The sequence below is a fragment of the Paramormyrops kingsleyae genome, chromosome 5 (genome assembly GCF_048594095.1).
Source record: "Paramormyrops kingsleyae isolate MSU_618 chromosome 5, PKINGS_0.4, whole genome shotgun sequence".
Taxonomy (NCBI): domain Eukaryota; kingdom Metazoa; phylum Chordata; class Actinopteri; order Osteoglossiformes; family Mormyridae; genus Paramormyrops; species Paramormyrops kingsleyae.
Window position 1 is genome coordinate 27,041,876 of NC_132801.1, and position 72,089 is coordinate 27,113,964.

At 39.7% G+C, this 72,089-nt stretch overlaps 2 protein-coding genes across 3 annotated transcripts; one reads left to right on the forward strand and one right to left on the reverse strand.

Annotated features, from left to right (window-relative positions):
• Window positions 1–4,394: 4,394 nt before the first annotated feature.
• On the forward strand, window positions 4,395–18,697 carry LOC111850858 (F-box/LRR-repeat protein 16-like). Its single transcript, XM_023825176.2, has 6 exons — window positions 4,395–4,842; window positions 7,775–8,428; window positions 12,534–13,042; window positions 13,173–13,257; window positions 13,934–13,997; window positions 14,129–18,697. Exons 2-6 carry the CDS (start codon window positions 7,781–7,783, stop codon window positions 14,275–14,277), a joined length of 1,455 nt encoding a protein of 484 aa, XP_023680944.1. The 5' UTR covers window positions 4,395–4,842; window positions 7,775–7,780; the 3' UTR covers window positions 14,278–18,697.
• A 324-nt stretch (window positions 18,698–19,021) lies between these two features.
• LOC111850859 (neuronal-specific septin-3-like) lies at window positions 19,022–53,294 on the reverse strand. Of its 2 annotated transcripts, none has more exons than XM_023825179.2 (10): window positions 53,055–53,294; window positions 41,648–41,854; window positions 31,856–31,984; window positions 26,760–26,841; window positions 26,487–26,624; window positions 25,836–25,953; window positions 24,805–24,900; window positions 24,490–24,586; window positions 20,813–20,864; window positions 19,022–20,167 (listed from the first exon to the last, which is right to left on the reverse strand). In XM_023825179.2, the coding sequence occupies exons 2-10, from the start codon at window positions 41,820–41,822 to the stop codon at window positions 20,029–20,031; spliced, it is 1,026 nt and encodes a 341-aa protein (XP_023680947.1). In that variant the 5' UTR covers window positions 41,823–41,854; window positions 53,055–53,294; the 3' UTR covers window positions 19,022–20,028. The 2 variants fall into 2 exon arrangements, with proteins under 2 accessions (XP_023680947.1, XP_023680946.1); XM_023825178.2 differs by lacking the exon at window positions 53,055–53,294 and adding an exon at window positions 48,717–48,897.
• Between the last annotated feature and the right edge of the window lie 18,795 nt (window positions 53,295–72,089).

Consider the following 72,089-nt stretch of genomic DNA (forward strand, 5'->3'; position numbering starts at 1 on the left):
TTTGTGGTATTAATAGCGTTTCCCAGTATCGTTGGAAAATTAGATAGATCACCTGTCTAGTGTTTTTAATGGCAACAAAAGCTCCACTGATCTTATACATATCTTCTGGATGACAAAAAAAAATATTACAGCCAGAATTATGTAATTATGTAGGTTTATGTTATATTATGTAATTTTTATTATCCATAAGTAAAAATAATTGGTTTTTAAGTATTCAAGTAAAGCAGTTTGAGCCATTATTTATGTAATTCAATAAAATGTTATTTTAGGTTCAAGTAGGATATAGGACATTTACACATGTTTCTTTCTTATTAGATGTTACAGAATGCTGCATCATGTTGAGTGAATAAACAATGCATTTGAGGTTATAACTCATTGTCTGCACTCAAAAGTTGAAGAGTCATTAATCAATTACAATTACACAATTTCCAATTATGTACCATTACATACAGATTAATGTACAAACTTCTTTTAAGAGGAAGGTTTTAAATTTTGATATTTAAACATTGTAATTAATATTAGTTACTTTTGAAGTCAGCTTGCCTTATTTTTGAGAATATCACATCCAAATCTTTCTTCATAAATTCGTGTTAGAGAACAAAATGCACAACCGTGTTTCCATCAAAACTGGGATGCTGTGTCAGACAGAATTAAACAGAATGCAAAGATTTACAAATCAATCCATTCTGAACTGAAAATGGAACAATGACAACAAATCAAATGTTGAAACTGAGAAATTTTGTTTTATGACAAATATATGCTCAATTTGAATTTGATGTTGGCAACATGTTTCAAAGAAGTTGGGACAGGGGCTTGTTTACCACTATGCTGCATCACCTCTTTTAACAACACTCTGTAAACTTTTGGGAACTGAGGAGACCAGTAGCTGGAGTTTTGGAAGTGAAATGTTGTCCCATTTCTGCCTAACATATGATTTCATCTGCTCAACAATTCATGGTCTCCTTTGTCATATTTCTCATTTCACGTTGTGCCCAGTGTTTTCAATGAGTGACAGATCTGAACTGCAGGCAGGCCAGTCTAGCACCTGGAATTTTCTACTGCAGAGCCATGCTGTTGTAATACGCGCAGAATGCAGTTTGGCATTCTCTTGCTGAAATATACAAAGCCTTCTCTAAAAAAGACATTGTCTGGATGGCAGCAAGTGCAGCTCCAAAAGCTGTATATCATTCAGCATTAATGCTGCCTTCCCAGATGTCCAAGCTACCCAAACCATGGACACTAATGCACCCCCATCCCATCGCGGATGCTGGCTTTTGAACTGTCTGCTAATAAGCTGGATGGTAAATTTAAATGTAAATTTAAACAGAATGCAATTTACAAATCATATAAAGCCATGTTTGATTGAAAATAGAACTAAGACTACAAAGTCTTGTCCCTTAGATACAGAGATTGCTCTGGATATTCTTTTAATGATATTATGTACAATAGATGATGAAATCCCACAATTCTTACCAACATTATATTGAGGAACATTAGTCTTAAACTGTTGCACTACTTGCTCACGCAGTTTTTCACAGAGTGGTGAAGCTCTCCCCATCTTCACTGCACAGAGATACTGGCTCTTTGGGAGGCTCTTTTTATACCCAATCACCTTACTGACCTGTTGTCAGTTAACCTAAATAGCTCTGAGATATTTAGCGAGTTGTTTTGTTTTAGCATTACACAACTTTTCCAGTCATTTGTTGCCCCTGATCCAACTTTTTTGAAACATGTTACTGCCATCAAATTCAAATTGAGCATGTTTTTCATACAGCAATAGGATTTCTCAGTTTTAACATTTAATATGGTGTCTTTGGTCTATTTTCAATTAAATACGGGTTTATATGATTTGCAAATAATTGCATTCTGTTTTTATTTTCATTTTATACAGCGTTCCAACTTTTTTAGAAACGGGGTTGTAGTATTGAGTCAGTTGTGAAGTCTCTTCCCAGCTGCCAAATTCTCCCTCTGTTTTTATTACCTGCTTCTAATTGATTTGCAAATGAACACAAATCATTGGCATATCAACACCCTGACTCAACTCCTGAGACATGATTTTCACAGGTAGTCATGATGAAAAATGTAACATTGGCGAGAAAAAAACATCCCATTCCATTTATAACTCAGCCGTACACATTAATCAATTTTAATGAGGCCCTACCTCAGATCTATAGACTCGCGTTTGTTTCACAATGGGTAGGAATGATTCAAACACTTTCATTAGCCATCAGTTTACTACACAGCAAGCTCCATAGGTATCATAAACATTATCTGGCTTTTTCACATTAGCTGGGTATTATAGCCAGATAGCTTGAATAATTTCAGCTCAATGGGAACTTAGCACAAAATATAAATATTTTTCTAAGACATGTATTTATACTTCCTCAGTTGATGTGTTGATTTTTGAAATGATAAGTATGTAATGCATTTTAACCTTTTAGCTCACATTTGTCATGTGTTGTTAATAATACCGCCAAGGCTTGATCTATGTGTGTGGTGCACTTTTGGCCCCCTGGTGTTTCATCCAGGGGTGAGTCATTGGGACTTAAACTGAACCCCAAAGTCCGGGATTTGACAGGTACTGCACAGAGAGCTTTACACTGATTCAGTTCTATGGTTCCCTCTTCTTGTCATTCAGGGTTTTGTTTCCATTGTTCCTGTCTTGTTTGTCAGAACGACATTGGTTCTCTAATTCATTTGTGAGGTTTTGTCTTTTCTCCTGGTCCCTGTGTCTTGGTTCCAGTCGCTCCCAGTCATCCACACGTCGTCTTCCAGCGCACCTCCTCTCAGAGCTATCCATCCAGTCAGCAGCATCACGGCCCCCACGTTTCCTGTGGAGTTCACCCCAAGACCATCAGGGACCACAGGGATGAAAACTTGCCTGTGTGGTTGGGATGATCTGATTTAGGGTACTTTGTGTCTGTATCTTGTCACAGCTTGAACCAAAAATATGTGTTTACTAAACTCCTTAGGTTCAGTTGTGACAGAGTGCTTATAAAGTTATGCAAAATATTTTGAACACAAACATTAGAGTTGCATGCAGTTAACATAAAGTAAATACAGAATTATACTACAGGCATTTTGTTTTGAAACAGATATTTATTTCACAGTGGGTAGCACTGTAACCTCACAACTTCACAGTTGTCTGCTTTATTTCTGTGCATGTATGGATTTGTGTATGGACTTCCAGTACTCTTCATCCTTTAACCCCAAAATATTTGGTTTAGATAACTGGTTTCTCTAAACTACCCTGTGATGGAATGGTTTCCCATCTGGAGACAGCCTGATACTTCCTGAGATAGATTTCAGGATCACTGTGACACTGCACTCTACGTCAGCCATGTACGGTGATGATGAGGAGGTCCCAAGCCACAGGTAGAATCGAAACTGCACTAAGTGACCAGCTGAAGGGCTGCCGAAAACAATGTCAGTATGTGTGCCGCTTGGCGTTTCCTTCCTAAGAATGGCTTAGGTCTGTATCCCAATGATTGCCACTTACTCTACAGATCTGATTAGATGCTGGATTTCTGCTTGTTAGGAGGACATGAAACTATGATACTAATGTAGAGACTTCGGTGAACACTGTTGGCAAGGTGAATCACATTACAACCTCCCCCACCGACAGGCCAACGTACCCTCATGCTAGGATCAGTGCTATACATTAGGAAGATTGCTACAATATTGGCTTGGAAGACAATTCAGTACCATACTGGTAAGGGGTTCAGTAATGGGAGGATGGGGGGCAGGGGGGTTAGGACAATTTTAGGGAGCCCAAAAAAATTTGGAACATAGTTGGATTAGTCTGGGTTGGGGACCCAATATTATATGCTTTCTCAGGCCCAAAATCTCTAGCAGCACACCTGATCCTGCTAAAACTGATAACAGACAATAATATTATGTGGTATTTTTAAAGATTCTAACATTTTACATCATACACCTTTGATCAATGGAGAGCATCAAGAAGACCACGTTTCCCCACATGACTGCGTCCACGGAATGTCAAACAAGGTGTGAGGTGCTTGGAACTTGTTAGAAATATTTTATCCATCCAGGGATGTGATGAGTCAGGCACATACTAGAGACCACAGGGCACATAGCATAAGACATCCTCAAAAGGACGCCAGTCCTTTATACAGTAACCCATGAGAGACAATGATATACCTAAATTACATGTGTCTTTCAACTGTGGGTGGAAACTGGAACACCCAATTGACACCCATGTGCACGAAGGGAGAACATGCAAATTCTACACACACAAGCATTTTGTAAGCTATACAGTGAGTGATCTACGATTCAATAGGTCTCAAATGCCAGCTGCCGTTTTTGTTTTTGCAGAAATAAAATATGAAGGCCTATAGGCGTGTCTTATGCTAATTGTATAAAGGTTTGTTCAAGCAGGAGTAGGAGTGCCTTTGATCGCCTGAAATATCTGTCACCGGCTGTGGCATTCACGGCTGAAAAAAGAAATACTACAGCTTTAAGAGTGGGCTGTTCTGGGTTCCGCTGTCAATGGGGATGTTGATATCGTGTTTTAAGTCCTTTTGGGCATCAGTCGAGGATATAAATACACCGGCGATATCAGCTAGAGATTGAAACAGCTAATTCTTTCACGGATCATCCACTTTGATCGATACTTTACGATTCCGTTGTATGCGTATATCCGCACCATTCTTGATTTCTGCGTATTTTGCTGTGAGGACAGGCACGCCAACATCCAGAATAACATCTCCCTACGATCCCCGATGGAAGGTAATAACATGGCGATTTCAGATCGACCCCAGGGCAGGAGATAAAGACACAGCGCGAAGACACATCCGGAAGCGGCGGGGGTATTGTTTCAAGGTAAGAAAAGCACAGGAGGCGCACCGTGAGGATGTATTTTTGTTCCGTGCTACATGAGATCAGCCATTCATCCCTCGCACGGCTGCGGCTGCTGCATGACATAAGGGCTTGATTCCAGTATGCACTGACGCACGCCGAACAAAGGGATCCGATGCTGCAAATGTATGGAGCGGCCGCAGCCGTGCCTTCTAATTTCATACCCGCGTACAATGTCTGTATTTCCATATTCATTTTCATTTGTTTAAGGTACTCTTCTAATGCACTGATGCTTTTTTTGGGGAGGGTATGGGGGCGGGGGGTGTACTGCTGTAAATGATCATAATGACACACGCGTCTTTAATAAATCCCGAAATGCATTTTTCTTTCGTTTGTATTCCGACGGATGCTGCTTCCTTTTCTGCTAAATTGTCGGAGCTCCCTACATTTGGCTATGAGAGCCAATATATTACAAGAAAAGACGTGTCGCAAATTACTTCTAATGCTTGCCGTGTAAAAAAATAAACAATGGAAAAAGTGATGTAAGCGCCCATATTGAGCTATACTCATAATGTTGTTTATTTCACTCATATACTGTAATTATTGCTTAATTTAACCCGAATTAAGCAAGGCAAGTGGGCTTGGAAAAGAGGGGGAAAAGGGACCATTACCAAGTGGTAAGCAAATTAGGAACGGAAAAAAATGTTTTTATGAGACGTAATACACCATCTTTAAACACTACAGGCGAAGATTTACCTAAAGAAACTGCATAAAAATAATTTACTGTTTTCATTGTTATTGTAATTATTGTTATTTTACCTCAATATCTTTGATGAATTAAGTAGGCAGAAGATACATACCCCTTATACTCCGGGAACTTCGGCCACTGTTACGTAATTGCCTTAGGATTGTTTAGATCGCACCCTTAGAAATATCAGACTGCAGCTGTCAGTAAATTAACGCACTACAGTCATACTTTTTATTTGGAAATGTCACTGTAAACTGTACTGGGGATTGGGGTCTAAATAACTTGAAAATATAAATATTTCTGAAGTCCAATTTTATTACCTAGTGCACGTTAATATCAGCTTGGTTAAATCGTTCCTTATCATCGGTGTAGCACTAAATAAGTCCTATATATAGGATGCAATTAAATTGGAATTCCACCCAAATATATATATATATATATATATATATATATATATATATATATATTTTTTTTTTTTAACCGCAGAGAATATATCGCCAGTACAACAGGACCTGCATGGCTTTCTTTGAAAAGTGAAATGGCTCCTTGATATCCAGGAAAATTTCACACCCAGATGTCACCAGAAGACATTTCTGTGCCCATTTGTACTGAAGGTCCATGGAACATTTTTGTGTCAACATTCACTGCCTTAACCCTGCACATAATATGCGATGCTACGTTTCCTGCCTTTGTAAAACAGCATATCAATATAGCTTTACTTACAGTAACAGAGAAGGTCCCCCATAACTAACTGCCTACTACTATAACCCTCTGTCCCCCATGAATAATCTGAGCAATAAAGAGGTAAGTAGCAGGAGTCTAGGCAAGAGCACAAAATACCCTGAAGGAGCAGCGTATACATGCTGAATACTCATGCTGTCATCTAGCATAGACCAAGAACGGATGAAAGTGTGAGTGTGTGTGTATAATATTTGTATTACTGAAAATCAGCAGGCATTATTAGTACTACTACCGTAAATATGACAGAGAACATGAGAATCTACAGAACCATGCACAGAGACCAAATCAGAGACATTTGTTAGGTATTATGTTAAATATTTCCAATTTCAGTATCTAGTTCTATATATATTATAAATACACCATTTGCACTGCCAATGACCATCTAAATGAAATTCAACTTTATATTATATATTATTTAAACTACCCCCACTTATTTTGAAAAACATATGTTCCCTTTGAAGTGTGATGTAAGATACAGTATTGTTTTCTACATCTGTTAGCAATTAATCTTTCTAAGCCTTTATTAAATATTAATTCTGCACTGAAAGACAAAGGATAGCAACAGTAAAAAGACATGACAATTGATAGGTACGACGTTAACTCTACAGCTGGTTGTTAGACAGTTGTCCATAAATAATGATTCTGGTGTCTAAAATGATACATTTTAGCTATAGGGGCGTAAAAATGGCTGTTGTATAACTATACCTAGCTACTTTCCGAACTGTTCATCTAGTACAGGGTAACAGGGAGCCTATCCCAGGACACAACACAACGGACACCAGACCATTGCAGGACACACACTCACCCATGATTGGCAATACCAAGACATCAGTCCGCTTCTTCTTGAGGAAGTCTGGTGCAAAAACGAACAGAACGTCAAACTGTTCCCACCCAGAGCAACTAGTGGGGACTAAAACCACAACCCAGGATGAGCGATTGGTTGTTTTTAACAATTTTAATGTATGTTTTGCGTTAAATCTAAGCGTTACTGATAAATTCCTGAAACACATGTATTTAGGGCAAGACTGCCAGCCTTAATTTTATCATAAATAATTTTAAGTAACTGTGGCATTAGATCTAGCTAGAAGAAAAGCCCTTTGACTCTTCATATACATACAGTTTTTGCAGTAGCATTCTTACAGGAGTATAATTGATATTTTCCACACATACCATTAAAGTTGCTTCACAGGCAGTTTGGTATACTGGCCATCAGTCTTACTGTCACCTGTGAGTCAGTGTGATTGAGCCACTTGTTTTTTCTTTCAGTTTAACATGATATTTGCGTTGGCTTTTGGTAAGCGTTTTGTTTTCGGTCACTTTCGGCAGCAATTTGGATCAAAATTATTGCTCAATATTCAGTATGTGTAGCGATAAATGACCTCAATAGAGCGGTCAGCTATGCCCTTCGTCTTCATCTTCAGTTTACTACGAGTTGCTTATGTTCTTGCCGTATTCTTTGTCCGTCAGCTATAAATGCTTAAGATGTCCACCCCCAACGACCTGAAGTCCCCCTGCGTGCCGAGGAACGGCATGGTGAAACTGCCGCCTCAGGCTAACGGCCTAGGCTCTGCCAGCATCACCAAAGGGACGCCGGCTGCCAAGAACCGCCTGTGCCAATCATCCTCCGTGCCCACCATTCTGCTTCCCCCGACTCTGCCATATTACATGGAGCCCCTTCCGTCGGCGGCCTCCCTGCTGGGCTCCGATTCGAACGCCGCCGCCGATCAGCTGTCTCGTCAACAGCTGTCCATGTCTTCCCTGGAGAGGCAGCTGGTGCTGGATGAGAAGGTGCTGAACCGGCTGCTCTGCTACTTCACCATGGCCGAGAAGTGCATTCTGGCCCAGGTGTGCAAGACCTGGAGGAAAGTGCTATATCAGCCCAAGTTCTGGGATGGCATCACCCCTGTGCTCCACGCTAAGGAACTCTACAATCTGCTACCCAATGGGGAGAAGGAGTTCGTCAGCCTCCAGGGATTTGCCTTGAGGGGCTTCCAGGCTTTCTGCCTGGTCGGTGTCTCCGACTTGGACATTTGCGAGTTCATCGACAACTACCCCCTATCGAAAAAGGGAGTCAAGTCTGTCAGTCTCAAGAGATCCACGATCACTGATGCAGGTTTGGAGGTAATTACACATGTTTTACATTGTTTTGTCTCTGTTTTGTACCCAAATGGGTAGGGGTAATATCTCTCAGGGAGTATATGGTGAAGTTTAATCTAGCCAGCTAAAGTATTTTGAAAGGCTGCTCTATGGCTAAAGTCAACCGTTTGCAGTGTAATGGTCTTAGTTGGGTGTCTACTCATTCTGATCCTTCCGGTCTGTAATGATAGTAATATTACATTCATTTTGATGAAGGAAAAGTGGCAGTGAAAGAAATATTAGAATGCTTATTTTTTCTATCTGGTTATTTCAGCTTTCAGTTATTCTTAATGCTTATTCCAAAGGGCATAGTGACTTTAATGCAGTTAATTTAGTAACGGTGAGTAATGCAGTACTTCTCTACTTTTGTAAGGGTTCACCGGTTATTTCTGGGTGTGGATGAATTTGACAAAAACAGAGGTGAAAAGCACAAAGCTTCAGCCATCACTGTATATCCAGTGAACTCATTCAGTCACAGAAACAGAGACTGTGGTCTGGTTTAACTGTGGAAATTGAACTGAAATTCCTGTTGGCACGTAGCTGTTAGATTCAAGGTTTAGCCCATTTTCACAGTTAAACTAGCTTTCAGTACCTAGCATTTGGCTGTTTATTTTATGGCTTGCAAGCAACGGTTTGGAGCATTTGTTTGTGCTGTATACAAAGATTGCAGAGTTTACATGCAGATTAGAATTCAGACTTAATAAATACACATACATGTTACCTGTTGTTCAGCTTATACAGAAATACTGGATAATATCTATTACAAAGCAACCAATCACTTCACATGCAAAGAGCCAGAGGGTCTGTCTGCAGTGAAAGTTCGCCTGCAATTCTGAAGTAAGGTATTCGATGTTTCACAACTGAAAACACTTTTTTAATCATATGAATTAAATGTTTCTAATAAACAATACTTTTTGCAATGTAAATTATAGGTAGCCAGCAATTTAATAGGTATTTGAAAGGAAACTGGAGTACTCTCAATGAATATTTATGCTCCAATCTGCAATTCTTGTGGAAAACTTTTAAATGTATTCAATGAACAGGACTACAACGAAACAAAGCCCTTAAATACATTAACTGCACATGTTTAGCAAACATTACACACTTCAACTCCTATTAAAACTAACTGCACGTAAACATATACTGAGAGACAGTCTACTTAAAAAGTAATCGATGTAGTGCTTTTGTACAGCTGTTATAGCAGCTTTTTGTGACCACAATAATTTGATGAACTAAGTGTATAGAATAAAACCACAATCCTATAAACTCCTACTGTTACATAATTCAGTTAGGAGAAACTGGTGCACGTTTAATCTGTCTGTCTGTCTGTCTATTGTCTGCCTGCTCCTTCTGTAGATTCTGTCTTAAAGCCAACTTATTCTGGGATGTTAGTCAATAACTACCGCTGAAACATCTTCAGAGCTGATGGAGCAAGCAGTAATAATGACAAGACAATAAATGGCACCTACATTTTAGATAGAAAAATAAGACATGAGGAAAAAAAACTTCATTTGTATGAATAATCAACAGAAAACATACGTTCAGAGCTGGTCAGACCTCTTACGTTAGTCAGAAAAATGGCCATCGATTCCCTTGTGTGCCAGTGTTCATTGTAAAATATGTGAGATATAAGATCTTAAACTGAAATGCTGCTTTAATAAGAATGTACAAGAAAATATCTTTTTGGCATTGATTTCATAAGAGCTCAGCAATGGGAGTAATGAGATCAATAAAGCAGGAACCCTGTAGGTGAGAGCATGTCTTTGAGGGCGGCCATGTACAATGGAGAGACGCTCATCGCGGGGCGTCTGTCGGCTACCTACACAAATTAGAAACAAATAATTAAAAACGGGTGACAAACACTGCCAGTCTGAGTGACACTGGCATTGACTTAATCTGCACAATGCAGCTGCATTTCCTCTGATTTGTTTGTTTTAATGATGTTTTCATTCTAATGCCATCAGTGTGCTTGTTATGATAACAAATAATCATTAGAAAAAATTAATTTAAGTGACAACATTCATTTTCACACTTTGGATCCTGCTAATTCTATTCAGTTATATATAATATGTTTACCTATATAATTATATCCAGACTGTGCAAAATTAGATTGCATTTTAGTTGATTTTTTAAATTTTTATTTATATTTTATCTTTATTTTTTTATTAGATAAAGATTTCTTGCTATATATCTGGAATGAACAAAAGAAATGAAACAGAGATTGCTGCCCTATTTACTTTGACAGATAATAATAAAAAATGTGCTAAGATCCTGGAGGAAAACAGTCACTACATATTACAATATCAGGGTACTGAAACAAATATAAGCAAGAAAAAGGAGATATAGGTCACGATTCACGTAGAGAGAATCATACAGTATCACCAAAAGAAAGCAAACAAGCATACGATTGTGGCTGATGTGGAATTTAGCTAAAATGGAACCAAAATTCTTGGCGGAAGCCTTTCCAGTGCGGTCATATCAGGCATTATCTAGGACACACAGGAAGAAAATGAATCGAATTAACCAATCACGGATCAGATCCTTGACAGAATCAAGTGCACCTGCTCTGTAAAAAGCACCAATCGTGTATCAGTGCCCAAAGCTCAGAATTGGATCAATTCTCTTCCCCTATCCAATGGTTCAAGGAGGCGTAGAAACAGGTGAAACATCTGCACTTGACTGACATCGTTTCTATTATGTTTAGTCAGTCTTTCAGGGTGGTTTCGCAACTCTTATGTCACCTCTGTTTGAGAAAGTCAAGCTAAGATTTGGGGTCTCAGAGTTTCGGGGTTTCTGTTTAGTTTAGGCACCATAACTTTTGGTTTTACAACAATTGATGTATATTATAATCTGAAAGAAGCAAAGATATATCTCTACTAAGAAAGCATCTCTCTATTGAGAGTTTTATAATCATTATGTGGCATATAATCAAAATAATATATGTGTCCCCTGTCTGTACTTTGAGTATTAAGTATAATGCAGGCAATATACATAATAATGTAGCAGATTGAATTAAAGTAAAGTAAAAGCTCTGAATCCCAAAGGGACAGAGGTTGATAAAAGGGGGTGAGGAATGAGCGATGAGGCGAGAGTAACTCAATCAGTGTAGAGTGCAGAGTGAGCATCTTACAAACCTCTCTCTGGATGGCATGCGGGTCATGCATTTAAAGACTTTTTTTAGGAAGTAGTTTCCAGGATGAAAGAGATGATGAGAAAGGTCCCATTTATATGAGCTGCATATCTTTTTGGCCTGCTGACAGATCATAATGGAGGGTCAGACGCTCCTCCTTCCAGACGTTCCAGGTGGTTGATTGAAATCGACTGGTTTTAATAAATGTGCTTTAAAATCAAACATTCTGAAGTAAGTTTTAAAAGACATTTTAAAACTGTCCCTCCTCTTAGATTTCGCAGTATGTTGCTTATTGTATTTTTACCAGCAGTGGTTTTGGTATCATTGACTGTACCATTGAACTCTGTTATGACTCCAGCTGGCTCTGTCATTGATACATCTGCATTGCTTATAGTCCTATAGAGTTACAGGTACAGTAGTCCTGTGGAGTTACAGGTAGTCCTGTGGAGTTACAGGTAGTCCTGTGGAGACACAGGTAGCCTTGTAGAGTTACAGGAAACCCTGTGGAGATACAGGTAGTCCTGTGGAGACACAGGAAGCCTTCTTGAGTTACAGGAAACCCTGTGGAGATACAGGTAGTCCTGTGGAGATACAGGTAGTCCTGTGGAGACACAGGTAGCCTCGTAGAGTTACAGGAAACCCTGTGGAGATACAGGTAGTCCAGTGGAGACACAGGTAGCCTTTTAGAGTTACAGGAAACCCTGTGGAGATACAGGTAGTCCTGTGGAGACACAGGTAGCCTCGTAGAGTTACAGGAAGCCCTATGGAGTTACAAGTTGTCCTGTGGAGATACAGGTAGCCTTGTAGAGAGCCCTGAAGGAAGGTTGTAATGCCGGATTAATAAAGAATACTATAAATTATTTTTCTTCAGAGAAAAAGTCAATGTGAACAAGGCGTATTATATACAGTCTATATATAAATGGTGATGGTGTGTCACAAAGCACCTTTTTCCATCTGCAGGTGATGCTGGAGCAGATGCAGGGTCTCGTACACCTGGAGCTGTCGGGCTGTAACGACTTCACTGAGGCTGGCTTGTGGTCCAGCTTGAACGCACGCTTGACCTCCTTGAGCGTCAGCGACTGCATCAACGTGGCGGACGACGCCATCGCCGCCATCTCACAGTTGCTGCCCAACCTGTCGGAGCTGAGCCTGCAGGCCTACCACGTGACCGACACGGCCATGGCCTACTTCACGGCTAAGCAGGGCCACACCACCCGTACGCTGCGCCTGCACTCCTGCTGGGAGATCACCAACCACGGTGTGGTCAACATGGTGCACAGCCTGCCCAACCTAACAGCGCTGAGCCTCTCTGGCTGTTCCAAGATCACCGACGACGGCGTGGAGCTGGTGGCCGAGAACTTGCGCAAGCTCCGCAGTTTGGACCTGTCCTGGTGTCCCCGCATCACCGACATGGCACTGGAGTACATCGCCTGTGACCTTCACAAGCTGGAGGAGCTGGTGCTGGACCGGTGAGTGCGCCATCCCCTCACAGATGGCAACAGCGAAATCCCTGTGAAGTCAGTGATTACCCAGGACCCCCTGAGGTCTAGGCAGCGTACGCCTGTGTTCCCTAACCTTCGCTGCTGCTTCCTCTTGCAGATGCGTGCGGATCACCGACACGGGATTGGGATACCTGTCCACAATGTCATCCTTACGCAGCCTCTACTTGAGGTGGTGTTGCCAGGTAAGATGAGCATAGCTTTAATTACCAGCGGGATGAGGGTAGCTGTCTTTGACACAAGGAAGAATAACAACAATTTAGGGTGCTATACATAGTAGGATAGAGTATATATGGGGCGGTGAGGTGGTTAGCACTGCTGCTTCACACCTCTGGGACCAGGGTTCGACTCTCCCCTATGGCTCCTTGTGTAAGTTTGCATGTTTCCCCCTGTGTCATCCTGGGGTTCCAGTTTTCCCCCACAATCCAGCAAACATGCCGAATCGAAGGTGAATTGGAGTTGCAGAATTTCCCATAGGTGTGAATAGTGTGTGAGTGTCTGCGATGAGTTGGTGCCCCATCTTAGGTTGTTCCCTGCCTTGTGCTTCTGGGATAGGCTCCGGACCCCCCCGTGACCCTGAGTTGGGCAAGTGGGTTCAGAAAAAGGATGAATGGACCGATAGAGTGTATATATAGTGTTATTTAACTTTTATTACCCATCTTGTCACCTCTCTCCACTTTTAACCATTTAGTCTAATTTATTTTTTATTTGTTTTTTATTTGTTATTCTGCTTCACAGTCTAAGGAGTAATCAGATTTGCATTTCATTGCGAGTTGTGTCTGTATAACGTATGCATCTGTATGTATGTGACAAATAAATCTTGAATCTTGTCGAAGTCTCACTCTATGGCCTTTCTTTCAGGTGCAGGATTTTGGTTTACAGCATCTCTTTGCTATGAAGAGCCTACGTCTGCTGTCCCTTGCAGGTACATTAAAATCGATTAATTTTACTTAGTCTGCCGTAAGTTATTCATAACAAAATGGTATCCATCTTCTGTATCTGTCCTGTTCATGGTCACAAACAGAGCAAACTTGAATTTTTATTTGTCTGTTGTAGGTTGCCCCTTGTTGACCACTACCGGGCTCTCCGGCCTCATTCAGCTGCAGGACCTGGAAGAGCTAGAACTCACCAACTGTCCTGGGGCTACCACTGAGCTCTTCAAGTACTACTCTCAGCACCTGCCCCACTGCATGGTCATCGAGTAGTGAGAGTAAACAGCAGCACTACGCATCACCAGGACAGTCTCATTCAGTTTAAACGTGAAGGCCGACCGAAACCGTCTTTATCCACCCAAGGGGAAAAAAGCAAGTGACACGGATGAGAAGACGAGAGATGAAAACGAATCATATGTGCCGGTGGAACGTACGAAAGTGAAGGCTTGGCGATTTCGGAGACCCAAAAGGAAAAGGAACGTTAATAAGTTAAGGCAGATTGACGTACACATTCAATCACACTAACAGTGTTCAAACGCATCATGTTTCATGAAAACAGCGAAGCCGCTTTGGTGTGACATTCTGTGTTTTATCGACTAATAAAAAGCGCATCCAGTTTTGTCCTGCCGCCTCCTATCCCGGGACCCGGAGTCCAGGGAAGGGGGTGAGAGTGAAGGGGAGCCCCCCCTCATGTCTGTGTCTTCTACAAAACCAATAGAATGAAGAATAGTTGCTTCCGCCTTTGTCCCTCCGAGCTGCACGCTTAAGTCACTTCTTGTCACTATGTATTTTTTTTTTAGATATATATTTTTTTGAGGTTATATTTTGATTAGTGGGACAATAAGAGAAGTAGCTGTGGCAGGCAACGAGCTATTGGTAGAAGGTACTGCGGTATTCGCAGTGGCCTCATTATGAGGTCGTTGTGCTGCATGAAGATGGAAGAGTCTTTACCCTTATTCGTGGTCATAAAGGAATGTACTTGTATAAGCATAATAAGGCCAACTTGGATATTAAGACGTATACTTTATGTACATCCATGTTTGTAGTCATAGCACTAATGACCGATGTTCAGCTACATCATATGGCTGCCAAAGCCAGTATGAAAGCCAGCTGTTGCGATATTGCACATTACTGGTTATTTCTTGATAGTGGTGCGTAGCACTCGACGTCGACCACAGCGAGTTAAGGAACGGACTGTCAGCTGTAATACGAAAGTCATGCAGAAAGCACCTTGGTATCATGGGAGCTGATTCCCCCGAAATATACAGGGTGTGCTGCTGTTAGCTGGTGGAAGGGAGTCGAACGGCCAAAACTGTTTATTTTCTTGTTTGAAAAATTACCTTCGTAATTGAAACCCAAGAGGTTATAAAAAGAAGCAGTATTTGTGAAATGGAGTGGCCGGTCCAGTGCAGAGAGGCCGGTCCAGTGCAGAGAGGCCGGTCCAGTGCAGAGAGGCCACATTGCCATTCCTCCCATCACTCCGAGGGCTGAAATGTGGTTTTGCTCTCCATCTCCCCCCTCTCCCCATTTTCTTCCTGATGTTGACATTTCTGACATATCTCGGGTTGGGGGCGGCGTTCCAGACACCATCCACACACCCCGCCTCCTTGCCTTTGTGTTCTCCTGCTGTCGTTGAGAGGTTCGCCTGTCCAGTGAGCTCCTCTCTGTTTACACCTGACCTCCTGTGCAGTGTCCATTGTCAGGGGACGCACAGTGGCATTAAGAGCACAAAAGGCTCTGCTGGAAACAAACAGTGGCTCTCCACGGAGCCCTCAATCAGTCTTAAAATCTAAATAAATACATATGGTCAGGATTTTGAACGCATTTCGTTCCTTTACTTTCCAGCACGATATTATTTCGGGTAAAGCTACTCCTTAACATCCATGTTCACACCAGAAAGTCCTATTAGAAGAGATTCTCAGTTATTAAAATAACCATGTGTTAGTCACCTCTGCATATGTATTAGGCTGATTGATAATCAGCAAGTTTATTCAAGGAAACGAATATAAGGGAAGCGGAACCATCTGTGAGCTAAAAGCTAATGTATTTCTAAGAGCTGAGGTCACAGTGAGTAAACACAGAGTGGAAACCTGTCTTATTTTGTTTTCAGTCTAAACAAAGATGGATTTCTTCTCAATAGTCGATACAGCAAATCAAGATATAATGCCTCAGGTTATGTCACCGGAGGTCCAGCCAAATGAAGGCCCGTCATTTTGGAACTCCTCGATTTTTATTTTTTTTTGTTTGTTTTCTAGGAGTCTGGTAGAGAGATAGTTTAAATGAAATGGGATTTGTTGCAGCTGGATATCTGTAAATGGGATATCTGTAAAGCAGTCCGTGCAGGTGAGGATATCTGAAAAAAGAAAAAGGATGGACTAAATGGATTCTGCTGGCTTGTAACACTTTCTACATTATGCCTATGTTCTTAATCAAGGCCAGTGTTGCTTCACATAATTCTTCATGCTTCTTTATTGCTTTTTATTTATTTTTCTGTGTACCTGAGTGTAAAAATATTTTTTGTTGTATTTATTTATATATTTATTCAGCGAAAGGGCCTGTCAGGCGAGAGTACGTTTTGGGTTGGGGGCAAGGGACGAAAGTGTTTTCGAAGTATCATTTCAGCTGTTTTTTGGGCTCGCACCCCGTGCTTATGCTCCCGCTTAGCCATCTGCTAACCGCACTGAACTGGCTGCACCGCGTCGCTGAATCAGAAATGTTTAAAATCACAGCTTACTTAAATATTTGTGTAACAGCGCCGTTCCCAAGCGGCGAGACGCAGGGCGACGGCGAGGCCGATCCGTCACGCCCCCTGGAGGGGGCCCAGATGGCCGCTGTAAACTTAGCTTTCCTGACACCTGCGCTCAGGCCGCTTAGCGACCAGGCGCCACGGCAACGCTCGTGCTCGATTGGTGGAAGAGCAGCTAGTGACACGGAGCGATGATCCTGCGACTGCACAGAGCCTGGCCTCTGCAGAGCAGACTGAGCAGTGTCACCCATGCAACTGGTCATCAGGTTTTTTAATGCATAGAAGGAGACCGATTCCATGGAGCCCATTACCTCCTGTTTTCAAACCAAACTAGCCAAGTTCTTAGTGTAATGTACCTATTTTGCAGTAGTGACTGTGTGGCAGGACGCGTAACCATTTGGCCGAGGTTTGTTCAAAGCCCAAGTTTAACTTGTTTTTCCTGTTTTTGATTTTTTGCCCGGAGTTTGCATTAATGTCCTGATACCTTTTTTGGAAACATACATTCTATTAATAGATGCGTAGACATTTCAGATGATTCCACGATTCCACTGGGAATTCAGTCTGGTTATTATATTAAGAGCTTTCTGAGGACTTTATTTATTTATTTCATTCTGGAAGATTCTGTTTTGGTCTGTGATGGACAAATGAGAAAAGGAAGAGCGTCTGTAGCTTGCAACTTTAAACCCGCATTTGTTGACATCACTGCACTTGAATTAAAAGTGAAAGTGAAAGTGAAAGTGCACCTCCGTTGTACTGATGCTTATTGTTACATTGGAAAACTGCTTGTAATTGACAACATTGAATTAAAAATGTCATTGAATTCACAGGGGGCTGAACAGCTGTTTGACTTAATCATCATGTTATAGTTTTGTTAACATGATTTAACATGATATTACAAGTAACCTGACCACTGAAAATGACAGGACTGTAAATAATCAAAACAAGTTCATATTGTTTTAAGAATTTGTGCTGATTGTTTATGAATATGTGCAAGAAACAAACATATATTATCAACTCTGCAAATAAGGTCAGGTTTTAAACATGGGTTTTTAATGACCTACAGACATTTCAATATACGGGGTATGTGTGAAATTTGTAAGCAGAAAATGAGTTCCTCCTTCAGTTCACCCCAAAAAAGTCAAACTTATTAACTTCTTGTGTACTTTTTCTATGTCATTCTGATCCTTAGTTTTCACTTTTTTATGTTTAAAGCATAAATTTCCCATTAGAGTCGGGTCCAGAAACTGAGAGAGCAGATTCATAAGGTGGATTCTGTGGTCAGTTCTTTTAGATTTGTTTTTTGGATTATTGCCTCGTTGAAAGGTCAAGCTAAACTTTTGTTCTTGGTGGAGAGAACAAGAATTTAGGCCAAAATATTCTGTATTATCTATATTAATCACTCCAGGACATATGGATGCAAACAGCCCCGACAGAAGACCTCTCACCATATTTCAGAGAAGGCCTAGAGTTATGACATGATTGTCATTTGGCTGATGCCAAACAAAATGCTGGATGCCTAAAACAGTTTCTGTCTGCAGTAACCATAAAAGAAGGGTAACAGTTGCAGTTTATTAAACATGAGGTTTTCTTCAATTACCTAGAGAAGGAACCTCTGTTTTGTAAACCTTTTGTACAAATTTTCCAGAACGCTGACATCAAACAGTGGATTCTCTTGGCCAAGTTTGGCAGGACAGCTGAGCTCTAGAGTATCTTCTGCTTCTAAAACCACCCGTATGAGTGCTTGTTGGAGCAGCGTAACAGTACATCATTTACCTGGCACATCAGCTTTGATGTTTATAATTTAGTCTACAGAGAGATTTGGTTCATAACTGACAACCAATATCCACTGTGTGCTGGATAAACATGGAGATGCATGGTATATGTTATTAAAGTAATGCTGCCTATTTGTCCTGACACAATCAATAAATTCCTAGACATTCTATTGCATATTCATGATCAAGTCTTATTGTGTGAGTTTCCAGTACTAAACATCCTGCCAGTGTGTGCATTGCCATGAGCTGGTGCCCCATCCTGGGATATTTGCTTACTTGGCCTGTAGCTTCTGAGATAGGCTCTGGACCCCCACGACCCTGTGTAGCACAAGTAGGTATTGAAAATGGATGAATGGAAGTAGCCCCCAAAAATGAAAGGCAACACAGATACTGTGAACCATCACCTTGGGCTGTCCTATTTTCCCCAAATATAATATCTTCTCTAATGCACTTTTTATGTATGAGATTTTGTAGCTGTTATTAAGAATTACACAGACTATTTTAATCAAGCATTCTTTGTTTTATATGCATATTGTTATGTAACATTAAGGCATATATCACATTTGAGATGTTAATACAATTAAAAACAAGAGACAAGTAGGCAAATAAAAATTGTCTGTACAAAAGAGATTTAAAAGTAGTCATATTTTGGATAAAAATATTAACAGTTATTATTAGCATTTGAATATCTTTGCAAAACATCACTAGTGAGCATTTTCTAGAAAAAGATATAGTCAACCTCTTACAAAGTAATAAAAAGTTCTATAACTTCAAGGGACCTTATTATTTTGCATAACAGAGTCGACCAGCATTTAATGCATATGACTAATCTCAATAAACAGTTTCCATCCTATAGTTTACTTTTCCCTGTAGACTCCTTTTTAATTTTGAATAAGCATAAAAAATTAAAACACAAGATCACAGCTTACGAAGATTTTGGCACTACTAAACACACACCATATAAAAGTGGCTAGCTACAGAGAACGATCGGAATTTTTGCAAGGGATATTAAGAAGTACAGAAATAAAGATACCAGAATGCAATGCGCTATAATAGCATGATTCCAGATTTAAGAGCTGACTGGCACTGCTTGTTTTATACGTAGTCAAAAAGCTGCCAGAATCTGAATGCCTTTGAAAACCTATGTCCTTGTCACACGTCACACACCGTTAATGATCCAAAGTCCCATGCTGAGTGACCCTCTGCGGACGGCGCCATAGGACGAGGCCGCTGGTTTGGTTTGGCACTGATTATTTGGACGTGTGGCTTTTCTCGCTGACATTTCACTGTGCTTCTTGTAAACATAGGCACTGCTCCGTTTCCAAGGCTACAGAACATGCAGATTAACCGGAGACAGAAATACATATCACAGCACTAATCGCCCCCCCCCCCCCCCTCAAAAAAACCCCACAAATCTTATTTATTTCTTTGTAACTTGAGAGCACTACAGCTGAGGCCATGAAGTGCGAGAGATGCAGCGCTGCCGCTCATTCGTTGACTCCTCCGTCAGAGGACATTTTCTCCTGTGGTGATGCTCAAAGACGAAAGTCCCAGACCGTTCACATTGCTGTCGTTAAGCCTCCTGACTCTGTAGGTCTCGTAATGGATGTTGTGAGTAACATCCTTTAAGTCTTGCAGGTGGGATCTGTAGAAAAGAGAACAAATAGAACTTACACTGAGCGTAGAAATAGGATGAAGGAGCAGCACAAACTAGAGCGATAAACTGAAAATCTGTTTCTATACTCCCTGGCTCCCATAAATAATCATGAACTGTTTATCAACACTTCAGCACTTCAAAACCTTGACACTCAACATAGCTGAAAATAGCTGTCTTGTGATGAATTTATCCCTTGATTCCTATATATGTTTTTTTCCTCAGTTTAGAGCATGTGGAAGGGGTACTGCTTTATCAGCAGAAGGGCAAGATGTTCTTTCAGGGGAACCTCAGCGAAAAGGTGTACGATGACCTGCTGGTGGTTTCATTAGTAAGACGGGAGGAAGAAAGAGGAGCGTGATGAAGCCATCGCTGTCATTTGAAAGGGGGATAGTGGTGCTTTGGGGCGGGGTCACTCTGCACCTTTGGTGACACTCTGTGTTTTCAGTGCATGGTGGTAATTCAGAAGAAATGAGAGAGGAGTGGCGGAGAGGCACGATAAAAGCCTGCATATGCGCAGCTGATAGAGACACCTGAAGGGGTTTCCAGACGAGGAGCTAAAGGATGTGGGTTATTATGTATTTAGGGGGGGTGCAGCAGTGAGAACGGGCCGATGTTGTTACTTGGCTCTCTCACCTGATCAGTAGATCTCTGAAGTTGGTGAACTCACAGTGCGCAACGTTTTCAACTGCAAAACCAAGAGTTTTGTTCAGACGTTAATACGAGCAAACACGTTCCTCAGAGGGTCAAAACACAATATAAGGAGCGTTTTTAAATGCTAGCTGGTGAATGAACACCGCTGGCTCTATGCCTACAAACAGAAAGCATGAAGGACCAACTTTCAGAAAACAAGCACGGAGATCTGACAGTTAGCCAGAGCAGGCTAGCAAACATTTCAGAGGAGCACGTTTTTCTGCACGGCCGGCAAAGCAATGAATGTCTAAAGGCTGCTGGCCTCAAAAAAGATTCAGCAATTGTACATTAGCTGCCTTCATTCAAAGTGATTTCCTATAGCTTACAAATTTCAATATGCATATAAGTGGATGCACTAATATCATCAAAGTTCTGCATTCTGTCAGGGAAAATGCAACCTTTCTTTAAAAGCTATGCTAATGTGCAAAACTAGTTAATATTCATGTTCCCCAGTGAGATCTAGATCTACCTGAACACTCGACTATCAGTTCATGAGTATCGGCACAATCGCATCTATTAGGTTGCCTTGAAGTGTCATAGCCCTTCTTTGCAATTAGCACCTGTTGAGTGCCCCGCCCCCCACCCCTCCCCCTTTTACATGAGAGGCTGAGAAAGAACAACTCAACATTACACATATGCTCTTATGGTAGCCTGATGTAGCTACTTGACCTTTCTCTCTATTGTGAAGGAACAGTGAGGTCTGTATATGTCAGTGGCAGCTCTAAACTCTAAAAGAAGCATCAGGCATTAAATCACAAAACACAATGTAACAAATAGTTAAATTACTGTAAAGCAATAAATTACCCTGGATGTGGTAGGTGGAAAATTACATAATGGATATACAGTATGACCATACAAGTATAGCTGCATCGCAGTTTAGACATATTTATCCACAATAAACAAACTTACAGTGCCAACGGTTCTGTATATGAAGATGTGGTGTAATACAATATTTATAAAAGTGCACAAACCCGCCGGTGTATTTATAGTCCTTGTGTTTGACTTCTTCTGCCTGCAAAAACTTCCACGTACGCCCCTGCCAGCCGCCTCCAGTGAACCCAGAATACAGCTGTGGTACCAAGCTGGGGTTTCGCGGAGAATACATCTCAATCTTTTTTATAGGACAAGGGGGATTTGAAGGGCATGTGCTTTTGGTTAGGTGGGCTTAGACTCCACCTTCAAGTCGTCTGGGTGGTCGCCATCTGTGTTATCTTGACATAGTGGTGTTCTGCCTGGATTGATCTTGGCTGGGCAGAGGTGCTGCTCCGCTGAGCTGACGGGCAGCCACATGAGGAGGAATAGGAGAAGCTTCTCGCGGCTCCTTTGAGGGTGTGAAGTTCGCAGGCCTTAAGGTAAGACCAAGTCTGCTCAGCATCATACGCCAGAAAGCATATCAGACTGCATGGCGTGTTTCAGGGCTTGGAGATGTTCCAGTGGAACCCAGTCCACTGACTGTGGGGGCCTCTGTAGGTAAGTGAAGCTCTGCTCGCAAAACTAGAAACCGTATTAGATTTTCTGTCAGATTTCTCAAATCAAAGCATTGCCGTCCCCAGTACATCCTGGTGCTCCCAGTCCTTGCTGTTGTCCTCAGTTTTATTCTAGGCCTGTTCCTTGCCTTACAGCTGACAGTAGCTTGCCCTGTCCCACAGCTGTCTAACTACACCATTAGGCATCCTTTCAATACCTTTGAACTAGTGGCTTTCTCATAATATGGAAAGTTTGCTACATTCCTGTCCAAATGACCTTGGAAATGGGGCATTTGGAGGTACTAGAGCTACATCCTAGCAGTTATGAAATATCCTAAGGCTCAGCTGATCAAATGATCGCCACTTGTACAAGTAAGAGCACTGGTACATCGGAACGCCTCTTTTCACTATCTCATTTTATTCTTCTTTGAGACACATACAAACATAGATACAGATGAGAATGAAGATTGGGGTCAAAGCACTGGATCGGGCCATTTATCTGGCACCCCTGGACCATGCATGGGTACTACTGACAAAAATGGAGAACTTCACGGTACAAGAACCCATAATACTAGCTGCCTTGTGAGAATGGGAGGGTCCCTATGGTCAGTGGCAAATTAAGCAGTTCAGGGGCCCCTTGGCTACACCTTCTGCAAAATGGTACAACACTTAACTATAAAACTACTAAATATTAGTAACTATAAAATAATTTCTACAAAGTCAAAGACAATGTAATGCTGTATCAAAGAAGAGCAATCAGATCATAAGATCAGCAAACCAGCAAGCTTACACTTTCACATCAGTCATATGCAGCAACCAGAAAGAGCGCAACAGAGACCTCACTGAGTAAAGGGATCTCAACAGCGTTAAGCTTAAAACATTACACTCTGATCCAGTGCGAGTCATCTGCATCTACAGTGTGCAGTCAAGAAACATTTAACATAGATAGAATAGACCACTGACATAAATTTACAGAGAGGGACAAAATCCAGAAGAATATAAACCAAGTAATTATTACAGTGGTGCCTGTGGTTCACGAACGCTGTGGTCTACGAACAATTTGGTTTGCGACCAAAAATTTAGTGAAAAAAATGCATTGGTTCGCATACAAAATTTGGTCAAAGAATAGATTCCTCAACCAGATCCCTTTTTTTATACTAATGTAGCACCGGCGGGGTGCATATCCCAGCATGCCCCAGCATATCCCAGCATGCCCCAGCATATCCCAGCATGCCCCAGCATATCCCAGCATGTCCCACGTGCAACTGTAAATAGAAGGACCACAACAGGCACCCAACGAGCACCAAACCCAAATACACAGACGGGAATCACAAGGTTGTCAGATGCCAAACTGCAAGATGCACACACAGTGGAAGATTTACACACGCTAAATACACGCGAGGATCGGACCGAGTACACATAAGACACGGGCAAATACACGCGCGACAATAGGGAAATGCAACCATTAACATTAACATTAACAACAACAATAATACAAGGGTTAAGGACTGTTAATAAAGAGCATGATTTCCCCGGTAAGCAAGTCTCCATGTCTCTCTCTGCTCCCACGATGCCTCGGTCTGCCCATCGCCACACTATATTGTGTTTTTACTATAAAAACCAGAAAATGAATTAACAAAAATTATTATTTGCTAGACTTGTGAACGAATTAATCAAATTTCGATGCTTTCCTATGGGAAAAATTGCCTTGGTTCGCATACAAATTGGTTCATGACCACTTTCCTGGAACGGATTGTTTTCGTGAACCGCAGGCACCACTGTATTAGAATGTGTTCCTCCATGCTTTCCTGGCACAAAACTCATTGATTGGGCTCAGAAAATTCACACAGATTATATATACCAGAATACACATAACGGTAAGAAAAGAGATATGTTTAGAATTGGCCTTGCCTTTCAGGTTTAACCAATCACCAACTTGCAAACAAATAAACGACCAAGGATCACACCTAAAAAAAAAAATATTTTTAAAAAATTGACAGCCAGAAGGGGCCCCATGATCACTCGGGGCTCCTACGCTGCAGCCTAGGCAAGGCTGTTCATTAATCGGCCCCTACTTATATTGGCAATCCCTCACAATCATTCTGTGATGCTACAGACAGTGGTGGGTCCCAGGTTCCCATCTGCTACACTCACCTTCTATGATGCCCCATTTAGTTTTCCTGCCCAGGACTTTATTTCCATTCACCTGATGCTCTCTGTCTGTTCCCACTACTGCAAAGGGGATTTTTTCCTGCAGGTAATATGCAACACATTAAATAGACTGCAATCAAGCAATCAAGTCACCTTTTTCTGTTCTGTGAAAGTAACACTGGTTAACTGGTAAACTGTTAGCATTAAGACAATAAATCATAACTGAAGAAAGTTCACATGAATACAAAACACGTTATAAAAACATAGCTTCTTTAATGAAGATACAAAATAATACAAAATTAAGATTCAAAATTTTACCCTAATTTTATCGTTCAGTATCCTGTCCTCTGCATCTTCATCATACTCTCTCTGTGGATATACTCTGATTTCATTGGCTTGTAGGTCATGCTGAATCTGCAGTGATGCAATACAAGGTCAAGAGATTTAGAGCGATGTTGTCACATGTTTACTTGGACCGAAAATCAGCTTCACAGGCATGTTGATTTATATATGCACAGGGTAACTGGCAGGTAATGAAGTTAATGCCCTTCTATTAATCACTACTCATGCTGAACATTTGTTACATGTCGATGCAAATGTATTGTGAAATAAAACTGTTTATCCCTAATGAAATTACATTTTTATGAGAGAAAAGCACCCTGGTTGTTCTTAGTGTATCCTCAGTATGACTTTGCGTCCAATGTAGCAGATTGCTAACTGTCTGAGAGTCCATTCACAGAAAAGCAGGATAATGTGCTGATTAACCGAACACTGCTCTACGACAGCTGTCTAATTGGATATGGAAGAAGTGTTTCTTAAGATTTATTTATTTATTTAAGATTTACACGATCGGTAATCGCAATGATTATGTGTCTCCATAGACCTACATTATACCCCAGTGGTCTGTTGTAAGTTTTGTTCATTAACACAGCGATCATCTTAACCCTAGTGACCGACACCATCATCATCAATATTATATAGTAGTAATAATAACAATTACAGTAATCATAATAATCATTTTCATTTGTATAGTGCTTTTCAAGGATCGAATGGACTGGCACCCTATCCAAGGAGGTGGAACAACAAAACAAATCCGGACCAAGATTTTCTTTCAACCAACCAGCTGCATATAAAGAGTGACATTTACAGAGTACTCAAGTGGTTGGGTGAAACAAAATCTCAGTCTGGATTAGTACTTTCAGCACCTGAACTTTCCACCTCTGCTGTCCAGGGTAGGTCCTCCCAGGACCCTGACTAGGATATGCAGTTAGGAGATGGGTGGATGAATTATTAATATCATCAGCAGCATTAAAAACCAGTGGCCGGGTCAGTCCCCTGAAACATCTCACCTTCTTCCTGAACTCCTGTCGTTCCTCGATGGTTAATGTGTCGGCCTTGGCGATGACAGGGACAATGCTGACAATTTCCCCGAGCCTCTTCAAGAACTCAATATCTATGGGTCGTAAACTAAAACAAACAAACAAACAAACAAACAAACAAATAAATAAAAGCCAGGGTTGTAGGTCAGTGTGCTGACACAACATGAGTCCTACACACCAAAATAACACCAGAAAGTAGAGATCAGATACCATCATGCCTTCTGCCTACTAGGAAAATGCAAAAATAACAGCCCAGTATTTTGAGATTTATCAGGGGTGAAGAAGACTGCCACCAGAATACAATCTTTAAAGGTACCACACCATCAACAGGAGAGTCAGGCCATGCCAGTATCTGTCAATGGGCAGCTGCTCCCTCTTAAAACCCATTCGACGGCATGTGCCCCAGAGAAGAATATCTTTCCTTAAATTTCAAGGTCTTAAACCGTTAGACCAACATGCTGGGATATAAATGAATATATGAAGCAGATAAGCCAGGGTCAAAAAAAGACTCCGGGACCATAGACATTCATGATACGGTTTGGGCATGTGGTCACGTGGTGGCAGAAGAAGCTGCTCCTGAACTCATGCCAAAGAAACATGTGCACAGGACTAAGAGAGTACCAGTGGCCAGTGGGCGGCAGGAAGTAAACGCAGCAGTGGACCCGGGTGTCTGGGATTCTCCTCTTCCTGTTGATGCTAAGCTCTTCCCTCAGGAACTTCTCATACTGCTCATTGATGTACTTCACTATAGGCTCCCAGCTGAGATGAAATTGAGGACATATATGGGATCATTTCCTGTCTAGCGAGGAATTACACATATATTGCAACAGAAGAGCATTCACACCTCCTACAGTCAGTTAAGCATTTCATCATTTTCAGATGCCCCCCACTCACCAGTTGTCATTGTCAATCTGATCTCCAAAACCTGGGGTGTCAATCACAGTCAGCTTCATCTTCACCCCTTTCTCTTCAATCACTTGTGAGAAAATAGCAAAAAAGAGTTGAGTGAAGGTAGAGATATTTTGTAATTAACAGACCACTAGATGGCAATCTCACTATGCTGGAGTTTCGATGTGTTCCCTTAGTCCAGGCTAACCATGTCCCTGGATAGGTGGCTATAGAAAAGGGATGGATGGATCTATATATTGGATGAGCTCTATTTAGAGTTTAAGATAAAGTTCATACTTTGTTCGGCCAGTGGCAACAAGCATGCAAAGGCCAATTTGTATTCAAATTTCTGCTCTGAGAAATGAGTGTGTTCTGCAAATATATTGAAAGTGACTCCTGGTAAATTTGCCCTTTAAGCGGCTCACAAATCACTTGAATTAAGAGCAAATTCAAAACAGAGGAAGCCAGAATTGTGCAGAGGCTCACATCCCCTTGTTACAATTTCATATCAACTTCTCTAAGTCGATATCTTTTCTTCATGATCCATGCTCCGGATGACCCTCAGCCGTCTTAGAAGTAAATTAACTGCCAGAGAGTTGACTGTGGCAATTGTAAATATGTCGCATGTAAAATTCTGTGAGAAATATTCTCCTGCCCGATGCAAAACCAACTTGCATAATCTATCCTTAAACAGAAGAAAAGATTTGTGTGTAATTAAAATGTTTACCCTACATGAAAAAATATTTTGGTTCCTGAAAGTTTGGACCAATGGTCAGAGGCGTCAGAGTGACAAGGAGACCCTGGCGGATTCTGGGGGCCCACCACTCTACAGGGGCCCCAAAATATAATTTCAGGGACCTGGTTAGCTTTATTTAGCGAAAAGGCTCAATGTGACATTTTGTCAGGGTCCCCCAAATGTCTAGCTACAGCCTACTAATAGTTGGAAGTCTTCCTGCCCTTTTGAAATTGAATTTGATGGTAGATCAGGAGTGAAAACAGTTATCATTTATCCTGGCTGTATGGGAAGGAGCTGCATACTGTATTTGTGCCAGAATCCAGGGCTACTTTGTATTGAGGTTTAAAAAATAAAGCTCTTGTCTTGTCTTCGTGTATCATACCAGTGGCTTTCCTTCTGTTTCAGTGGAAAGTTGATCACTTCTGCTTTCTTAAGTTTTAGAAGTAGTGTTTTTCAGTCCTTGAAAAATGAAATGATAACAGTCAGTCGAAAGGTGTAGGCTGAGATGGGGTACATGTGGAACATAAAATTCACGTCAAGGTTGTTTATCTAAAGAGGTCAAGACCATGTCAAATGAAATCTGCCCAGAGGAAGAGAAAATCGGAAGAGATCTCAAAACGGTTTCATTTATATCTGAGGCAACTATGAAATCTTTGTGTAACCAAAAAGAGGCTGTGGCTTACTTCTCCTAGCTCTCTTTTTTTCCCTCAAGCAAACAGGCACACAAATCACATATCAGCCTACCATTAAGTTTCAAAAAAGATCTCATCAAGCTCCAAAATAGTACTCAGATGCTCGCAACTTTTGAGTCTCATTCTGATCTGCCACAGAGAAATCAGAGAACTGTCTTTATGAAACCAGTCTATTCTCATCCCAGCCAGATTCAAACACCTGCATGAATTTGGCATCCATATGACCAGAAATAATAGAATTACTTCTGTTTGCTTGTGCTGGTTTGTACAGCAAAAATAAACATTTATGCTATACTGCTTTAAATATTTCAATTTCTGCTACTTCAACTACTGCTTGTGACGTACAGCCCAGCCCTGCTTGTTTGCTCCCGAGCGTTTTCCTTTCCTGAATCGTGTTAATCGTACCTTATGTTCCTGCCCTCTTATTAACCAGCCAAAGCTGCCTTGTATTTGCTCCTCTGTTAGGCCTTGTTCACACGGACGTCTGTACCAGGTGTTTTTCTGGCGTTCCTGGCGCCAGGTGAGCGCCGACTGAACGCTGACCGTTTTTCTGCTCATTGGAGCAAATCAAAGCGTCCACACGGGCATTCAGCACCGGTGTTTGGCCAGCTACGCGTTCAGGTGGCGTCAAATAAACGCTGCATGCAATGTTTTCTTGGCGTCAAAATCCAGACGAACGCGAGGAAAACGACGCTATTGCGTTTACATGGCGTTCGGTTGGCGTTCTGGAGGACCGAATGTGTCCCATGATTCTGTACGGCAACTGCGAGAAAGCACATTTTACGGACATTGATCCAATGTCCGACATTGATCCAGCCCAGCTCGTGCAAGATGTTTGTTCCTCTCCTGCCTACGGCGCCGTATCATGAGGATTTTTAAAACAATAATGTCGAACGTAAGTTTTAATAAGAACATAAGAACTATACAAACGAGAGGAGGCCATTCGGCCCATCGAGCTCGCTTGGGGAGAACTTAACTAATAGCTCAGAGTTGTTAAAATCTTATCTAGCTCTGATTTAAAGGAACCCAAGGATTCAGCTTGCACTGTTATCAGGAAGACTATTCCATACTCTGACTACACGCTGTGTAAAGAAGTGCTTCCTTAAATCCAGTTTGAAATGTTCTCCCGCTAATTTCCACCTATGGAGTTCTTATATTTGAACTAAAAGAATAGGGATCCATGTTATCAATGCAGAACTATAAAACAAGATGATACCCTGACGTCTGCGCCTTTGTCCCCGCACGGCACAACAATATTATTATAATTAAACGTATTAATGGTTTATTATTAATATTAAAATAATGAATAAGAAATGTTTATTTTAAAATGTATTTTATTATATAATAATAATTAGTGGTACCTCAGAACTAGAATTTAATCTGTTCAGAACTCCGGATCGAATTCGAGTTGTGATTGAATTTTCCCCATAAGAAATAATGGAAAACCAATTAATTGGTTCCCGGCCCCAAAAAATTACACCTAAATATGTATTTCTAGCATTTAAACACAAAATGAACTGGATAAAACAAGAAGAGCATATACTGTATTAAACACATCTAAGCACATTTATCAAAACAGCAATTTGTAAAGTAAGAAAATAAATGTATCCAAACAATGTGTAAAGTTAAAAAAAAAACAATGTGTCCTGCCCCGGTCATCCGCTCCTTCCGTGTGCCACGCCCCCTCGTTAACCCCGTGTGGAATCCCCGTGTGATCAGCTGTTACTGGTTGTTGTCATTAGTCCTCTGTATTTCGTCCGTGTTTCCCACATGTAAACACTCTGGACAGAGTAATTACTACCCCCACAGGTAAACACATTAAACTACAGATTGGGCATCAGGCTGGTGTTAAACAGCGTCAAGCGAACACCAGTGAAACACCAGTCGAACGCAACTACATAACGCAGGAAAAACACATGGCGTTCATTTCGAACATCCGTGTGGAGGAGGCCTTAGTCATGTTTAGTAGCGTGTCTTAGGCCTGTGCTTCTTGATCAGTCATTGTTCTCTGTCTGTGTGAGTTGCTTTGCCTGTTTTCCCCTGTTAGGGGTGGTACTTGCTCCCAGTCTGCATTTGGGTCATCCTTTCCCTCCACATTGTGATACTGCTTTAATTACTATATGTACTGCTGCAACAAAATTTGTAGTACAAGTTTATCCTTTTGTAGTTTGTCAATTTTCTCTTTATCCTCAAATTCAAAGCCATGTTTGGCCATAATTGCTGAAGTGCTTGGACCCTGTGTATCATGTACAGTTTTGTGGGGACAGCAAGGTGGCACAGTGGTTATTGTGGTTGCCTCACACCTCTAGAGATCAGGGTTTGAGTGTCTGCCGCAGTTTTCTGTGTGTGGATCTTTTGGCTTCAATATCTCTCACTTATGTCAGAATGGCTGTTGTCTATGCTGGACTACCTCCAACTCCCCATTCCCCACCCCTGTTGCAAGTCACGAGTCTGTTCTTAGGTGTGGTGACCATGTGCTTATGTTGCTGAGGTGTTTTTTTCTGTTCCTACATTATACTCCCTATTGGAGTACAGTATGGGGGCTGTTTTTTTTATTCGCCTCGCGTTTCCTAATGTAATTCTGTTTCTCTGTTTTTCTATATCCCCTGTCTACCTGACCTGTCTAACCCCTGTAATGTTTGTATGTGTATGGTCAGGTAGATTGGGACAAATTTCATTTCACTGCATGTTGTACCTGTACATCTGTGCATGTGACAAATAAAGCAACCTTGAACCTTATGTCAAGATATCTTGTTAGCCTCAAGTATGACTCCTGTCCTCTGGTTCACCTCTACCTACTTTATTTCCTCTAGTGAATTTTAAGAGAAACATATTCGCCAAAATAGAAACTAAAATGAGGCTGAAATAAGGATCACAATTGTGTCTTTCCGAGCTGTAGAATGGCAAGCTTTGAGCAGTTTAAATTTCCTCCGGGCATGCTCATGGATTTCCATGTCAAACACCCATATTTTGAGCAATAAGGAGAGAAAAAACACCTTGGTACCAAAATAGTTTTAGCTGATGGCTTTTCATGTGTTAATATAAATATTGTTATGATAATATGTTAAAATCAGCTGCCATAAATGATAAACATCCCTCACAACCTGCCAAAACTCAGCCAAAAGTGAGGCAGAGAGGAGGTGTTTGTGTCTGTAAGCCTGTGTAAGTGAAGGGCAGTCGGGCTGTGAACATCGCTCAGCAGTTGTTGCTTTTCATCCTGCAGATTGAAATGCGAACTCTCAGCATCGGTGTTGGGCGCCTTTATGCTGCATTTACCTGTAACACCAGCCCTAACTGCAGTGACACAAATCCTTCATCCAGAGACAGTTATTGACACAAAAGGGGCTTTTTGTCATCCTTTCTTTGTTCAAACCTTTTATTGAATTAAAAATAAATTAATAATCTTCTACAAATTTCATTTGTAGTAGTGGAAAACCACAGGCTTTTTAATTTGTAGTTCTATTTAGTTCTTTCTGCATGTAAGATTTTTAAAAAAATATTATTAAAAGTATATATGAAGCTTGCTATTTACCAAGCTCATACTTAGCTATCTCACGACATAATATAAAAGGCTTATGTGAATCTAAATGCAACTTGCTTAGAGGTACTACCCCAAATATAACATATTTGTGACAAACTAATATGTGTTTATACCAAAAACCAGTAGGACTTACCATGGCTGACAGACTGCAAATGGACCGTCTTCTGGATTTTTTCCTCATAATTTGGGGTGCAGGACTTTCGACTGACTTTGGATTTGAACAATGTGTTCATAAGGGTTGACTTTCCAAGACCACTCTGACCTAGAAGAGGAAATCATGAGACAGAGAAGGTATATAATCAAAGCTGCTTTTCAAATACCTGAGAATACCTCATTCAATATTAAGGTTCTTTCAACACTGTCATCTTTTACAGATCCTCTAGGTACAGATTGTGTAGTGCAGACATCTGATTTAGCAAGCATGCTTGGTAAACAAATGAAGTAGATATATTCACCTGGCAACTGACAATCACACAAACAGAAGACCAGCAAAGGCAAGCAGATACAGGGCCAGAGTTGCGCAGGCAAGTGATCTGACAAATCGGTACGTAAAAATAGTCTCTATGAACATTCTTCAGTTTCTTATGAATATATGGAAAAATCTGAGGCATTAAACAATGATTCCTAAATCATCCAAAACTATTTTCCCATCTGTAACTTTATCAAGTTATTCCAGCCCATATGTTAAGGTATAAAACAGAGGTTTGTTATTGGTGTAAATTATCAGAAGAGGTAAAACATCACATACACAATGTACTGAAAAGCACAATGAAGTTCTGCTACACAGAACTGTTAAAAAGAACCTTTACCAACTATGCAAACAGCATACAACTGGCAAATTTTCGAGCCACTCCTCATGAACTGTTCATACACACACACACACACACACACACACACACGCACATGTCGAGTAAACATATCTTTATGGGGACCTCTCATTCATTTCTATGGGAAAAATGCTAATGCTAACTATGATAACCTTAACCCCTACCCAGCCCTAACCATAACCATAAGTAACCAAGCAAAATACAAGGAAACTGGTCCCCATAAGGGAAAAAAAACTCATGTTGTGGGGACATTGTGTCCCCATAAGGTAAGGTATACCCGCTGACACACACACACACACACACATTGCACAGTACTGACAGAAAATCTTGGGATGCTTGCTTGTAAAAATATTGCAAATTTATTGGTTTTATATCAAAAATCATCACTTAATTTGTTTGCAAAAATTTCAAGTACTAATATACTGAAACCAAAATTATAGTTCTAAAAGAGTTGTTCTGAGTTAAAAAGTTTATTGACAAGCATCACTGGGTGCTTTGTAATTAGTAGCACCTTTGAAATGATAAAAAAGCACCAAACATTTATGTTTAGAATCCCTTGGGGAGCCAATGACCACAATAGCAATTAATAATAAAATGGCAAGAACATAACTGTTAGCCAAAAATATGGAGACACTTAATGTTAAGGAAATGTCTGTGTGGAGGATATGTGCTGATACGTTAAACACTGCTTGTCAATGGACTTTTGTTATGAAACCAATAAATTGGCAACATTATTATCGAATTAAGCAAGTGTCACAAGACTATCTTGGAGCACTGTACTGCATATCATCCCCGCATTGTACATTTTAAATATAAGAAAATCATTGCTTTGTAGACATTCACTGGTTACAGTGTTATTCTTTACGTAATTGATGAATCTAATAAACTATTGTTCATTCATTCAGTTCTTCACGATAATCCATCCATCCATCCATCTTCTACCCACTTATCCCCAGGGTCTAGGGCCACTTCTTCATGATGATACATGTGAAATTTATTGTGAGGTTCTTTTTTTTCCCGAATCAATGAAATTTTAATAAGTTTTTGTCCAAGTATAATTGCAATGGTCACATTGAATTTATCAAACAATTTGTCGCTACGGGCAACCCAGTCCCCAGTTCACTTTAATTGTATTTTCATGGATTTATTATAAAGGGCTTTTGCACATTAAAAAAAAATGATGAAGAACCTCCTTGGCAGAACTAAACCGGAGCGAATCACCGGCAGAGTTATTCTGTTTTGACTGTACATATGTATTTCTGTGCATGCAATGTGTTTCTATTTAAAGTGTTAAAGCGGTAGAGTGGGAACAGTAATTTTAATTCATTTTGATTCAGTAACTCATACACTGATTTGATTCAGTAATGCTTACACTGAAAGGAACTGAATAAAGCAGAAACCACTAGAGAGGCTCTCTTTATGTCACAGCTATAAATGGGTAACTATTCACAGCTGATCATATGACCAACAGCAGATTTGCACATGTAATTTCAGCTGAAGAAAGCAATTTTTCAGTCAGTATCACTGCAAATCACTGTTCTATTAAGTTTTCACAAATATGACATTAAGGGGAGAAGCTTTAGGAGGACAGACCTAGAAAGGCACTGAATAATTCAATCAACAGATGCCTTGTTTTAGTATTTGCACTTTTAATCTCATAAAAGATTATTTTATGATTTGAGTATTAAGATTCAGATAAAGATGCTGTTATTAATTTCAGAACATAGGTCACAATAGGATGGAGTGTATACACACATACATACATACACACATACATACATACACACATACATACATACATACATACATACATACACACACATATACATACATACACACATACATACATACATACATACACACATACATACATACATACATACATACATACATATATAAGTGCATTCATGTACATTGCTACTTAAAAGATTTAACTGTGCTCTACTATTAAAGTAGTAATTTTAATTCTGGAGATAATTCCTTAAATTTTAAAATGAATCACCAACATGGCAAATAGTTTGCCATGCAAAAGAACATTCATGGGGTTCACTTCCTATGTTTATGACAAACGTAGTACACATACAATTTAATTAGCACTATCATAGCATTTAAAAGGCATTTTGCTTCAGGTAAGAAAACCACGAGGTCAATCAGTAGAGTTAGCAGGTGCCAGGATGCCATGTGTCACGCTGGAGAGTATGATCACTAGCCTCTGCCACAGTATTCTCCACTCATGAAACCATACAAAACCACAGTGTAGACAGCAGGTGCCAATAACGCTGAAGAGATGATGTTCTTGCATTTCAAGATTGCATTTCAGGCTATTGCTGTTCTAAATCAGGAAAACATTCCCATGTGACACTATTAAAGCTAGTTCGATTTCCTCTTTGAATCACCCACCCCACATTAAAGCAGAAATAAAAGGAGAAAAGCCAAGCAAGAGAAAAGTAACAGACTGTAATTAATGTTCTTCAGCTTAATGAATCTAGTCCATTGATGAAAATGAAAGCATCAGATGGATATGATGTAAACCTCCTGGTCTTGATTGTTTCCTGTGCTTCAGTTATATTAGGACCACACAAACATCAATTCAAATGGGACTCTTAAATTTTAATGAATTTTACACAAAAATCTTTTCAGGCTGAGTACCAGCCTTTTGATTTTGATAAATGAAACAAAAATGTGTTTTCGTTTTTGAGAGGCGCATTATTATAATTTATAATAATAAAACTCACCATATTCAGCATTATAACATATACAATTGGCAATTCAATAACGGCTAATTACTCGACATATTAGCAGCTAGCTGGTGGCTGATTTTAGCCTGGTACTGGGTGTCCGAGTGTCAGTACGGTTCTGCCTGAGGAATGGTCTTCTTTGGATGGCTGTCAAACCAACAACAGCATTGCTAAGCAACAGATGGCATGTACAGTATGAGGAGAAGGATACCAATGAGAAAGAGAACGTCAGCACCACTGATAGATATTACTGTGCTACTATTACAATCAAACATCACATATTTCAGTCAGGTTATTTTAAGCAAATTTCTCTAAAAGCAATCATTATTTCGATTAAACCTGAAACCTTAACCCAGATAAGCTGACAGGAAATAAATATATGTATGGATGTATGTATGTACTTGCTATGAGATTCCTGTGACTGCTTAGTTTTGTTTCTGCATCCTCTGTTAGTCTGAAAATGAGCAAAAAGTCACCGTGATGAAAGACATAGAAAACAGGTTTAATGATTAAAAGATTCAAAGATAGGATTCTGCAGTTGTGGTCTCAGTGGTGATTAGGGGTCACTAGTTGACTAATAGATTTACCAGTTTTGGTCGTGGAGGACTAGCTGCTGGAAATATAGTTTCAGAAAGCGTTACCACATTTACAATAGATAAAAAAAATTTGCCTTTCTTTTTGGTTTTGGGGAATTATAATATTTTTATTTAGTGGCTATTTAAAAACATTCACACACGGTCAGGCTGCGGCCGCGCGCACTTTACAATGCACCATGGCAATGCACCATCATGCCTTGATTTCTGGTCAGTGTTTTTTATTTTGACTTATTTTACTTACTATACTGCTGCCAAAACTTCACATTCTGGCTAGACTCTGCTAGAGGTACGACGTGTGTAAGAAGCAGCCATGCATGACTTGATATTTTGATGCATTTTCACGGGGACATTAGTAACAAATGATTTTAAAGCAATACAAAATATAACCTGATCGATAAATTATTTTTAAATGATATATACAATACCCATATCATTTAAAAATAATTTATTGATCACCTTATATTTTGTATTGCTTTAAAATGGTAGCACAATATGCTGACAAATTAACATATTGCATCTTTAAATGCAAATCATAAATATATATGATAACTAATAAACTACTATATGGAGCAGCTTATTCAGGACTCCCCACCCTGACTCTAACCCCAGAACAAAAGTTTAACTGTCACTCACAGCCAATTAAAAATGAAACATCCACTGGCCAGTACTATAGTACCACTAGCACTTGCCATACAGAGCAGAATCAGAATACTCTTTAGGTTTAAGACATTATGTAATCAATGATGTAATCAATGATGTAAAAATGATGTAATTGCAAACCCCGAACTGATTACATTGAGATATCTCTGTAAACCAGTTCAAACTTGGTCTCTTCATATTTTCAAAATCTCTTGCATGGATCTTTTCCCTGCACAATTCTGCCAGATCCTCCATTGATTACCTGATTGCCAGAAGCCCCTGTGCTCCCGGAAATCAACCTTCAGCATCCTGTAATCCCACTGTGCTGAGGCTGCAGTAACATTTTCGTTCCACTACTTTGACTCTCACTGCCCATCCTGTATGAGGAGCTTGTTTTATCAAGAAATCTTCCCTCTTTTGCCGAGCGCCCCCATACAACAGTTTGCAAAGTCTGACATAATAACACGTGGAGGATTACGCTTCATTAAGAATGGAGTGATTCACGAATAACAGCATTCTGATTCATTTCCTGTATCGGTTACAGCTGAACCACTATCTCCATATTCCACAGAAATTCCTCCGGGGCAGAGTGAACTTTCATTCAAATCCAGCAACGAGGAAACCTGGGACTGTCAGATCACCACTGAAGTTCCAACATCTGCTTTAGATGTACGTCCATATGTAACCGAAAACTGAAAACAATACATGGTGACTTCAAGTGCTTCTCAACACTAATCTTCAGACCTCATTTCAGCAGTCTAACAGTATAATATATAGATCTCCTATATATGAAGGAAAAGCATTCACATGTAGGCAGCGTGTTCCCATACAAAATTCTTTTAATGCCATTGCTTGCTGATGACAGTCAAGCAGAAACTAGGAGGGCCTCGTTTTCCTCACTGCTTTTCATTACGTGAAACATTGAAAAGCCACACACAGTGCAAGAAGGAAAAATCCACTGGAATTATTCTGAAGACAGAACATGGACAACAGAGTCACATTAGACAGCCCCCAGAAGCATGCAACAAGATGCACATTAAAGTGTGGATTTCTGAAGGACTCTGATTTCGATTCCTCTAAAGCAGTCAAACATCCTAAACAAGTGTCAAAAAGCTTTTCCGTGGACTGGCTAGTCGTGGCTACTCTTAAACACCACAGGTACAACTTCAGCTCGGAGAAATGCATATATGTTTTTTTTCCCCCTCATAAATGCAGTTCCTCATGAATGCAGAAATTAACATCTCAATGAACCGTAGTGCTTACATTAATAACTTTGTTTTATAAGAGGAGGCAATATTTTATAGTTTCCATACTGAAAGCTGAAATGCTCTAGACAGCAGTAGTTCTTCTTAAACAAGCTTCAATCTAAAAGTGAAACAGTTGAACCATTCCTTAGCAGCATTCCTGTTCGCACAGCACACACTCTCAGAGGTTTTTGGATTCTGATCATAGATGTTTGCAGCGATACTGAAAATGTCATAATATCTGTTACTTCTATGCAAAGATTATGTAATAGAGGAGTGACTCATAACCTATAGTCATCACTTTTCAAATGTACAATTCAAATGGCATATTTACACATAAATGTACGTGTAAAAAGTCAAAATGGTAAATTAATTACATTTTTTTCCCCCTCAAATCATTCTCTAGGTGACACACAGCTGTGTCTTTTCCCCAAAGTTGATAAGGTATCCATCTAGTGTAAATGAATAATGAAAGCATTACTAAGGCTGGTGATTTTGCAAAATATAGTAGTTGAACTGAAGTCCAGGAGTAAATAATCATTTAAAAAAAAATAATAATAATCCATGTCTCATCCAATCCCTTATCCAGTATGTGATCACAGGGAATACTAATACTAATACTAATACTAATACTAATACTAATACTAATAATGACATTAATAATAATGAATGCTCACATCCTGCCCCACATATTCCAGCCTTCTGTCCTGTGTTGCCAGGTAAGATCCAGGCTCCTCTGCGACTGGCTGGGATGGATGGACTTATCATTATGACTGTCGATATATGGTCACTTGTAAGGCGATATGGCATAAAGGTGAAGTTTGGCTGCTCTTTATTCACACAAGGGTGTGACTTCAGAGAATACTCTGCCTGCATGGAAAAAATGGACGTGACACACATGCTGCAGCTAGTATGAAGAACCTGGCAGATTGTCTTCACGAAGTTTAGTCATCGGCCGACATTTTACCATCTTAAATAATTCAAGTTTTCCATTAGGCAAGCGGCACATCAATTGTACAAATGTTTGCTCATATTCATCTAGCAACATGACATAAGACTTCACTGCACTGGGAAAAAAAATCCTGTTAATGTATCTGACAGCTACATCTGCTTTTCCTCCCACATGTTGCATTACTAAGCACTAGTATTTTTGAATTTGTCATACTTCACATTTCATGAATACATTCCAACACTCTTATTTGTTGCAGCCCTCTGATGTTTTAAAACAAGAACTGGGTCACATGTCAGCACATCGCACAAGACTTCCTCGTGCCATCCCTGCTGGGCTCATGAACCTCAGCGTTTCTGCAGTTTGAAGCTGTTTAAAGCAGGCATTTTGCACTGCAGAAAAATATTATATACTAGATGTTTCCAGAACATAAAGCCACATAATTCATATCTGAAAATGTAAAACCCAAGCAGGATGCATTAACTGCCCCCTACAGTCGCAGGTTACTAGGGCCTGTGTCTGCATAAAAACATGCTACAGTGACATACAAGTTACAAAGTGCATATTGATGCAGGTTTTTCTGTTCTTAGATTTGACATCTACTGTATCCTGCGGAAGCAGAAGCCCAGCTTGGGGCTTTACAATGAGGCCTTAACTATCAGGATAGCATCATTGATAAAATCACATTATAACGCAAGATGATGCCAAAGTTAGAAAGAGAGCAAAGCCTCCATTATGTCACAGCATAGCAGGATAAAGAAAACCTAAAGAGGAAAGCTATGATTAATATTATTGAATTCCATATTGCAGGAAAGGGTCTTAATGTAGCTCATAAAATGCATGGAAACACCAGTTCCGCCATAATCAATAAGCCAATAAAGTCCATGAGAGGCCAGAAAATAGATCAAAACCTAACCAGCATGTACAAAGATACTACAGTAGCAGGGGCATAGGAACCTGGGTGCCCCCCATATTTAATTTGGCTTCATTCATCCACCCAAAAAACAGACCGTTATATTACAATTATGAAGCTGTGTCCCCCTGCCAATCCCAAATTCTCCCCTATGCTGCTGTACATTTGCATCAATTAATGCAAGTAATAAAGATACAGATTTCATTTACAATTTTCACTATGTTTTAGTAAACACTTTGGCAACCCGAACTTGCAATTAAAGAAACATGTAAGAATTCTGGTAGATTTCATGGTCTCCAGGAAGCATCAAGCATTGTGAACTTGTTTCAGAACAGCAACAATGAGCCTATGCGATGCAGCTCAAATTGAAAGTAACGATACAAACAAAACTGCAGTCCTCTGTCCTCCGTGTGGAAGCAGATGGTGGCCTAGACAAGCCAACTGCAGCTTAAAATATGTGTGTGTAGGGAGGGACTGATTAGTCATGCTGGAAAAGCTAGAGATTCAAAAACAGCCAGATGTCCTGCAGCCTTTTCTGTTACTTATTCAAAGTCCCTTTCTGATATCCAGGCCACACTTCTCTTCTTTTCCAGAAACCATTCATCGATGCATTGATAACACACTATCAACACTACAAAAGGGTTTTCTGTGTGAACGTGTACATTAGGAATGCACTGTCACCCTTGTGTACAGCATTTAACCAGTTTACAATAGTATAGGTACTTTAACACCAGTATGCACTGCATTTACAGTGTGACACTTGCTCAATATATTATCTACACTTGGCCAAGGATACCAGGTCTGATCAACTGGTATGCAAATGACTTCTTTTGCTCTGACATCCTTTAGTGTCACTGACAAAATCCACAAAAGCACTGCCCTTTCATACGCTTCTTGTAATATCACCACTCTAAGAAAAGCTTAAAAAAAATCCACTGGAATTTCTCATCTTGCCTCCACTCATCTATCTAGGGAACATTTCACAATCCTGGGGGTTTCCCTGTGGATAGTCACATCCGTAGTTACGGTTTCTATTCACCATTCCCTGTATAGCAGAGAAAAACTGGCAGTAAAAATCCAGTGACTGTGTTTGGCTTTATTTATACAAGTGTTTTGTTTTATGCCTGCACATCTATCAATCTATCAATCTATCGATCTATCTTAAAACTAGTAGGGTAGCTGCATGCAATGCTCTCCTATGCCATTCATTTATAAAAAGAATTCAGTGTTAAATCCAAATCAAACACACAAATAAATGATATGTATACATACATGAGGCAAACTGAAAGGGGAAAGAAACTTTGGCCTGTTCAGGAACACTGTGTGACATGCATTACAGAAATATCTGCTTTTTTTAATTGAAACTCAAGACTAAACATTCCTAAGTTCCCCTTATTTGCAGTAATAACAAAACTAGGAAAAAAGTACTACAAAAAAATTAAGCCGACATACCATCAGAAAAATACAACACCGCTGAGTATCAGACAGCTGTTAGGCCAGTAAAAAGTGCAAAAGTGAAACAACCAAATTAATGAAAACAACTAAAATCCCTAAAAGCCACAATTATTGACATAAATCTTAAAATGAGTTGGGGAAAAAAATCACATTTCTTAACCTTCCTGTTGATTTAAAGTAAATTCAATCTGGTTAAACATGTAATCCCTGTTTAAATTTATTTTTTTTCAGTAAAAGGTTCAATAAACAGCCAAACCGATGTTGAAAAAATGCAAACAATACATCACCCCCACATCTGTTTTCAAGCTTTAAAATGTACTGATTGCGGTTATGATTAGTTCCACTTTATTTAACTACATTAGTTTCAGTATTTTTCATACTGTATATTAAATACTATATAACTACTTCATAGACATTCCACCCATTTGCAAAGAAATGTCTTAACATTTTTATAATAATATATAATGAGTGATTGAGAACTTGAATTGTAACTATTCATTCATATTTGCACACCTTGAAATAGCTATAAAATCAACATTAGCATCCTTTTCAAACAGGGCTTACCTACAACCATAATGTTGAACTCGAAGCCAGTCTTCATCGCCTTGCGTCTCATCTGGTCTAGCACTGCTTCAATCCCCACGTAGTTCAGGGTTGCATGGTCCTGGGTGTGGTCCTCTGGGCCAGAATCGTTGGTGCAGGGCACCTGTTCCGTTGGATCTGTGTCATTCTCCTCCATCTGGACCTGTGTCTTCAATCTCTGGGGTATGTCTGAGGGGGAAGGAGGCAGGATTGAGGATGACACTCAGATAGTGTAAGCAGCTCAGGTAACGGTGGGTTAAAGGAATGATTGGCAGGGGTTTCAGGTCTGCAGAATGGAGAGCTAAATGTAAATTAGTTTTTTACAACATCAATTACAGAAATTTAAATACAGAAAATATGTTCTTTGAAAACATCATCTGGGCTTTCTCTGATGATTATAGGTCAAAATATGATGAAGTGAACTTGTTTTAAAACTGATCACTTCTCAGACAGGTCTCCCCCTCAAAGACGATGCCCTTGTTGACTTGGAAGAGGTGGAATATAATATCTACTTCCTCTAATGTGTGTGCATTATCATCACCACCTGTTCTTTTCTCTCTGGGAGTTAAAGATTGCATCTATTTGATGTACAGAGGTGGATATTTCAGGTCCAAAAAGTAAAAATCCAGACCATGATTTTGGTTTCCAACCAGCTGAGTATAATGAGTCACAGTCGCTGAGTACTGGAGTGGTTGGTTGAATAAAAATTATGGTCTAGATTTTTACTTTTTGGATCTGAAATTTCCACCTCTGTTGCTGAGAATATTTCCAGTTTCACCCAGAAGTGACAGTGGATGTTGCCGCAGAGTGATGATAAGAGGAAGGAGCTCAGCCGACCCAGTAGAACCAGGCTAATAAGTGTTCTTTGGGCTTTCTTGCCATAGACAGTTAAAAAATGAATCTACATTAGGGCCAGAATCCAACAGTTTGCAGATTTACCTGTTCAAAAACACCCACTAAACCTGGTAATTAGCTGATTAAGATGTGTTTGAGCAGGGAAATCTATGAAATGTCTAGGGCCAGAAATGGGGAACACTAATCAATATCCTAGTGTCACACCCTCATTGACCACACCCTCAGTTTCACTCACACTTAATTGCCAGAAATCCCTCTCATATAGATTAGTAAATTCCTGGTTGTGTGTGACTGTGCTATACTATTGGCTAGGATACTTAAACCCTTGGAACTCTCACCTTACTGCAAAGTCCAGTCTCTCCCTCTTGAGTTACAGCCTGAGCGTTGGTTTTGACTTTGGATTCTCTTGTTTATGACCCTTTGCTTGTAATTTCGTTTTGCAGCTATGAACTTTCCCAAACACCCAGTTAGCAGATCTGTCTACGGATGAATCTCACCATAGAATGCAGCCTCTCCCCCACAACGGCACCCCATCCCCCCCGTTGAAGGTCAAGTTAATTTTATTTTCTATATAGCGCCAGATCACAACAGAAGACATTTAAGGTTACCTTTCCTATAGAACAGGTCTATGCATCATCCTTTTATTAAACAAACTAAATAGCCTTAAGTTATTTATCTTATTTACACAACAGCTTGTCATTTTCATCTCTACATGGTTGTGTGTTTACAATTCTCCTCTGCTCTCTGTATCTCGCATGGCGGAGTTCCGCTCCGATGCGTGTGCACAGACACGTGCGCGCACACACAGGTGAGCACACTCCCACCAGCGGACAGAGAGTGCACGTCGGAATATATGTCACATCAACCACATGAAAAGCAGGCAAAAATGAACAGGGTAATAAATATGTTTCACAATGGGATTTTCTGCTTTAAACTATCACCATTTTAAGCTATCAAGTATCACTTTTAAAGCCTAACAGTTACTGTATTTGCAGGTCAAGACAAACATCCGCAATAGGCTGCAAGGAGACCATCTTGAGGCCTGCGTGCCAATCTCAATAAATGAGCCAGATGTTTCTGACTTCTAAACTGGGAGCAAGTACTGTACCACATTTTCATTCACATCTACTCAAGAAGTTCACTTGTTGTGGTAGAATCATTCTGCCTGTTATAGCCTTAGTCAACTCAACTGACTTAATCAGCTCAGCTCATAAAACTACAAGTGAAACCTTGAATGTCCTGTGGCCTGTACTACGAAGCGGGGTTACTGGCTTATCGGGGTAACTTGTCGGATTTAAGGTAGAACCGTTTAAATGGACCTCATATTCGTTCATTTACATTTTGCCCAGACTACCTTAAATCTGACAAGTTACCCCGTTAAGCCAGTAACCCCGCTTCGTAGTACAGGCCACTGGTCACCCATTTTCCATCGCCCATGATAGTGAAAGCCAAAAGTAGTAAACCAATAGGAACTGGCTATATAACTCAGATCACCAGTCCCATCACCCTGAAGGTCAGTTTCCTGCACACTGAACCCATTTGGATAAAAGTCACGTAGCGTCTGCTAGTTTTGGGGTTTTATTAGGTCATCCTTGGTGATTTATCACAAACCGGGTTTCTCATGCTCAAGGAAGGACACGACTGCATAGGAAGAGTCTGACCCCACACATGTGATCAGCCAGTGTGGAGAGTATATTGTTTTCTGGTTCTTATTGTTACCTCTGAATACCAAGACCCGGTTGATGTATTCAATAAGAAGAAGGCCACTTGTCAATCACTGCTTTGACCCTAGGATTGCACAGTCAACCATCTATCAGAAACCACTCCCCACAATACTGAATCTGCCTATAATCAATCTCAGAGCCTAAGTCGATAGAACAGTGCCTCTGGAAGCTTTGGGACAGGAATTTATCTGGCCATCTGATTTTCTCATAGCAGCCAGCTTCTTCTTCATTGAGAAGGAGGATGGAGGTCTTCAACGTGCATCGATTACTGTGGTTCAAATGAAATCACGGTGAAGGATATCATCAGGATACGTAATGGAGATGAATAGAAGACAGTATTCGATTGGATACTATAAAAATGTTGCAATGCCCCATGGTTTGGTTAATGCGCTTTTCTGTTTTGCATACGTTTTTCTGGCCTTCATCAATTATCTTTATGAGTACCCTTAAAAATGTGTTTGCATATACAGACGCTCCTCTACTTACGAATGAGATATGTTCCGAACAGCCCATAACTTGAAATGTTCATAAGTCATTGTTCAACATCATTTTAAGGCTATACACAAGTACAAAGAACTAGGATGCTGGGAGTACACACGCTACGCTGCTGCGCGGCGGGAGTAGCGGCCAGAAGTCATACAAGGCGGAACTGCCGCGCAGAAAAAAAAATAATTATGATGCGGACAGGAAACGGGAGCCCAACGAACACAATTTGGACTTACAGTCCTCGTTCACAGTCCTTACACTCTTCGTTCGTATGTCTGAAAGTTTGTAAGGAGAGGAATGTCTGTATTACCAGTGGTCACCAACTGGTGGACTGCCTACTGGAAAGAAGATGTATTGTTCAACCATCAGATTATTAAAGTTATGTAAAGCACAATCACCTTGTATTGGAGAAATTCCAACAAGCTAACACAAGGCTAACAAGTTAAGGCTAATTGGCTTTTGAGGAGTGGAGGAACTGGGACTTGAAGTACTAAGCATCACACTTAAATGTATATTTTCCCTTTAACAAGACAGACACATCACCAGCAATTAATTTGTACAGATTGAAAAGCAGGTCTGGAATGTTTTCTAAATGACTCTAGTCAGTTAAAATTCAAAATTGAACATAGTGTTTCAAAGCAGACACCAAAACTGCACAAGCAGATGTTTGTTTACAACAATAGGACAATTTATAAAGGCTATAAACCCCGTAGCAAAATTCAAGGTGCCGTCCAGGAAAGTCACAGCAGGTTTCTGACCCTGCGTGTTCCTTGCCATGCTGTTGAGTATGTGGTTTGCCGATTCATTTTCATCTTTATAGGTGCGGAATGTTCTTCAGCAGTCAGTTTGCAATGAAAAGGAGACTTAGTGCACATGATAGTCCCTTCGAGAGAATGAAAGTGTGCTTGCCCGTGGTCAGAAAAGCAATTATATCAATTACAATTACATCATTCAAATGGTAAACCAGGGGAGATAATTGTGGCTGCTCTAAGGAATCACATTTCATTTTAATTCATTCTTTGGAGATACGGTAAATGTTTAGTAATGTTATTAATAAATGAGATGATCCTTCAGATACAGAATATAGCAGTGACTGTGAGCTATTATGTTTCTCAAGACAAATTATCAACAATCTTGAAAAAACATTTTGGAGAAAATTACAATAAACATTGCCAAATATTTAGGACAGAGACTGAGTTATTCACATTTACTTAAACACCACAGTGCACTGCACAGATGTGCTTTTATCATGGACATTTAATTCCAGAAATTAGATACAATGGTACTATTCTGATTTCAATATATTATTGTAATGCAGATAGACCCTATAGGCAAGGATCTTGTAACTACAGATTGCTCCCAAAGCCTTGTAAACCAGACCAAAGTATGACACAATCCAGCAGTATAAGCTGAGAAGATGAAATGAAAATCCCTCGGAGAGATGAGCTGACGTTAAAGAGGTCAACCAAGGAGCTACCTTCCTTTGACCCGCCTAGGAATGCCACTCTCTGTGGTGATAAACACCACATTTGATAAGTTCTGCTTCAGGCTGCATGGAACAAGACGAGAGAATGGCAGGAAGCTAACTCATTATTCAGGGTGAGGGACACACAGGCCAGGTAACATCTAACAGATGTTATTAGACAATTGGAATGTATTAAAGAAAAGCAGAGCATGCATGTCACTCTAGATGAGGTCAGTATGTTTGATGGACCTCTCTATGTTCGGTACATCTCACTGCACTACAGTGTCTCATAGGGACTCAGGCACCAAAACTATTTTCTCTCAGTCAATATTGAATATCATTTGCTAGGCTTAACTCTTGGGACACTTTTTAGCTAACTAGCCCTGTTTCTCCTCGGGCAATTGCCCTCAGCCAAAAAGATCAAAGGATCACATTAACGGTAGATGACCTGCTATTAGTATGGTGGTAGACTTGAATAAAAGCAGACTGATTCACAGAATAATGGTGGTAAAATACAACATACATATACACAGAACACCACTAATTGACTCATAACTCCTGAGCACAGCCAATAGAACCACACAATTTAAATGAACCCAAATGTGTTGCATATTAGCTTGCAGTTAAAGAGTTTTACTGGGGGGTTTGCTGTTTACTTATTTACTTTGCAACCTGGCATTCAGTGAAGTCTGACTGGACCAAAAATAGAAAACAACTAAATAATCTGACTAAATAAAACATAGATGCACCAAAATATCAAGCAAATTGCAGTTCAGTAATTAAGATAATGATCAAAAAACCAACGTCTCAGGAAGGAAGGGGGCCTGAATCCACTGTAAGGTGATAATACTGTACCTAGAAAGTTGCAAATAAAGGTCTCACTCACTGATTATAAGGGTATGAGCATTTTGTGTCTGGACATATAATTCCAAAATTATTTTCCAACAGACAGTTATAAAACTACATAAAAACTGACACCCCCGCAGAGTAACAGGAATTTAGGAAGTTGTTTTACGAACCTAATCTATCTCTGCATTGTTGGCGAAACGAAACAGGAACAACATTTTTCAAGATAACTGTGCTTTTTTTCCCTCCTTCCTGGGAGACAGTTTTAGTCTTTTTGTTTCTGGTCTTTTCTGTGAGACCCGGCTCCTACAGACCAGCGGGGGTGAGAAGGAGCAAGGGGAGGGGAAAGTAAAGGGAGGTTAGAGAAGGGGGCACGGTTCACCAGGAAGAGAGGGGGGGAGGGGCTGTACATATCCAGAGGAAGGATGGGCAATTCCGAAAAACAAGCTGTTAAGGGGCAGAGAAAAGGGACAGGAGAGAGAGTGAAAATGGACTGACAGAAATGAAGTGGCAGATTATAATATTAGGGTGGAAATGCTCATAGTGGCTGAAATTTTTGACATTTTGAAAATGAAAATGCAATTATCAGGATAAAATCTTTCCTTCGGTATTTGTCTGTTTTTAATTTTAATTTATCGAAAAAACATTTCATTACAACATTCAGTGAAATATTTTTAAATGTTTATCAGTAGGCCATGGCAGCAGGACATCGTCTGAGTCTATCACAGCAGGCCAGCATCATCATCATCATCATCATCATCATCATACCATTATTTGTAGCCATATAACGTTCGCAGGTATTCTGTCAGACACATTATTCATTACAGGACATATTATTCAAATTCATTATATATATATATATATATATATATATATATATATATATATATATATATATATATATATATATACACACACACACACACACACACACACACACACACACACAAACAAATCTTATATTTGCTGAGCAATATCTATAATCTCCACAATACACTCTTGTTTAAATCATATAATGAACTTTAACTACTTAAAGTTCCAGGGTGCATTGAAAAAACATTTCTTTCTGTAAAATAATTCCCTTTTTTCATCTTGCAGTTAGTTAAAGTAATGTAAAATGTGGAAACAGATTCCACAATTCCCTGAAGATATTACTGAACAAATAAATTATGCATGATTTAGGTGTACACCAGATTTTGACCTAACTTTCACTTGTATGGTTTCCACTTTTCAATTTTTCATTCTGGCAATGCACCATGAGCCTAACTGTACTGCAGTGGTTAATCTCATGAGCTGGAGAAATAGAGGCATGGTTTACTTTTATTCCAAAATAATGATTGCAGAAAAATATTTTGCAATCTGATAATGGAGATTTCTTAATGCACAATTTTCAATCAGAGAAACATTTGTGGATACAATAATCTTACATTCGGTCACGCTGTAGAACCCAGTTACTTTGGGATACTGATTAAAAAGATTAAATCTACCTCTAAACACTGAACTTGCAAGAAAGATGAAAAATCAGTAATACTTAATAAATACTGATACATATGGAACCCTCTTCAGATGAGTCTCCCCCAGTTTGCCTGCAGTTGCTGCAGTAATGGAGCATTTCTCACCAGCCCTCTGGCGCTTAGGGCCAGTCCTCATCCAAACCCACTGAACAGATTCCTACCTTCTCTCATTAACAAAACCCTCCGCCTGACTTCTGCTCAGCAGTAATTCAGCAGTTCCTCCACCACGTTACGAAGCAGGCCACTGCTTCTTCCGCTCTCCCTGCAGCTTTACTCCTGCAAAACGTTTCAGCGTAGGACAGGAGGGCTGCGACCGGAGTATCTCTTTAAGACTCTCCCTCACCCCGCTCGCTCTCCCCCTCTTCCTCTCTCCCTCCCAAGTGTGGCAGAGAGGGGTCCAGCAACTCAAGCTGTTCTCGGCCATTCACATGCAGATTAGCGAGAGGCTCGCACTAATCTAACAGACGGCAGAAGCCCAGGCACAATCCATTTCCCTCCTGCTCCCCTCCTGCTTTTCCTTTTCTCCAGCTCTCCATGCTTGCTCATGAACAAGTGTTGCTGCTGACAGTTCATCGAAAGCGAATCAAGTGACTTACAGACTGAAAATGTAACAATTAGTAAAGAGTGGGGAATACTTTTAACTTTTGATAAGTTCTTTGTAGTGAATAAACGCTATGTAACTCTTATACATAATATAGCATATTGTTGTTATTATTATAGATAATTATTCCTATTCCTTATTGATGATGTTGCTGCTATTGCTTAAGACACAATACCAAAAAATCTTGATTAAATTTTATTCAAATTAACAGCAAGAAAAAAATCCTGCCAGCTATCTCCTCCTTCAGTGCTTCCTGCCAGGAAAACAAAACATCATATCACACAGTAAAATGAATGAATATCCACTGTTTACAACTTTTTTCAATCACTTAATGCTTTTAATGCAACAGATGAGTTGATGGTCTAATTGTTTTTTGTTTCCTGCTACCTGGGATAATCATGACTGCTGTTTCCCCAATTTATGCTTGGTTAACAAGTTAAGCATCGGCTGTATGGTATACGTGTGGTTGTGGGCGTGTTTGCCTTCAGCCACAGAGATTAGTTCATGAGATATTAGTTTCCTTGTTTGTAAGGTCACTGTTTCTTGTTTGATTTTAATCATTTTGACTTACTGTAGTCCTTCTGACTAAGCACTTAACTGTGTTTAATCTCCATTTGTTTTGTTATTCTGTACTTAAGCATGTAATAACATTTAAACAAATTACAGTAGAGTATATGTGATTTTTTAAAAGTACCCAATAAATTATTGTGTTAACTGAAAAATGTAACATCGAGCTTAGCCATCAAAAAAAAAACACTCAGATACAGAAACCTGTTTAGTTTAATATATTTAACGTAATCTATTACACTCTCTTATTTACTTCTTTGATCATTTTTTAAAGTTCAAATGTTAAGTTAATTCAAAACAAATGAACTAACAGCAAACATAAAAAATGTATCTCTACTTATTAACGTGGAAAGTTCTGTCCCAATGTTATAATCGTAGCATTGTCTGCTCGACTTTAATAGTGGGGTTCGGGGTTTTGTGGTTTCAGATAGTTGTGTCAGTGGCGTGGCTCCGACATTCATTTTCCGTCCTTCTGAAAAGCAGTTGCAGACTGTGTGCATTCCCATCCCACATAGTCGCTGCCCCCCCCCCCAGCTCACAATCTGCTGACAATCCATTGTCAGCTGTAAATGGCCTAATTTCCTAAGGACAATACAATCTAGCCACTTTCATAATCTATGTGGATCATTTCTTCTATAATCGTTCTTTAACTCTTCTCCGATATTTTTTCTTTGCTTTTTAAATGCTCCTTGAAATGATCCACAATGACATGAAATGTTTTGCATATCTTCATGCTAGTTTTCATACATATACATACTGCAGTCCTCCAAAAAATCAGTATTCAACAGCTCATCACCTATCTGTATTATGGCTCAGAGCACTATGCACTGAATCCCTGTTCCAGAATTGAGATATAAAACAGGAACTTTATAGATGTTATTTGAAAATAAACAGTTGCCTTCACCATTGCGGCTTTTGCCCCTGAAGACAATTCCCAAGGCATCACCGCAGAGTTTTGACTCTGCTTTTCCAGGTCACCGATAATTTACTACAGATTGAAACTTTTTGCTTTTACTTCTATGCTATACCTAAAAGGGGCTCCACTTTTCTCCAAAGTTATTCTACTCAACACTGAGGAGAAAACAGTGTGAGAAAAGAGAGACAGAACACAGGAAGGAGGACATTAACACCTGTGCATGAACCAGTTTAGTATATAAGAAGTCACTGGGAGCAGGAAAAAGGACTGATTGGTGTAAGTGGAAACCAAAGCTTCCCAACTAATTCTGGAATTCAAGACTCTAGACTCCGTTTGACTTAGAGAATTTATTATTAATGAATCAACAATTTTTTTGTGGAGACTGTTGTTGGTCATTGGAAGTTCTGAAATTACATAAATCAGTTATATACTTAAGCAAAAAAATCTGTACCTGCAAGGATATTTCAGACATCTGAAAGGAACAGATTGGCACATGACAAAACACAGATCATTGCTGTATTGACATTTATGTTTACCTCATATTCACTGAACTCTTACACTATATTGTATCCAGAATGATGTGATTGGTTAGTGAGAAAAAGTCACGTAGAACAACTTGTTTAAATACACATGTAAAACATAAAAAGGAGTGTATTGAGGGACCTAATCATATGTAGGACTCACAAACATTGCCATCTGAGATTCTCCTACAGGACACTACTCCAATCCAATGTCATATTATGTAGTACCAGTTTTAACTGAATACTAACCCCATACATATACACCACACACCTTTTTTGAGCTATGTTGCACATCTGTAGTATTCTTTTCTTTCTTTTCTGTATAACTTTCTGTTCATTATTACATATTTATTATACTGTTTAATTCTTTTATTGCTATTACGATTTTTATTATAGTGGAGTTAACCGCCTTTAATTTCACTGCAGGTCTGACGGTATCCTTGACAAAAATCCTGGATGCCTTTGACAAAAATCCTTGATTCTTTGAATGTCACCCTGTACTGCATATCCATAGAAGATGGATGGATATATGCAATTACACAAGAGTGCGGCCAATAGTGCCAGACTTAGAGGATTCCTCCAAAGATATCAGCCAAATGTGCAGCTCCATTCATATTACTCACACATAAAATGGCTGATCAATATACATAAATTATGCTTATAAATCAAAGTTTACAAATCTGATTGTTCACACTGTCGACCTTCACCCCCTACACAAATGTTGTACCAAAATAACTTTGTTTAAATTCAAATTACAATACTTTAAATTTAAATTGAAAGTTTATTTGATAACAATGATGCCCTTTACCAAAATAGCTTTGTTTTATATTTTGCGCTATTATTAGAACACCATTGACAAGAAATATAGCAATTTAAAAAAAACCCCAAAAAACAGTATTTCCATGTACTGGGATTAAGGGGTGTTCTAATGCTCTTTAGGGTCTGCAGTACCACAGAGGACAGTGAGGCTAACCTCTCCTTAAAATGATAAAGGGAATGACACAGTGGTTGTACTTGTTACATTCCGATGGTTGTCTAGGTAACTTCGCAGGGGAAGCTGAAAGTTTCATGTTACCTCAGAGATAAGAGTCAATGCTGAGAAGAGCAACCTACAGTATCTGTAGACATGGCTACTTCCCAGCAGCCGAGGGGTCTGTTCAATCAGAACATCTTCATTAAAATACTATCACTAGCAGTCATGTGAGCCCAAAGCAGTCAACCTCTGGGTCATTAACCCTGTCATTTTCTAGGTCTTCCTGTATAACTTCTCTTAGCAGGAATCCAATGAAGAATGAAACAAATGCTAATTGCAATAGACAAAAACAACATTAAAACTAACAAAACTGGTTATAAAACCAGAATGTGTGCAAAAGTGTAGTAGCTGTGGACTGGTGTATAGATGGTAAATTACAGGGTGCAAAAATTTAAGAGTGAAAATCACTCATTGCAAATATCTTGCTCCCGGCAGGTCACATTCATTTATTCTTTCTACAAATTGTGTCACCTGTACATAAAAAACTCCTTCCAGCTAATATTCCTTATTGCAGACTTGTGATTTAGCCCATGCAGCATCTAAGTTATTTATTTGAAGTTTCGTACACTCTGCACCCTGAGAAGCATTAAAAATAAAGCATTCATTTTCCGGAATAAAAGCAAATTAGTATATGCATCAACCTTAGTAGAATTCAACAAGTCTAATTTTTACATAATGATGGTTTTCAAACTTTTGTAATTGGTGACTGTGAAATGAAAGGTCTTGTAGGGGAACTTGTCAAGCAATAACAGAAGTTGCACCTGAGAAATGACTATTTCGGATGGAAAAAAATGTTCTCTAAATAGCACAGCTCCATCTGGCAGCTTACACAGTCAGCTATTTAGATAATATAGAACTTACCTAATATTGTGACAGAAGCAACAAGACCTGTCCAACTCTAGCTGTCTTTGATTTCAACCTAGAAGGACGTCCAACTTTTCCAACTGCTGCACCACGCAATAATTAAGTGTTTCCCTCTAACTACCAAAGAACAGAAAAGAAAGCAGAACAGATAGCGATGCAACTGCAATGTGAGAAAGGGAAAGCCAGTGCAAGAAACAAGGAACCATTTGCGGGGCTGTTTGCACAACGAGGAAGCGAGGGCTAATACTCGGGACACTCGCACAATACAAATTAACCCCCACACACTCATTCAGACAGCTGCTCCGCCCTTCCCACTCCTTCTATGGCACTGACAAGCTCCAGACCTATGATCCGTACAGTTAAAGGAACCACAGAGAATAAACACATCTGTGCTATGGAAGGTCTAAGTCACAGATGCCTCGGATTCTCTGACCATGCGAGCAGCTGGACACTGAGACAGTTAATTTGGGATGGAGAATATCTGCAGGAACTAAAAACAAGCCCCTTCCATGCTGTCAGAAAGGACATTACTTCTACCACCTTCCCCTTTCACATTGCCCCCCAGGCCCTGAATCTGTCCCGCCCCCTTCCTTGCTGTAGTCTAGAAAATTCCATAATAAATAGGCATATGAATTACGGCACTGTCAGGGTGCCTGAAATGGCAGCATCCTGAATAAAAATACATGCAAATGTATTTAATTAGATTTATTAATAGCATGATTCAGACAAGCCAACAATAATGTGCACTGCTATACAGTCAAATTATGAGGTTAGGGGCTAATTTATTAGTTTTCAAATATAAATCTTCTGGCTCAAATGGTTTTGTCATCATTTACAACCAGGTCCAATTCTGGGTTCCTTTAATTTGTAAACCATTATTGCAAATGTATTCAGACCTTTTGTCCAAATTCATGACACATATACATTGCAGAAAGTACCTACTGCTTATATAAGTTGAATTTCACTTTTTACTTTCTATTCTACTGAAAGCAAAGGGTAACCTGCTCAGAAAGGTGGTATCTACAGATTTTTCAACACCCCTGATAAGAATTGCAAAATAAAATTTCAAAGAGCAAAATGTTAAAGATGTTGAGAAATTGCAGTACAGAAAAAGCACCATGAAGGCACAGAAAAAGCACCATGAAAATCCATGTTGTCCAGGTCAAAATGGAATGAAAAAAGTGCAGCAAATACAGAAAAGATATGCTCAATGACATGCAAAATCGAGACTCTACTGTAGGAACGCATCTTACAAGAAATATAGCTTTATTTTGCTGCCATCTGCTGGAGAAACATATAATCTCAGTAATATCAACTGGCATCCACCGGGAAATAGAAGCTACACGTAACTTCTTTTCCCATGATCAAATTTCACCTTCATTGACCGAAAATGATAGATACATGACAGACATTCTGATTGCATTTAGTGCTGAGCTCATTTACTGATTTCCCCCAGTGTTTGTTATTGCAGTTACATTTTCCGGATTCCCTATAATTTCATGATACGTCCACAAAACTAGCAAAGGGGACTATGTGCTGTTTACACCTTTCCAGGTGGATTCTGTTAGAAAGAGCATGCGCTACATTTCATAGCATCCAGTTAATGTGTTTCTAAGCAGTTAAAATATGTATTAAATACAAAAAACAACTGCACTCTCAATCGCCAACACTTGTGTAATTATTCATTACATGATGTTTATTTTCATATAAAATCATCTATCTTTTATTCAGATTGCACACTTGTATTCATGTCCATATTTGTTTTCTTTCATCCATCCATATTCCAAATGATTATCCTATTCTAGGTCATGGGTCTGTTATGATTTTGTATAATATGTATTTTATTTCTATCACAATAAATCTTGTAACCTATTTCCCAGCAGTACCAGGGTTCTAAGAATTTTTAACACTATAATTATAATACCTCTGATATGATTCCAAAGGCACTTTCCCACTCAAGTTCAGGACCACCTTTTGTAGATCCCGGCCACTTCGGTGTGTTGCTTTCCTGCACAACAGGAACTGTAGCCTTCATGCTAAATAAGCATGGGAGACACAAAGAAGCTTGTACAGTAGGTTAAACTGCCCATGTGTAATAACACACAACTACATTGCCACCCCATAACAATGGAAGATGAACAAGTCGTTTTGTTAGTTATTGGGGTGCACAGTCCGAAAATACGGGAAAAAATCGAGTCCAGGTTTGGTTCAGAATTGGACATAATATTTTATTTATATTATAATCATGCGGTCTGTGACTTCTTTATAATTTGTAATTAAATCTCGTCACAAATCTATCTTATGTTTTCCACAGAATAAAAGGCAATGTAACGTTATTCCGATAATCACTGGCAAGGTTCACCGCCGGTGTTCTGTCGATATATGCTGCCTTGTCGAAAAATGCTACCGTAGTGCTAATCGATAGCCCTAACCCTAACTCTTACCCTAACCCTAACCCCCCAAAACCCCTAAAACCCTTACCTTAACCTAACCCTAACCCCTAAAACCTAACCCTAATCCCAAAACGGTGGAACTGCACATGCGCAGAAAGGCTCGATAGCACGTTTCGATAGGTAGTATTTTTCGACAGAACACCGGCACTGGCGATATTAGACAGATGTATACCGGTTATCGGTTGTATTTTCTGAAGCAGAAATATGCAGAAAAATAAAACCGATATAGAAAAAATAATTCCATCTGCTCAATTTTTGCTCCACTACTCTCTTCCCCATATTTTCGCATAACTTCCAAGTAACCGCCAGTGCGTGTGGTCAGCAAATCGTCAAGCTTATCACTATAAGCTCCACCCAGGTGTTCTTGGTCAAATGAGAAATACCTGCAGGACTAAAATGGGTTCAGGAACTACCTCCTAGGACCGACAATTGCAGCAAGTCCCTGCAGTGGGAATGCGACATAAATTACTGGCTCCTGAAAAAAGACTCCTGCAGTGAGGAAGTGTCTCAAGTTACCAACAATTGACAAGAGCTATACAGTATGTGTGTGCATGCGTGTTACCTCTGGCCCCGATGTCAATTTCTATGTCATTTCCTTCTAGATCTCCTAGCAGGCACAATACATTGCACTTTCCTGAAGTGCCATACTATATGTATATATATATATATCACACATACCACCAGTCAAAACCATTCATCCATCTTCCAGTCACTTATCCAGTACAGGGTCATGAGACCAGTCAAAAGAAGCTAATCTAAACTGACTTCCTAAATAGCTATGCCTTCAAGCTGTGCTTCAGGAACTGCTCTTACAGATAAAAAGTGGATGCCCCCAATGAAACTGCTCAAGCATTTGTAGACGTGCGTTATTAATTAAATTGCTGATTTGGCAAAATCCCAATGTCAAGGGGACTGGGATACATTTACAGATCCATCTAAAAACCCTTTTAATGCACTCTGTATTTTTTAAGCCAGATGTATTACTGTAGAAATGTGTTTTAAGGAATTGGATGACATCAATGGGGCACAACTTCAATGCTTTTCAATGACATATCACACATGACAATGGCATATGTCTGAACAAACGTCCTTTGTTATGCCTTCCCAACATTCCATAAACGATCCCTCACTTCACTACGAAAAATAGATTGAGTTGATAGTGTTGACAGCATATACAGATTGACTACTTGGGGCCCAACTACAGCAGCACAGCTCAGCACTCATACTGCCGTGAGGATGACATGTACAGATCATGCAGACAGTCGTACAGGATCTTCAGGGTGCTCTCAAAAATGTCAATAAGCCATTTAGCCATAGACCTTCAGCTGCTGCATGTTATTAACTGCTAAATGATATACTGTTACCATAAAAGCCCAATAAAAGCCAAATAAAATATTAAATCCTTTTGGGATGAATTAAAGTAACACATTTAATGTATTAAACCTCTGATTTGTAAAGTGCAGAAAAAATGCTTGCTAATTTCTGAGAAAGTTCAAATGAATTGTGCAATAATGGAGTTATGGAATTTGCAATACGTGGAATCTTGTCACTTGGGTCTTGCTCAGAAATTAAAGCAAAGCCGTAATGGATTTGCATGCACCTTTGCCACCTTTGGGAATGAGCTTCAGTGACACACACCCATAAACAGTCACTTCAGTGGCTGAAAATGTGCTTAAGTGCTGTGTAAAAATCAAGAAGACAAACCTAACTGCTAAAAATGTCTGAATGTATGAAACAACACTGGAATATTGTTGTTGTGTTCATTACATTTCTCAGAAGCAAAAAAATGTTGAAAAAATGTATTAGCTTAGTCATATCATCTTGTTTGTTTGACTCATCTGCCGGCCCCTGAAGGATGGGCTCCCCCTTTGGGTCTGGTTCCTCCCAAGGTTTCTTCCTCTTAGGGAGTTTTTCCTTGCCACCGTTGCCTTTGGCTTACTCACTGGGGGGTCCTTACGAGGCAGAAATGTAAAGCGCATTGAGACAATGTAATGTTGTGATAATGCGCTATATAAATAAAATTGAATTGAATTGAATTGAATTGTAGTGGATTTAAAAGTGCAGACCACAAGAAGTAATAGTTTGGAAATAAAGTATTTTATCACTGAAGATTAGAAGAGGAATTTGGGATCTGATCATAGTCACATGGAATTGAAATACAGGGAGGCTTCTCCAAGACCCTACAAAAACAGTTTTTAGGCCCATCTGTTTTCTCACATTGAATATAATAAATGTTATGATGTGGCGGTTCAAAAATCTCTAACAGAACCGATCCCAGCAATCCTACTTCTTCACTTCTTCATGTAATTGTCATGGCTGTTTCGACGTAAGATATGAAAACCTGGATATGACTTTCTGACTGACCAGACAATGTTTGGAAAAAAATCTATGTAAATGATCCCTTACCTGCATTATTCAAAAATAAATCAAGTGTTATAAAAAGGCTCTTCCTTTAGGCAGAAGATTTCCAAGATACAGCGAATACCAGATTCCCCAAAGGGCGTCATGAACATTAATCACCTCTGGAGGACATTTTAATGAGGAACTAGTACCAGCAGGTTAAATATCATCGTACTACTCTACCAAAAACTTTTTTGTGGAACATTTGAGAAGTAAATTAAAGAAGGAAACAGTTTTTTGTTGTTAAAGTGAAAATACAAGACAGAATGTTTCTGGTTTTACCTCCATTTTAATAAGCGCTTATCATAGTGACGAGCTGCAGCACTTACCCAGCACTGTCTCAAACTTGTTCTGTTGCTGAAGTGCTGAACTGCCTCTGTGGGTCTCACTTGGTCTGGGTCTGTCAGCACTGGGAAAGGTGAAAATCCTCTGCGGTACTGAGCCAACACTCTTCCTCGGGGCCTTTTCCTGTTCAGGGCCACAGGTCACGTTCATCTGAGAAGGAGGAAGGATCGTCGCAAGATTAAGCCCTTCCAAATTTGGCTTGAATCCTGGTGACTGAGGTGTGGAGTGTGACACTGGGGACCAGCTGAGATCAGGATCGGGGTAAGACCCAGGTGAGGCCAAGCACTTGCGTCGGCCTGTCCGGTTCTGGATGGATAGCATTTCTTTACTGTATCTTCTCAGTGTGTGTTTGACTAAAGTCAGACAAGCTACAGATTTTGAGGTGACTTTGAGCATAATCCATCCACAGAAATAACTTCAGCAGGTCACTCTTGAGGTTTAGCCACCAAGATAGTACTGTAGGATCAAGGAGGGCTTTGTTCAGTTGCTCAAAAGACTGCTGACAACTGGAAAAAGAAAAGTCTCATTTAAGGGATCTGGGATAGTCACATTTAGGAATCACAGTCCACAATACCCCTATGTACTGGATCTAGGACTTGGGAAAACTATCAGAAAAGTGTGTATTCACTGAAGGCATGCGATTGTGACTTAATGCAAATAGACTTAAAAGCAATAGCTAAATATGCTTCAGAAACATTTAAATGTCTATTCATTAACTACAGGGTTATTGACAATATTGTGCTCATTAATTCCTGTTGGATTCTTGGTAGAACTCACATGAGAGGTAACCCGGAAGGATCTTTGGTGATCTATAATGGAGGAAGAGCTGTGAAATCCATCTCTGTAACTCTCAGTTCCAGAGGTCGTGGATGAAATATCCCGGTCAAAGGTCATAGAAGAACCTCTGCTGACTCCAGAACATGCATGACCACTGGAATTAGAAACGCAGACAGTGTTAATGGGCATGCAGGGAAGCATGTAATTATTCAATACAGTGCCAGGTACAGCGCTTGCCCTCACATTATATTGTGACTGGTAGAAGGAGGAGCCCCGAGCTCCTGTTTTATCTCCATCCTCAGTTTTGTTTAATGTTGGGTACAAGTTGAAAGGAGAGCCCACCGTGGATGCTGGGAAGGATTTATGAATTCTATCCTCACCCTCTGAATCCAAGGATCTTTTCAGTGCTGTGAATAAAAACACACATGATTTTACAAACATATACTGTCTGTAATATACTGTGACCTTCTCTAACAAATGCCTATAAAGAAAGCATAAAATATACTTAGTGTTAAAAAAACACAGATAGCAGTTAGACAACAATCAAATGCTAATTCGGAAGAAAATTACAATTATGAAAATGTTAATTTTGAAAATAATATTGTCCATTTTAAATGTGTCAAAGTTATAATCAATGAGCCTCATTAGGAAGTACAGGAAAAAAACTTGTACTTATGAATAGTTTATTAGAGAGTTATCTAGGAATCACAGTTACGTAAGACATATATAGCGTGGGTGGTTTGACACACAGAAATCAACACAAAATACAGAGTTTTGAAATCTTCTACACTACAGCAAACCCTGGATTAATTTAGAAAGTAGTGAAATGTAAGCTGAAGCAGAATTTATACTGATAATGCTTGGATGGAAAACCAAGTATGAGTTTTACAAATGATTTATGGACAGCAGCCAAGAAGGGTTCTTGTTCAAAAAGTGTGTAATGAAATAGGAAGAAACTTTTGTAGATTGATGAATAGACATTTATGGGATTTTGATTACTGCTGATATACCACAATGTACTGAAGGTTACTGATAACAGTCAAAAGCTTGTTTTGGGGGTGAGTTACACACATAAAGGAGAGGCCTGATCCTGGAATACTCTGTTATGTAAATATCCATGAATTATTAAACTACATTCCCTGTTATGTCCGTTTTGTAAATATTGCTAATGAATGCCACATCAAATTTGCCCAACATACAAGTCCTAGTCCTATCTGGCTCAGCAGAACAACAAAGGGCATAAGCAAACCAATTAGTTATCTCAATTATTTAATTGCAGAGCCATTCACTGTGTGCTAGAATTCAAGCTTTGCATTTGTTATACAAGCTAATTGTATCACTATTATAAATGTATGCTAAAAAATCAAAGAAATGGTCAAAACAACTTGATACTATCACATTCACGGATAAATGGTTGTTTCTTACCATTCTACAATAGTCTTAGGATTGTCAAACAGTTGCATCGAAAATGTACAAAATGTGCATAAAAAGTCATAAATAAATTCAAACCATTTTCAAAGCATTTCAAACGTTTTTATTGGATAAGTGGTTATTAATGTTAGTGGTAAATGCATTGCAGAGATCATTCAATACTGTTGGCTATTTGTGGCGCTTCTATAAAAAAACCACAAACGAATATGGCTCAGAGTAAACTGAAGCTGAGGGGTTAACTGACATTATTTATGAAGAATCAAGCCATAATTCAAGCGACTTTAGGGCAGTCACCAGGTTTACTACAAATAATGAAATACTAACTCAAAAAGGCATTGGCTACAATTTTAATCATACATCAGCCTCTATATTACAATGTTAACAGGTGTTTAGTTAGAGGTGGGTGATATGGCAAAAATATCATATCACGATTTTCAGGCAGGATCACGATCCACAATCTTATCACGATTCTTTTTCATGCTTGATTTTTAAGACTATTTTGCCAGTTACTTAGCAGTACAACCATTAAAGATAGATAGATAGATAGATAGATAGATGGATGGATGGATTGATTGATTGATTGATTTACAATTTTCATATTACTGATGTCAAATTCTTTTTAAGGACCAACTCCTGCACTTTGTCCCTGCCGCTACATTGTCAAATAGGGAATGTGTTCCATGTTGCACATTGCATGTTAGGACAAAGGAGCAAAAGGGAGAGAGTCCAAGGCACTACCTCCTGTTTCCTATTATGGGTTTACTGGTGTGTAGAAACGGATTTGGCTGACAAAACATTAGATATGTGCATGAGAAATACAATTGCAACTGATATAATGTGTACTGTAGCACTATACTAAGGATCGCACTGTAAAGGCAGATCAGGGAGACATTCACAAATATATTTACTAATACAGTGGTACCTCAGTTCTCAAACTCATTAGAACTCGAATTTCTTAAAAGTCGAACCAACCAGTTTGAAAAAAAAATTACCTTGAACTCGATCTGAATCTCAGAAGTCAAACCGTTCAGTCTCTCAGCAGAAACATAGAGTAAGGCTTCAGTCTAAGCCTGGCATTCGCTGTGATAGCATTGTGGATGTTTACACTAGCTGAATACATATATTTAGGAAGTAAAAATACATTTAGACAAAAAAAAAAAAAACATATTTAGATGTAATTTTTTGGGGCCGGGAACCAATTAATTGGTTTTCCATTATTTCTTATGAGGAAAATTCGATCACAACTCGAACTTTTTAGAATTCGATCCGGAGTTCTGAATGGATTAAATTCTAGTTCTGAGGTACCACTGTAATGTCAAATTGCACATCCCTATTGAAAGTAGTAAATAAATTTGCCATATTTAAATATTGTCTATAGTGGGACAGTTAGAAAGAAGGACCTTCCCTTAACTAGGAAAATGCCCAGTAGAAGGTCCCAATATTTCATTTCTCTGGGTTCCTTTAAAGTATTTAATGATGGCCCTATCATTAATCTTCAGAACGTTTTGTGTGGATTCTGTTTACCTGTGGAAAATTCCACCAAATAGGCACATTCACAGTTCTGAGCTGATGGGGAAGAAACACAGGGGCATTAGAGAAACCTTGTATTTAGTTTCATCTTATAGCCAATTTAGGTAAAGTTTAAAATCAATGAATCCGAGAACAAATGCACCCTGTGGCTTTGAATACATCACATCTATGCTCAAAGAATGGTGCTGAACAATATGCAAATGATTCAGCATGTGCCTCTGTTTTAGCATAATTTTAATTAGACTGAGTGAGCCAATGTATTCCTGCTCTAGGGTAAAACAAGAAGAACTGAAATCAACCAGGTGCATTTTCAGAAAATTTCCTAACAAGCCACTTACATCTTTTTTTTAATTTGCTAAGCTGTCAAATAATCACTCACAGAAAATCCAGAAGAATTCACCTTAATGAGAATGTTAGAAAGAAAGAAGAGCCACTGATTAAGTACTCAGGCGCCTCATATATCTCCAGATGGTTAGCACTCCAACTTACCAGCAGATCAGTTACCTCAATCTATGGCAATTTAAAACTGTGATGTAAGACAATAAATGTGGAAAGTGATAATGATCTGAAAATCAGCATTTTATTTTCATTTTCCTCTGACATATGAGGAAAAAAACAGGCTCTTTATTATTCCAGTGACTTTGACCAAACGTCCCAAATGCTTTCTGAACAATCTTGGACCAATTTCTGCACATACGACAGGCTGTCAGCTTTTCCTGTCCCCGAAAAAGATCAGGGGAAAGTCAGCTGCAACAACGACTCATGAACTTTGCACAGATCATGATACACAGTTGTGTGTGTCCAGGATAGCAACAGTCTCCTGGAACCATTCGTTTACTTCATAAGCTGCAGTCTTCATTAGTTGTTATTTGATATGGAAGGTCAGATACAGAATGCATTTCAAACTAGGCTATTATGATAACTGTTATTCAATGTATATCTGATTGTTCCATAATTTACTGCTGTCATTATTTGTAGCATTATATGAATTTATACTGTTGAATTCAATTTATGTTGCAGCAATGGAACTCCAAGCAATGGCTTAATGAAAGGTAATCAGTTAAAGCTCTTAGGTTAAATAAAGAACTTTACAATGCAAATTTTAACCATAACACTGCATACTGCAGAAGAAAAAATAAGCATGTTATTTTCAGGTCATTCTTGAAAAGGACTTCTTTCCATGCTAAATGAAGAAATAAATAATTTGTGTTTTTAATTCAACATTGATAGCTTAAGTATGAACAAATTTGTCAGATGTCAGAACATTATTGTGAACATCTTGGTCACAGGAACCAGTGAGTCTGTTTTTAATTTTGTCTATTTTGGAGCATAAAGAGACAACATGAACACTTCTTTGTTTGAAACTAGCCAGATGCATATTCAGTGGGCTCTGGGTAAACACTGCCATCTGAAGCATTGTCAAAGTCACTTGCTGTGTTCATTACATGTTTAACCTATATATAAAAAACACCATAGTCCTTAATAAGAACCACATGCAGTTCATCCAACTCCCCTCTAACGGGGGAGAAAATAGTTGAGAAGAGAGCTATCTAGATAAACTTTAACACAAGCTGTGTCATACTGCAATAAGGCTCTTTATTCTAATTAGCATAACCTGGTGGGACTTGCAGAACTGAAATTTCCAACAAAGCTGACGGTACAGGTTGCCACCATAACTAAAAAATTAAACAAAACATGCCCGGTTTCTCGTTATAACGTTTATTGACCGGAAGACCCCATGGCATCGAAAATGAGTGCATCACCCCTTCTTAAAGAATTTGCAATATTACATAGTAGATATTTTGACCAACTGGTCATTAGAAAGAACATTAAAACACGTATCATCCGAAAGTTCAAGCATGTCATTCCACTTCACCATACTTCACTGTCGGTCCGACAAAGCGGGAATTGGGGCAGCAAAATTAGCTGTGGATATATGCATGTCTGGTGAGTCTGCCTGGGCCGATTTTTAATCCAATTTCAGCCCTGCCATTTACTACGTTATCGAACTTTATATCTACATATGTATTCATAATTCAATTAAAAACAAATCAAATAAATTAAAAACTATCCTTATTAATATAATAGTAACACATATCTTACATGTAGACAAAAAGTCGTTAAAACTTAAAACGCAACCACTGCTTATGTTCCAGCAATTAATTCTACTAATTGTGCAAAAATAAGCAAAAATATGTGTATTTTGTACCTACCCTCAAAATCTGACAATATTCTTTCTGGATCGTTATTCACTGGAGCGTCTGACATCCTGACAGTTGTTTTTTTTTCTTTCTTTTTTTTAGATTATCATTATTATTTGATACAAATAGTTTTCTTCACGATCACTAAAGCCTAAGCCAGAATGGAGCGGCTTTTCCTGAGGAAGCGGCGGCCGTGACTCAGACGCTGACCGCGCAGCGTGGCTCCGCTTGCAACCGGACCGCAGATCTTGCCTTCGGGGTTACAATCTCCCAAAGCCGCTCCGCTGAGGTTATGCGGCGCCATGTGTCCCCGGGACCAGGGTGCAATATACAGGTATGACACATGGAGGCTGTATGTGCACAATTACAGGGGGGAAGGTGAAGATTAAACACATGCGTGCAGACACACAGTACAGTATATACACTCACCTAAAGGATTAGTAGGAACACCTGTTCAATTTCTCATTAAAGCAATTATCTAATCAACCAATCACATGGCAGTTGCTTCAATGCATTTAGGGGTGTGGTCCTGGTCAAGACAATCTCCTGAACTCCAAACTGAATGTCAGAATGGGAAAGAAAGGTGATTTAAGCAATTTTGAGCGTGGCATGGTTGTTGGTGCCAGACGGGCCGGTCTGAGTATTTCACAATCTGCTCAGTTACTGGGATTTTCACGCATAACCATTTCTAGGGTTTACAAAGAATGGTGTGCAAAGGGAAAAACATCCAGTATGCGGCAGTCCTGTGGGCGAAAATGCCTTGTTGATGCTAGAGGTCAGAGGAGAATGGGCCGACTGATTCAAGCTGATAGAAGAGCAACTTTGACTGAAATAACCACTCGTTACAACCGAGGTATGCAGCAAAGCATTTGTGAAGCCACAACACGCACAACCTTGAGGCGGATGGGCTAGAACAGCAGAAGACCCCACCGGGTACCACTCATCTCCACTACAAATAGGAAAAAGAGGCTACAATTTGCACGAGCTCACCAAAATTGGACAGTTGAAGACTGGAAAAATGTTGCCTGGTCTGATGAGTCTCGATTTCTGTTGAGACATTCAAATGGTAGAGTCAGAATTTGGCGTAAACAGAATGAGAACATGGATTCATCATGCCTTGTTACCACTGTGCAGGCTGGTGGTGGTGGTGTAATGGTGTGGGGGATGTTTTCTTGGCACACTTTAGGCTCCTTAGTGCCAATTGGGCATCGTTTAAATGCCACAGCCTACCTGAGCATTGTTTCTGACCATGTCCATCCCTTTATGACCACCATGTACCCATCCTCTGATGGCTCCTTCCAGCAGGATAATGCACCTTGTCACAAAGCTCGAATCATTTCAAATTGGTTTCTTGAACATGACAATGAGTTCACTGTACTAAAATGGCCCCCACAGTCACCAGATCTCAACCCAATAGAGCATCTTTGGGATGTGGTGGAACGGGAGCTTCGTGCCCTGGATGTGCATCCCACAAATCTCCATCAACTGCAAGATGCTATCCTATCAATATGGGCCAACATTTCTAAAGAATGCTTTCAGCACCTTGTTGAATCAATGCCGCGTAGAATTAAGGCAGTTCTGAAGGCGAAAGGGGGTCAAACACCATATTAGTATGGTGTTCCTAATAATCCTTTAGGTGAGTGTACATGAGTAGGGTAAATATTCAATATGAACTTTCTGTACATAATATTCAGTATGTACAATAATTTAGCAGCAGGTAGGGTTGCCAACTTTCTCAGCCCCAAATGAGGGACACTTTCTTGCAGGTGCGCACGCAGAGCAGCTGACCAACAATAATGGAAATCGCAACGTTTCATACTATAAATCTACACAACATTTGCTTGAGTTTTGCTATGCTTACAGTAGTCTATTATTGGCCGACGAGGCTATGATTGGAATACGGGACTGGAGCTGCCCCTGAAGAGACAAATCAAAATCACCCATATTTCGGGATGTCCCGGACAATTCGGGACGGTTGGCAACCCTAGCAGCAGGTGATGTACTGTAGCAGCGGGTAAAATAAAGTGCTAGCATGCCAGTAAAGGACAATTAGAGTAAAGTGGCTGGTCAAGTGAGGGGTTGGCGCTGCTCACTTAGGCTGCAGAGAGCAGGAGTTTTCTGAAGGTGTCCTCAGAGCTTCCTGGAAATACAGTAAAATCCCGTTTTATATAGTGGACTCGCTTATAACGGAATATCGTCTATAACGGACGGGGTCCGCTGGTCCCGCCGTCCAGGTGTTCCGGGCAATTCGGTTTCCCTATGTTTCCCCTGTCTATCAGGAAATAATGATTCCCCTAATATCAAAGCCAAGAGGTATGTGAAATGTCTGAAAATCACTCAGGTACATTATTACATGTGAATACTGTATTGTTATTAGTACCGTGGCCCAGAGTTGCTGTATACTGTACCTGTTTTAACAGGGGGAATCAAATATCCTGGATGTCAGGAAATAGTTTCTCCTAATATTTAGGCAAATATGTATGTGAGATATCTGAAAATCACTCAGGTACATTATTACATGTGAATACAGTAGATCGTCACGCATATATAATATAGTCTTATAAGCAATACTATACCGTTTTCATCAAGAAATATCTCTATCCAGCAAATTAAATACTTTCATTTATTATCTGTAAAAACAAAAAACATCGAAAAGGCATGTGATATTTTAAAATATATGACTTGATTGTTTACCTCAAGAGCTTCGTAAAAAGACATGAAAACAACAGCGAAATCGTGTACAAATCAGCGCGCCACAGGGGAAACATAGGGAAACCGAATTGCCCGGAACACCTTACATATCCAGTACAGATATGTACGTAGTCGGGATTATTAATAGTCACGCATCTGATCAGGTAAAGATGGATTACTACAGGTACAATATAATAACAGGGCTGTCAAGTTTTGAAGACAGGCAAGAGTGGACATTCCACAGGATGCCTTTTCATTGGTTGTTGTGTTGTATTTTACCCAGATACAATAGTACTATTTTCTGATTGGTTATTGTGTAGGCCCTTTCTTTTTTTTTTTTTGATTGGCTGGTAAGTGACAGGCTCTTGGGGCAAATCTTGTCCGACTTCATAAAAGAGGCGTGTTTCCGACGGGAAGCGACGTTTTTCTTGACGTTTCGTGACGTTTTCATCCGAGTTCCGACTTGGAGAGAAATAATCGAACGCATCATAATGTCACTCAACTGAGAATTTCCGAGTTCCGAGAGAAAAACGGAACGCACCATTAGACTCCAGCGGAGACACGCTTGTTTTATAGTGAGGCGCTACTGTGCCGCGGTCTGGGGAAAAATTGGGCTCTGCGGCATATTAGCCTACAAATTATTTTTCCGCGTGAGAAATACAATGTGTGGCAGGAGTGCGTGACAAAAGACTGAAAAGAGTGACTGTCACTCTCAATGCGTGACACTTGAGAGCCCTGTAATAATCTATACCACAATTGTGTCTGCTGGGGTGTGGCATGAGTAAATGTTGTCCTGTAGTTGTGTTATGGCCATACAGCAACTCTGGATATAACGGACTCGGGATATAAATTACTGTTTTGCCAGGTCCCTTGAAGTCCGTTGTAACTGGATTTTACTTTACTTTATTTAATAATATTTGCTCCCAAAAAGCCAAGGTATTAAGGAAGTGTTGAAAGATGTCAAATATATTTGTTTCTGGTGCTGTGCTTCGTCATTTACCGATGATATATAAAAGGAAAGCAACCTTTGGTATTCTTCATTCATTAGGGTTATTTCAAAACATGGCAAACTAGCTTCCTGCCTGCCTATTTTAAAGCATAAGTCAAGTTAAAAGTTTTATTTGTCACATACACAGTCATGCATTTACATAACATGATAGCAAATTTGTCATTGATGCTTAATACCCCCACCCCCTCCCCCACTTCATGTTAGGCACCAACATAGGATCTTCCCAGTAGGTCATGCCTTTAAATTACCTAGTAGCTGGGGGGGGGGGGGGGGGGCAACCAACTGTCTGGCTGGACGAGGACCACTTAGTACATTGCACATTCACATGCATTTGGACCCCACAAAGTAATATAAACATAATCCACGCAAACACACACACACACACACACACACAGACCCATACACACACACACACACAGTAGAGGTGGGATGAGGCATAAATTTTCATAATTACATTAAAATCATTACAAATGCTCCCCATGAGATTACCATTAAATTCTCAATATATAATATTTAATTAGTATTTTAATAATAGCCATTAGAGATAATTATCCCTTGCAGAGTTGATATTCAAACCATTTCGACCTCTCCCCTTAAACCCGCCCTTCTCCGATCATTTAAAAAGTTATCCTTAATGTGTTCCTACTCTCAGGACGCAGGGCTGAACTGGGATTAAAAATCAATTTCAAAATTTAACCGGGCCACATACCCATAGTACAATGCCACAACATTGGAATAATTTTTGACAGGCCCATTATAGGGATGTATCTCAATAGTGGAATTCATTTGGAATGTTATTAAGTTTACTGATAAAAATTGTATAAAAATAATGTAAACATTTCTGATAGTATTGTTACTCTGTATGGAGTTTGCCCTCCACTCTGTGTGTCCTCCTGGAGTTACATGGATTTCTACTGAGAACTTTTGTGTTTTGTATTATAAACAGGACAAATTCGAAATTTGGGCTATAAATAAATGTCCACTAGGTTCTTACACTGAACAAAAATATAAACGCAACAGTTTCGGTTTTGCTCCCATTTTGCATGAGCTGAACTCAAAGATCTGAAACATTTTCTACATACACAAAAGACCCATTACTCTCAAATATTGTTCACAAATCTGTCTAAATCTGTGTTAGTGTGCACTTCTCCTTTGCCGAGATAATCCATCGCACCTCACAGGTGTGGCATATCAAGGTGCTGATTGGACAGCATGAATATTGCACAGGTGTGCCTTAGACTGCCCACAATAAAAGGCCAGTCTGAAATGTGCAGTTTGATCACACAGCACAATGCCACAGATGTCGCAGCGTTTGAGGGAGCGTGCAATTGGCATGCTGACTGCAGGAATGTCTACCAGAGCTGTTGCCCATGAAATTAATGTTCATTTCTCTACCATAAGCCGTCTCCAAAGGCGTTTCAGAGAATTTGGCAGTACATCCAAGATGCCATCGAATGTGAGCATTTGCCCACTCAAGTCGGTTACGACGACGAACTGCAGTCAAGTCCCAACCCCGATGAGGACGACAAGCATGCAGATGAGCTTCCCTGAGACGGTTTCTGACAGTTTGTGCAGAAATTCTTTGGTTATGCAAACCGATTGTTGCTGCAGCTGTCCGGGTGGCTGGTCTCAGACGATCATGGAGGTGAACATGCTGGATGTGGAGGTCCTGGGCTGCTGTGGTTACACATGGTCTGCGGTTGGAGGCCGGTTGGTTCGTTGTTCAAGCGTTGTAGAGTGTACTTGCACAGACCTGGATGGTATAGCCTACTGTACACCTAGGCTATAGCCTAAATAGCAATAAAAAGTACACTACAGTAAATACATAAACCAATATCATAATTGTTTATCATTATTGAATATTATGTACTGTACATAACTATGTGCTACTCTTTAATTTCTTCTCTGCAGGGCAGCAGGTTTGTTTAGACCTATCACTAGGCGATAGGAATTTTTCAGTTCCATTATAATCTTATGGGACCACTGTCATTTATGAGGTCCATCGTTGACTGAAATGTTGTTATGCAGCGCATGACTATTGATAGTCCACAGTATTATTAGCGGTCTGTATCATTCGGTCTTGGTCCCAGATGCCTGCTCTTTTTCATGCTACTGTCTATTTCCTTCTGTGACATAGGCTTGCTTCCTGTGTTGGGTAATGTGCTATTTTTGTTAGTTTTTTTGGTTCTTATTTTGGAGGGTGATAAAACGAAAATAAAATAAATTAAAAACTTGATGTGTATGAGAAATTTTAAAAGACATCATACTAGAAAAGAATTGGAAGTGACCAGGGTTACACTGGGGCAGAAAAGAGACAGAATATATCAATTTATACTTTCTGTCAGTCTGGTTGAAGAAATCAAAATGGCCCGCCCCCAAAAATACTCATACATGTCTATAGCAGATGAATCCCCTACAAGCCTTTCCTTTCAGGGAAATACCCTTTCTGGACTCCAGGAAGATCAAAATGCTGAAACCAAAACTAGAAGGTTTATATTGTGACCGTATTACACTCATTCAGGAAGGCTTCAGGATAAACACAGGCAGGCATTTCAATACCTACCTTTAAGGTCTACTTACTGTGGCAGCTGAAATTATGTGTACATCACTGAAGTAGAGTGCTGGTCTTTGCATAATTTCCATGCAGTGTTCAGTAGTACTGCTCATAGCACATAACTGATCACCCTTTAATTTTGCATAATTTCACCTTGCCTCTTTTAGTCTAGTTTACCTGCTTCTAGTGCTGTTGTATATTCTGTTGTATCTTGATGTATGTCTGTCATGTTGGTATCAGTAGGTTCTCACTATGATTTTCTACTGCAAGTCTAGAAGCTTCAGCAGCAGGGACAAACATCTCCGGAGAAAGGCATGTGAAGCCTAGAGTCATGACCCACTGCAGAGGTACAGTGGTGTCTGCAGTATGAATAAGCGTGTCTTTAATGTTGAGGGTGTTCAACAGCTGAATGTTCAAGGATTTGCTTACATCGTTATGGGAGTGACTGGAGCTGAGCGTGAAACTCAAAATGAGAAGGGATGCGGTGAGCAAAATGATCACGATTGTTGGTGTTACTACTGTTGATGCTGCTGTTACTATATAGCAAATAATTAATAATACCGTTTTCAGGGAATGCTATTTGGGTGTAGCAGATCTCATGGTGACATTAATTTGTCTTGTTGCCATTATTACAGAGAGTACAGGCCTGAGAAGGAGGTGTTTCTTGGCTGGTCCTGTTGCACCAGCAGGAATCAGGTGCAGCACCCACTCAGTAGCAATTTGCCAAGAAGCTGCATTACAAATGGACCCTCTTATGCATGCAACTGATTAGAGTAAAACACAGAGCCTGCCAAGTACTCACAGCTACACTGGCAACAAAGATTAGACACACCAGAAGGTCTCATGGCTTATGTCCAAATAAATATCAAAATTATGGAGGCAATATTTTAAATTGGCAGGTAAACTCTATTTGGACTAGGCATATAGCGAGTGATTATGCAAGGACCTCCGAAGGTTATTTCTAAATGGAATTTCAGAGGTAGGAATTAAAAGCAGGGATGGCATAGTGGCTCTTTGGGTAGCACAGTTGCCTCATATCTTTAGCATTAGGGTTTCTAATCTCACCCCCACTCTGTTTGTATGAAGTTTGCATGTTCTCTCTGCATCCTGAAGTGCAGCTTGGCTAAATGGTGTATTTAAATTTTTCATCGTGTATGATTTTGTGTGTGCCCTATTATAGGCTGGCTTCCAGTCCAGGGTGTAACCCAGCCTCATGACCATGTAGCCTGGGATAGACTCCAGGTGAGAAGGATAAGCTATTAGAAGATAAATAGATGGAATTAAGGGTCGAATGTTGTGTTACGGGAAGAAAAGAAAATCCTAACCAGAATTGGAGCTGATTTTTAAATGGCTTTTTTGATTTATTTAAGGAACTTGCAAGCAAATGAGACTAATAGAACACATGTAACTCAGATGACACTTGTCCAATGCTAGGTAAATATCATCTGTGACAGAACTCAACTGCTATATAGATATAATAAACCTACATACGTGACAGGTGCAATGCTGTAGGTTTTAGAAAATGCATTATAATTATAAATCAGCAGTCATCTGAAAGCACCAGGTGAAGTAACTTATTATCCAAATTATCCTTTAAAACAATTAAGCGCTCTGTTGAAGTGAAAACTCATTGCCTCTACA

Bases quoted from the DNA above. Each gene is read 5' to 3' on its own strand.
- LOC111850858 (XM_023825176.2), top strand. From the start codon at position 7,781: ATGCTTAAGATGTCCACCCCCAACGACCTGAAGTCCCCCTGCGTGCCG. The intron at 8,429-12,533 runs GTAATTACACAT...TTCCATCTGCAG, and splicing joins TCACTGATGCAGGTTTGGAG to GTGATGCTGGAGCAGATGCA. The intron at 13,998-14,128 runs GTACATTAAAAT...TGTCTGTTGTAG, and splicing joins ACGTCTGCTGTCCCTTGCAG to GTTGCCCCTTGTTGACCACT.
- LOC111850859 (XM_023825178.2), bottom strand. The intron at 31,985-41,647 runs GTAAGCCCTGTT...TTCCTCTTCTAG, and splicing joins GTTCAACATTATGGTTGTAG to GTCAGAGTGGTCTTGGAAAG. The intron at 26,625-26,759 runs GTGAGTGGGGGG...ATTTCATCTCAG, and splicing joins CAGATTGACAATGACAACTG to CTGGGAGCCTATAGTGAAGT.